The following is a 72,089-nucleotide window of genomic DNA, read 5'->3' as shown; positions in this document are numbered from 1 at the left end:
TGCTTTTTTTAACCATGTTTACCTTCTGCGAATGGCCAAGCGTTTTGGGGCAGGTTTTCGAGCAGGAAGAATTATGATTTGGAGCAGGTTTTGTTGCAGTCAACAATGATGATTCTGACGGGCTATCAGCAGGACACTATTCCTGCGCGTCAGAAGGTTTCATAGTAACTCTGCACATCATTGCAAATATCCTCAAGGAAGATAATCCGTGTACGCGACCACAATTGACCAAATTACAACCATCACATGGCCACAGCGAGTCAATCACCACGCTCGAAAAATAAAGTATTACGCGCCCCGCATTGGTAAAGCACTACACATAAAGACACACAATACGCACGGCTATACATAGACATGGCGTACGGGATGACCGGTTAGGTTGTTTTGTTGAATGGCTAAAGGCATCTAGCTAGCAAAATGGAAGAGCTACAAATACGCTGCGTTATGTGCACACCCAGATAAATTGAACACAGCAAATTGGATAATAACATTCAAGGGGCAAGTTTCATTTCGCCGAGTGCACCATGACACAGCCACCATGTCAATGAGTCGTCGGTTGAGGAACACCTCTCCCGCCAAGCACACACCACCGGTACGAAGCACAAATACGGGCCTGTTCCTCTCTACTATCCCCCTCTGTCTCATACGAAATGAAGCCAAATATGCTAAGCACATACTACTAGGCCCATCAGAACTGTAGCAAGCATGTGACGCCCCCTCAGGCATAATGTTCGTTCGTCGCCAGGCTCGGTGGCCTGCTAAGCTTGGCAGGCAACATTGATCACCGCACCGCAATAAAGACCGACGAGCATGGTTGCTCGGAGTCAGTCATCGTTCAGCACCACCAGGCTGCGGAGCGTCCGTCTATCGGGGGGTGCCTCGACCCCTCCGTTGTTCACGAACCCGGTTGGATTGTGACACTGGTGACGAGGATGGGATCCTCGTGACACTGGCGACGAGTACCCACGGATCGTCCCACGCCGCCGAGAGCGGCGAACACCGCCCCCCGTTGCTGCCGCCATGTCGCTGTACGGAACGCTCGAGCCATTCGAGGGAGATGGGTCCGTCTAGCAAATTTACGAGGAGCAAGTCCACGTGTTCTTCCGGGCAAACGACACAGCCGAGGCAAAACAGCGGGACATTTTGGTGGCCAGCTGCGGGACCCGCGTCTTCAGCCTCTTGCTGGACCTTCTCAAGCCAGCCACGCCACACATTAAGACGCTGGGTGAGCTGCTCGCCATACTGCGCTCACATTTCAATCCAGCACCATCCACACTAATGGAGCGTTTCCGCTTCAACAACCGGAGTCGCCGGAAAGGAGAGACCCTCGGGCAGTTCGTTGCTGCGCTACGAGGGTTAGCGAGTGCCTGCGTTTTCGGGGACCAGCTGGACTCGCTGCTCCGGGACCGTTTTGTCTGCGGCATCAACAACCACGCCATGCAGACGCGACTCCTGGAGCTTCCCGACCCCTCGCTGGATGACGCCGTGAAGGCAGCGCTGGCAATGGAAGCTGCCGCCAAGGACGCTGGCGAGATTTCCCGTGCGACTGCCTCACCGTCGGCGGAAGCGGCGGTCAACAAGTTGGCGACAAAGGGCAGTACCTGCGGTCGCTGCGGTGATGCCCACTCCCCCTCACAGAGCCAGTTCTCTCAAGCACAAAGCTTTACGGGCGGGAAAGCTGGACATCTGGCACGTGTATGCCGAAGGGGGAGGACGAACAGCAAGCAGTAAACTGATTCAGGTCCAGGTACGACACAAGCCCGCGGCCAGGGTAGCCGTCGCAAGGGTATGCGGCGGGGGCGTGCGGCAGTCGGCTCAAGTTCTTCCGCAGCCAGGCTCCACGTCATGGCCGAGGACCCGCCGATTGTCGAAATGTGGCACACAGGCTTTGTACCGTCGTCTGTTCCGCCGTACATGCTGACCGTCGATATCTGCGGGCATCCCATTTTCATGGAGCTGGACACAGGGGCCAGTGTGTCAGTAATGGCCGGCAAACTCTTCAAGCGTACTTTCCTCGGCGTGTCCGTCGAGGCTTCGGGCGTGATGCTGCGCAGCTCATCCGGGCAACTCTCCCAGGTCCAGGGTCAGGCACATGTCAGCGTTCGTTTTGGCGACAGGGAGTCAACCCTTTCCCCTTACTCAACGTAGGGGTCGTCGCCGACACTGCTGGGCCGAAACTGGATTCAAGCACTGGGCGCTCGTCTGCCAGAGTACCCGGAAGCCAGCCTGCATGTGGTGCAGAGCGCCCAAATCTGCCAGGAGCATCAGCGAGCCTCGCGTCATGTGGAAAGCACCCCCTGGCTGTTCCCACAGAGACCCTGGTCCCGCCGACATGTGGATTTTGGGGGACCCTTCAAGGGACATTTCTTCCTGGTGGTGGCGGACGCCTTTTCAAAGTAGGTGGAGGTTCTACCTGTCACCACTCCATCAGCATGCGCGACCATTGCCGCTCTACGACAGGTCTTTGCCGCCCAGGGGTTGCCGGATGTCATCGTGTTCGACAATGGTCCTGCTTTCGCCAGCACAGAGTACCTGGCCTGGCTTACGAAGAACGGAATACGCCGGATGGTGGTTCCGCAGTGCCATCCTGCTTCAAATGGGGCAGCCAAGCGTGTGGTTCAAACCATCAAAGACAAGCTCAAGAAGAGCCAGACGGGATTTCCGGACGCAGATTGCCCGGATACTGTTTCAGTACCGGACCATGCCTTATGATGTCACTGGCCGTGACCCGTGTGAGCTCCTGCTGAGTCGGATGGCAAAGACACCCTTGGACGTCTTGCATCCGGACCTCCGAGCCACAGTGCTTTTGAAGCAGCTGAAAGAGAAGCGGGACACTGACCAAGGGTGCCGTCCCGGGCCTTTGCCAGAGTCGGGAGCTCCAGTTTTCGCCAGGAACTTCCGTCCTGGCCAACCCTGGTCTGCCGGACAGGTGGCGTCTCCTGGCAGCGCCTCATCGCTGCTGGTCCGCATGCCAGACGGGGCCATGTGGCACAGACACGCCGACCATGTCAGGCCTCGCCTCGAGACCTGGTTAGCACCCTCGACTGCAACTTCTGAGTTCCAGCCCGCAGGAGGACTAGCGGCAGCACCAGTCGCTTCCAGCAGAGCACCACCCACCTCGGAGGCGGCAACCGTGCCCACTGGCGCAGCACCCGTTGGACCGGTGTCGAGCCCAGCACCACTCACGAGGTCGACCGCTGTGGAACCTCCGGATGGAGCGAGGCTGGCTCAAGCAGCAGCCGGCGTTGCCACACCCGACCCATCAACACCGGTGCCCAGGTGCAGTAATCGACGGCGGAGGCCACCGGACCGTTACTCGCCTGGATAGCAGGCACCGTCGACCCAGCTAAGCTGGAGGCAGAACCTCATATCTTGCACAGGAGATCACGCTCTCTCTATGCTGCACGCCAAACAGCCCGACCGACCAGAGCAACCGTCAATATCACCTGCCCTCTTTGATGCGTCTCTATATGCCAACTGGACTCCGCCGAAAAGAATCGACTCTGCTTTATCGCTTATGGCTAGGGGTGGCTTTCACGAAATCTTACTCCTTCCGCATTGGGATGGCCGGCAACGCTCTCTGCAATGGCTGTCTCTGCGAGAAGACGCTGGAACACATTCTGTGCAACTGTCCTGAATATAATGTTCAGCGACAGTCCCTGGCATCTGTTCTAGCTCACCTTGACACTAGACCATTGTCCCTCGACACGATTTTCACATGCCGCCGACAGAAGACATCGCAGGTGAAGGCGACAAAGGGACTACTTCGGTTTTTTAAAGAGACGGGATTGGACAAGCGGCTGTGACAGTGATATCGCGTACCATGCCAGATTGATGGGCTCCAATGGACGATGTGTGTGTGCTGTGCTATGTGCTATCTCTCCCTCTCCCCCTTCCCCATCTTTCATCTCCCCCATCCCTCTCCCATGTGTAGGGTAGCAAACCGGTTAAGCTAAACTGGTTAACCTCCCTGCCTTTCCTTCTCCACTTTTTCCTTCCTTCCTTCCTTGGACATGGATGTTTGTTTTCTAGTTAATAAACAAACTGGGGGTAAGGGGGTGTAGCAAGCATGTGACGCCCCCTCAGGCACAATGTTCGTTCGACTCCAGGCTCGGTGGCCTGCCAAACTCGGCAGGCAACATTGGTCACCGCACCGCAATAAACACCGACGAGCACGGCTGGTCGGGGTCAGTCATCGCACAGCACCACCACGCTGCGGAGCGTCCGTCTATCGGAGGGTGCCTCGACCCCTCCCTTATTCACGAACCCGGGTGGATCGTGACAAAAAGTACCTCCTGAATTCACTGAGCGTAACTAGATTGGATGAGCTGAATGACCCTTTAGCTCATTTAAGTTTTATTAATGGCAGGACATGTGGCGGCGCTCATGGCAAAGGTTGGTAGTTACTTCCGCTTGACGTTGCATACAATTTCTCTTTTTAGTGGCCTCCGATATTGTGCACCGCAGCTCATTCTGAAGCGACTTTAGAGCAGTTTATCTCATCTGTAGCACGAAGCATACAGCTTTTAGAGATCTGATCGCACTACAAGGAAATCCGTAGTGGCGTTCTCATTGCAGTATCTCTTTTGTTGCAGTCATATCTAATCCCCACAAATTCTATCTTGGAAGTTGTGCGCGCTTGCGTGCACATAGATCACCAGGATATAGTTGTGTGTGCCTGCTACCGGCCCCTTATTGTTCTGAATCCTTTTGTAATAACTTGCATGATAACCTACATAACCTTGTGATTCGGTACCCAAAGTCATCTATATTAATGTTGGGTGATTTTAACTTCCCCAACGTTGGAAGAGTGATGCGGGCATGGTTACATGCCGCACGTTAGAGAGCGAAGCGTTTATAAATCTCTGCAACCATTGTAACTTGTCTCAGATTATTTATATCCCCATACAAACTACTGCTCTTGGCCCGAATATGTTAAATTTGGTTTGCACTACTAATCATGACTTGGTGTCCTCTGTTAATTATTTAGATGGGGCAAGTGACCACCATCTGATACACTTTATTTGTTCCCTTCAGTCGAAGCGACGAATATCCTAATATAATAGACATAATATACAATGTGTTCAATTCATCATTTTCTAACGACATTGATATTGCCTTGCCTAAGTTTGATTGTCATGATATACCTATTATGGATCCTATTATCATTGATTCATTCAGAATATTTAACCTAATACAAAAACTTAAGAACTCTGCACCTGGTGCTGATGGAATTACCTCCAGATTTCTGAAGCAAACCGCTACACGTTGATCAATTAATTTAGCACAGCTATTTTCCCAGTCTTTAAAATGTTGAGCGTTATCTAGCGACTGGAAGGCGCGGACAGTGGTATCATCCCCAATGAACGTGACACAGCTAACTCAATAATCTACAGATATTTCCAAGAATTGTGCCTTGTAAACTCTTAGAAGACGGTATTTACTGTAACCTAGTTGCATTTTTAGAATAAAGTAACTTATTCTGTAGCAGCCAGCATATTTTCAGAAAATACTTATCCTGCGAAACTAAACTCTTACTTTTTATTAACGACCTGTTTTCTTATGTTGACATCGGTTCTTCCGTAGACTGCATGTTTCTCGACTTCCAGAACCCCTTTCATACAATTTCCCCCCATCGCCTTGTTCTTCTTAAGCTCAGTAAACTTAACATTCAACCGCAACTGCTGAAGTGGATCGAGTGCTTATTAGGGAAAAGAACGCAATACGTAAGTACCAATGGTAATGACTCGCATATTGGTTCCTTCACTTGGGGTGTGGCACAGGGCGCTGTCCTGGAGCCACTGATATTTCTCGTTTATAATATTGACTTACCTGCATGCGTTTCCTCAACTGCTGATGATTGCGTTGTTTACCGCGTAGTGACTATCCGAAATCGCTCTGGCGCTCTTCAGTGAGACTTCATGGTGTAGTGGCTGGTCGATGAACCTAATTGTTATTAAACGCATGCGATATGCGCGCCGCGTAGCGTCGATACGTATGAACGATTCATTGTGGTTGCGTTGTATTCCATCAGATGTCAGGACATGTAGCAGTTGCATCGTATTGTGCCAAGTGTCAAGAGATGTGACTTGTGCGCCGGGTAGTCTCGTTGCTTATGTTTTTTTTTCTTTTGTTACGGCGTCTCCTCGCAAGTTACCAAATGCTGCTGAAGAAGCGAACACTTTAGCCAGAGTTTAGAAATATGCTGATGCATTTTAAGACGACGTGATCAAATGCATGTTGCTCCCTTTTGTATGCAGTGTGTCATGCTATTTTTGTATTTTGTTTAATTAGGCAATTAGCCAAAAATTATTAACAAATTTCTAAAGCAACAAATCTAGGAAAACAATTCCAATTAGCAACTTGCTGTGCGGTTTGCAAAACGTTCCCATAAACAGTTTCTGTCTTTCAGTGTTTTCAGTTTAGTGTTTTTTCAGATTGCTGCGGATGCCCACGAAATACAAAAAGAAGGTCACAGCATGACATACCCACTTGCGCATAATGATTACAGTGCTCCCAAGCATTCTGCGCACAAACAGCCATAGGTGCAGTGGCGCCTAAAAAGTGATAGGGCAACGACGCAAGCGTTTTCTGTTCGTTTTAAGCTAGGAAACGTAATCGCTTGCGCTGCCCGACGTGGTTGTTGTGGTAGGCGGTAGTTGCAGACCTCGATAAACAGACTATTGTGCATCGGCTGTTAGAGCGCGAGAAATATCGTGGTGCTTTTTTCCAACGAGGAAAAAGCAGACATGATCCTTGTCCTTGGAGCTGCAAGCGGACAGAGACGGCAGGCTGCAAGGATATTCCGAAGCTGGCAGCCGGGTACGCGACCCAGCTGGATGACATAACACGTACGAGTCGCTGAAGCAAGCCAGAAGCTTCACAAGAAAAAGGTAGAGAGCTTCAGTGATAAATAATGAGGCTCGCTCTAACGTTTCGTCTTTCATGGCGGCTAATCCACACGCTGGCACGCGCAGCGTGGCGGACAGCTCGGTGTGTCCAACTCAACTACCTGGAGCATCTTGAATATAGCTGGACTGCACTCCTGTTGTATGCAGTTGCATCAATGCCTGGAGTCAAGGGATCTCCAAAAGAGACGTGATATTGCGCATTGGATTTAGATTCAGCAGCAGCAGAATTGTTACTTTCTTACCAATGTGCTTTGGACTGACGAGGTATATTTTCCGAAATTGCCAAGTAAATATCCATAACGCACACTATTGGAGTGAGCAAAATCCCCACAGGCTAGGAAGATCCTGCCACCAATATTAGTGGTCCTTTAAGGTTTGGTGAGGAATATATGACAGCACAGTCAATGACTCAGTGTTTTTAGCAACACTCTGACCGGCAATACCTTTGTAAGTAAGGTCCTCAGAGGGCCGGTTGAGGACTTCTGCTGCAACATGCCAGTAGCCCGGCTTTACGCAATGTGGTATCAGCGCAACGGGGCCCCAGCCCACATCTGCAGTCAAGCACGAGCATTGCTTGATGTTAACATCACAGGGCAATGGATAGGAAGAAACGGGCCTGTCCTGCGGCCGGCAAGGTCACCCGACCTCAACCCACTTGACTTCTTGTGGGGCTATAATAAGGATCCCGTATACATGACGGCAACGAGGACTCCAGAAGCCTTGCAGGAAAAGATCATTGAAGTTTGTCGCAGCATTTCACCGACGGTACTTAAGGCAGCGACAGCAAGCCACAAGATCACAGTGTTGTATCGCTGCAAAATGTGAGATCTTCGAGCACTTGCTCGGAAAGCGCATGAAAAATGAACGTAAATTCAATCAAAGACGGCGTCTAGCCACTTAAGACACTCTTGCTCTACCATTTCCAGTCTTTCGAAAGCTGAATTTTTTTATTTAGGGATGTTCAATTTCGTTGCAGCTCTCGCGAAATGGTGGACTTGTTGCTTTTGGAAGCACAAGCGATTGCCGCTGCGTTTGCTTGTCGCTATAACGAACTGTCGCCAGGGCAGCACATCGCTGGCGCAAATGGCTCAGCCAACGCCTACGTCGCTGCCTTGTCGCCTTTTAAGTGGCAGCGCGCCTATGGTTGGTTGTGCGTGGAACGTTTTGGAGCAGAGCAATCACGACGTGCAAGCGGGCATGTCACGTGGTATTTTGTATTTCCCGGCCATCATCAGTAAGCTGAAATACCTAATAATTAATGGATAGAAAGACAGAAACTATTTATTCGGATGTTTTGCAAACCGCTCCGCCACTTTCTAAGGGGACTTTTTTTCCTACATTGGTCACTTCAGAATTTGGTTAAGTAATCTTGACTAAAAGTATAGACACAACTATATTTTGCATAACCATAATGCAGTGGGTATGCGTCAGTGGGGACGACGCTGAAGTAGCACGGGTTTTTAGGTGAAGCGGGGAAACGAAAAAGACGTTGTTTTTTTCCCTTGGACGACTGATAAAGTACATTTCTTGGTGGTGGTGCTCCGCATACTCGTCGATCCCATGTCGTTACACTGGTGGAGGTGCTGGGTATTCTTCATGATTGGCACCCCTTCGCGGAGCCGACGATCGAGCCCGAAATCACCATCGCGCATCGAAAAACCGGTCCACCGGTTCAGTCGTCGCCTGCTAGTCTTCGCGCCCGAGTCCAGTACCCTGCAAGAAACTTCGAGAAATCATTTGCCTCCTACAAATAACATGGCCACCGCAGCTCCATCGCAAGTAACACTACAGAATCCTATGGTCCCGGAGAGCTTTCGTGGTGATGTCTTTGAAGACGTCTAAGATTGGCTAGACCAGTTCGAGCGCGTCGCGCAGTACAACCATAAGACCAGCTCGGCCGACAAACTCTCGAGTGTCTATTTCTATTTCAAGGACAATGCTCGTACGTGGTACGTAAACCGGGAGAGGAGCTTTGCACACGTGGGACGACTTCCGCACACAGCTGCTGGATACAGTTTCAAGCTTCGACAGGAGGGAAAACGTGCAGCGTCTCCTTGAAATCCGCGTTCAACAACCCAATGAGAGTGTTACTATGTTCTCGGAAGACATGGCCCGTCTTTTCAGTAGGGCAGACCCAGACATGCCAGAGGAAAGAAAGCTGCGATATCGCTTGCGAGGAGTGAAGGAGCAACTGTTTGCCGGCATTGTGAGAAATCCACCGACCACAGTGGCACAGCTCACAAAACAGGCTACAGCCATTGAACGGGCGCTGCAGCAACGATACCACCACCATAACGTGAGCAACTCGGCGGCGAACACTTCCGTACTGGCGGCTCGTAACGACATGTCTCTGCGTGAAGTTGTGCGAGAGGTGGTGCGAGAAGAGCTTCGGCAGCTTGGTTTTCTTGTTGCGCCTACGGAACCGACGCCAGCGTTATCTTTTGTTGCTGATGTGGTCCGGGAGAAAGTCCGGCAAGCTTTTTCTGCACCAGACTGTGGGAACGTTCCCCGGCGCTTCACTTATGCGGAGGCTGTTCGCCGTCCACTCAACGCAACTTCAACGCCATTGAGACCAATGACTACAACACCACCTACGCCACAAATAGAGCCGAGATCGTCACCCTCATCGACTCTACCGACCCCGCCGATCATGCCAGCACAAATAATGCCGTATTTTCGACATGCGCACGCCACTCCTTGGCTCCATGGAGAGTTACTGCCGAACTATCAGCGTCGGAAATTTGTGGCGCACCGTCGACCATCGACCAGTGTGCTACCATTGTGGTGAAGCTGGACACGTCTATAGAGTTTTCCGCAAATGGAACAACTGTCGCGCCGCTCAACATCCAAGCTTTCGGGCCAACTATGCTTATACTCCGTAGGACGGTCGACGCGCTTACAACGACGCTCCTGTGAACAGTAAGCCACAAAATACGACGAATGCCCCGACCCCGTTCTCCTTCGCCATCTACGGCGCGCTACAATTCGCCGACTCGTCCCAGTTTGGCCGACGTCCCTAGGGGCAGATCCCCTATAGCCGTCGACGGGGAAACTAACCGCAGCGACCTACGGGGGTGAGGTTGTTAATACTCTAACTTCTCCACATCCCCCGTTATCGACGAACGACGACGTGAATACTACGATGACAAAAAGACACCCAGTACAAGACAAATACGACGAATACGACGGATACAAGTACGAAAGACGTAACTGACATCGTCAGCGCCGAGCTCATCGTTTGCATCAACGGCCACGAAGTACCCGCTCTGGTTGACACTGGCTCCCATTTTTCAATCATCAGCTTACAGGTCGCCGACAAACTAATCAAGGTGAAGACACTATGGCACGGACCCAACATAAGAACCGCCGTAGGTCAGTTGATGACACCTGTCAGGAAATGCACGGCCCGACTCGTAATCGCCGGTTCAAACTTCGTCGCCACCCTCGTCATTCTTACTGAGTGTTGTAAAGAACTTATATTGGGCATATATTTCCTACGTGAGTACAGCGCCATGATTAACATCCGTGACAGAAGTGTCACATTTGCCACGAGTTCGGATAATGTCACCCATGAGAAGCAACAACAACCTCGCTTACGTATTGCCGCGGACGACGTCATACTTTTGCCGCGGAGTTGCTCTCTCGTACAGGTGCGCTGTGACAGCCTACAGAATGGGAATGGAGTAACTGAACACATCAGTGCGCTAGCATTGAATTTCGGTTTCTCTATTGCCAGAGCACTTATCAATGTAATCGATGGAAGCGCCGAACTCTTGCTGACGAATTTTAGTAAGGAGCGCCGACACATCGTTAGAGGGACTGCTGTCACCTATTTCGACGAAGTGACACAAATACAAGACTGCCACTTAGCGCAGGAGTCGGCCTCTACAATCCTCACAGCTGCGCCTATTGTAGACGTTAATCTGACGATAACGGCCGTTGAGTGGAACCGTCTTCTTGAGCTCATGAATCAGTAACCAGGGCTGATTCTCCTCTGCGTCAAGAGTTGGTCAAACGCCACTTATTACCAAACACCGCATCATTACTGATGTCGACGCCAGACCCATCCGACAAAACCCTTATCGCGTGGCCCCAAAGGAACGCGAAGCAATACAAAAACAAGTTAAGACGATGCTGGAAAATGGAGTTATCCGGCCATCTAATAGTCCTTGGGCATCACCTGTAGAATGATGGTAGCCTGCGCTTCTGCGTCTACTATCGGAAGCTCAATCAGGTCACAAAGAAGGACGTTTATCCACTGACACGTATTGATGATTCCTTTGATAGGTTGCGAAACGCGTGCTACTTTTCCTCACTGGACTTGAAAAGCGGTTATCGGCAGACCGAAGTGGATGAGAGAGACCACGAGAAAACAGCCTTTGTGACGCCTGACGGGCTTTATGAATTTCAGGCACTTCCTTTCGGTTTGTGTTAGGCGCCAGCAACATTTCAGCGTCTGGTGGACACTGTGCTCTCCAGACTCAAATGGCAAACTTGCCTGGTGTATTTGGATGACGGGATAGTCTTTTCCGCAACGTCTGACGAAAACTTACGAAGCTGAAAACTGTTTTTGAAGCGATACGCTCTGCCGGTCTCACTTTGAAGCCAGAGAAGTGCCATTTTGGTTTTGACGAGCTCCAGTTCCTCGGTCACGTCGTCAGTAGCCAAGGAGTGCGGCCTGATCCGGATAAAATTGCCGCCGTCACTAATTTCCCGATTCCATCAGACAAAAAGCCGTGCTTCGTTTTCTGGGACTCTGTGCATATTATTGGCGATTTATTGCAAATTTCTCGCTCATCGCATTGCCGTTAACACAGCTCACCCGAGAAGATATGCCTTTTACTTCGGGCGAAGACCAGCAGCGGGCATTCCACGAGCTCCGGCAACGAATGCAATCGCATTTCGTGTTAGCACACTTCGATGAGGAAGCCTCGACGATATTGCATACAGACGCTAGTAATGTCGGTCTAGGGGTGGTGCTAGTACAATGGCAGGGCGACAGCGATAAAGTGATTGCTTACGCCAGTAGGACACTATCCCGAGCCGAAGCTAACTACTCCACCAGTGAAAAAGAAGGCCTCGCAATGGTATGGGCAGTTCTGAAATTTCGTCCGTATTCGTATGGTCGGTTTTTCACCGTCGTTAGCGATCACCATTCCATCTGCTGGCTCATTAATTTGAAAGATCCTTCCGGCCGGCTCGCACGCTGGAGTCTTCGACTCCAAGAGTTCGACTTTGTTGTTACATACAAGTCGAGAAAACGGCACGCAGACGCCGACTGCCTTTCTCGGTCTCCTGTTGAGCCGGCAGCACAAGACGATGACGACACGGTCTTTCTGGGATTCGTGGATATTGCCGATCTTTTACGCCAGCAACGGGATGACACTGAATTGCTGCCGCTTATTGATTACCTCGAAGGACGAACCAGCAGCGTGCCGAGGCTCTTTGCAAGAGGGCTGGCATCGTACTGCTTGCGTCGCAACGTCCTCTACAAGAACTTCTCGCCTAGCGGCAGCAACTTCTTACTCGTTGTTCCATCATCGCTTCGACGTGAAATCTTACACGCCTGCCACAACGAGCCGACTGCTGGGCACTTGGGCTACACTCGCACATTGGCACGGATTCGGCAGAATTACTACTGGCCGAGACTTACTGCTGTCGTTAAACGTTACGTTCAGACATGTCTGCATTGCCAACGTCGCAAATCGCCATCCGTCAAACCAGCCGGCTTACTGCAACCTTCTCAACGTCTACTACTGGTAATAGGTGGATAATCGTCGCCACGGATTATCACACTAGATATGCCAAGACAAGTGCTCTGCAACGGGCAACAGCAGACGAAGCAGCACGATTTTTTTTGGAATCCGTCGTTTTAAGGCATGGCGCTCCCGCAGTAGTCGTCAAGGACAGAGGTACTGCGTTCATGGCCCAGTTTTTATATATCGTTCTACGTCGAAGTGGTACCGCCCACCGGAAGACAACGGCGTATCACCCTCAAACAAACAGACTGACAGGACGACTCAATAGGACATTGGCTGATATGATAAGCATGTGCGTAGATGTATAGCATAAGAACTGGGACGAGGTTTTACCTTATGTCCCCTTCGCGTACAATATGGCTCCTCAAGAGACCACTCGCAAGACACCCTTCAGTCTCGTATACGCCTGTGAGGTCACAACAACATTAGACGCAATGCTCCCTCATGAATTTGACGACAACGAGAGGGGTGCTGAAGAGATAACACACCAAGCAGAGGCAGCTAGGCAGCTTGCGCGTCTGTGAATCCACGAACAACCGGCCTGTGACGCCAGACACTACAATCTTCGGCACAGAGCCGTAACATACAACATCGGCGACAAAGTGTGGGTCTGGACACCTATTCGACTGCGTGGGCTCTCTGAAAAGCTCCTGCGCCCTACATAGTTCACTGACGCATCAGTGACGTCAACTACGAAGTCGTTCCAGAAAGCTCTCACTGTTCAAAGCGCCGACGGCATTTACCCGAGGTCGTTCACATGCTTCGTATGAAGCCGTACTATGAGGACTGACAAGACTGCGCAGGTCTGTACCGCTGCTGTCCAAGCCTCTATCATCGGGACAATGATCTTTTCTAAAAGGGGAGCAAATGACACAACTATATTTGGCACAACCATAATGCAGCGGGTATGCGTCAGTGGGAACGACGCTGAAGTAGCGCGGGTTTTTAGGTGAAGCGGGGAAACGAAGAGGACGTTGTTTTTTTTTCCTTGGACGACTGATAAAGTGAATTTCTTGGCGGTGCTGCTCAGTATACTCGTCGATCCCACGTCGTTACAAAAGCAAGCAACATGATTTTGGTCGCGTCGTCTTAGAGTATGGTATGGTATGGAGAACTTTATTGGGTCCTGAAGGTCAACCATACGTTGACGCGGGCCGCTCCCACGTTGGGACTGTCAGGCCGAGCCCTTCAGCCACATCACGGGCCTTCTGGACTGCCCGTAATTGGTCAGAGAGTGATTCACTGTGTAGCATTTGCCGCCACCATTCTTGTTCCTTGTCACGGTCTGTGAAGACCGCGGGGCACTGCCAAAGCATGTGGTCAAGAGTAATGATGCCATTGCACTTATTACAGTTTGTTTGAATTTCCCTCTCCGGATAGATCCTGTTAATAAAATATGGACTTGGGTATGTTCTTGTCTGTAGCAAACGTAATGTGACCGCTTGGGCTCTGCAAAGCTTACCGTGTGGCAATGGGTATTCCCTTCTGCTTAAATAATAATGCTTCGGGATTTCGTTATATGTTAATAATCGATCCCTGTGTTCCCCGGGTGAAGTGTAAGTTGCTCGGTCTTGAAGAGCACGGCTAGAAAGTCCTCGTGCTGCTTCATTTGCCACCTCATTGAGGTTTCTCCGAGCTCGGTCCACCACCCCTAGATGTGCAGGAAACCAGCGGATTTCGATCCTCTCACTCTTGACCTTCTCTAATAATTTTGTTGCTATCCGTGTCACATATCCGTTGGTAAAGTTGCGTATGGCTGTTCTAGAGTCGCTGTAAATATGTGTCCACCGATTAGCCCGGATGGCTAAGGCGATTGCTACTTGTTCTGCTACTGTTGGGTCCTTGGTATAGACGGTGATGGCATCCTGTATGTTACCTTGAGTGTCTACGACAACGGTGGTATACGCATCCTTATTTTTAACCCAGGCAGCGTCAACGAACACCGCCTGCTGCTTATGTTGATCTATGTCTTGAAGGAGTGCCTTCGCCCTTGCCTTCCGTCTCTCGAGGTTATGTGTCGGGTGCATGTTCCTAGGGAACGGGGTCGTCTTTATTGTTTCTCGTCGTGCCGCTTGCAATTGTGTTAATAATTCTCCTTCGTTGGTGTGGTTGTTAATTTCTACGCCAATTTCTTCAAGTAGCGCCCTCCCAGGGCGTGTCCCCATTAGTCTCTCCTGGTGGGCCACCTGTTGAGCCTCAGCTATCTCGTCTAGTGTGTTATGCAGCCCTAGGCGCAATAAGCTATCATTGGCCGTGCTGATGGGAAGTCCTAGTGCAGTCTTTATAAGTCGTCTGATTAAAGCGTTTAGCTTGTTCTTATCAGCCTGTGTCCATTGTAGCATGCCAGCCACGTACGAGAAGTGGCAAAAGGCGAATGCATGTACCAATCTTATGGCACTGTCTTCTCCTAGCCCCTTATGCTTGTTGGTAACTCTACGCAGAAGCCTAATGACTTCTTCTGACTTGTTAGAGATGTATTCTATCATCCTGCAATTAGATCCGTTCGCTTGCAGGAGAAGTCCTAACACTCTAATAGTCTCCACCTGCCTGATTGGTTCTCCATTCTTGGCGTATATGTCAATGCGGAGTTCTTCCTCTGGGATATATCCGTTCGGCCTGCGCCCACGCTTACTGCTCCGTAATACCAATAGTTCTGATTTTTTAGCAGAGCAGTTCAGTCCCATACCCTCAAGTGTTGTTTCTACCACATAAATGCTTTCCTGTAGTTTGATCTCTGTTTGTCCCATATTACCTTCGGCACTCCAGATTCTTACATCATCTGCATATATAGCAAAGTGGATGCCCTCAATCTGCGCGAGACCTCGAGGCACTTTTGACATTGCCAAATTAAATAACATGGGAGATAGGACAGACCCTTGTGGTGTCCCACGATTCCGAAGTTCCAGGGTTGTCGATTGGAGTTCGCCTAACCTGAGACAAGCAGAACGGCCACCGAGAATGGCTTCGACTATATTGTGCAATCGCTTACCCAATCCCATCTCCGAGAGGATATCCAATATGGCCCTGTGCTTGATGCGATCAAATGCCTTTTCTACATCTAGGCCTAGAAGAGCTCTCGTATGTAGCGGGCTAGCAAGAATAATGTGATGCTTGATAAAAAGCATTGCATTTTGAGTCGAAAGTCGAGGACGGAAACCGATCAGGTTATGCGGAAGAACATTTCTGTTTTCTACATACTTAGTCAGTCTATTGAGTATGACATGCTCCATGGTTTTGCCCAGACATGATGTTAATGATATGGGTCTTAGGTTATCTAGATTGAGTTGCTTGCCTGGTTTGGGAATAAGAATTGTGTTAGCAATTCTCCATTCCTTCGGATAATCACCGTTTTTCCAGAGTTCGTTGAAATACTCTGTTAAATATTTTATGGAATGATCGTCCAAATTTTTCAACAGCCTATTGGAAATGCCATCTGGACCGGCAGCAGATCTACTGTTGAGATCGTACAGGGCTGCACGAACTTCACTTTCTTTGAAGTCTTGATCCATAGGCTCACAGTCTTCCCCTGTATATTCAGGCAGGTCTGTACTCTCATCGTTATCCTTAAGTGGTAAATACCTAGCTGCGAGCCGATCCAGAATGGCCTCCTCCGTTGTGTCCTGACTCTCACGATGGACGAGTCGCGCTACTGCTGTTCTCCTATTAGATTTCGTGTCGTTCTCATGAAGCAAATGTCTAAGTAAGTTCCAATTCCCACCACGTCTGATTCGACCATCTATGGAATTACAAAGCTCATCCCATTGTTGTTTCTGTAAATTTCTGGAGTGTTCTTCAATCTCCCTATTCAACAATGCTATGCGCTTCCTGAGTCTCCTGTTCAGCCGTTGCGTTTTCCATCTATTTACCATAGATTGTTTCGCTTCAATCAAGTGCGCCAGCCTACTGTCCATGATTTCGATATCCTCCTCTGTGGTAATATCCTTCGTTGCCGCCTTTACATCTTCCCTGAGCTGAGTGGTCCAAGTTTGGAGTGTTTTCTTTTGTCCTGCCTCTGTCTCAGCTCTGCTTTTCCTTGCTTTCCGAAAAAGATCCCAGTCAATGTAGTTAAAGTGCTTTATCTCATTACTTGGTGTTTCCAATAGTATTTGTAATATGTAATGATCACTACCCAGGTCAATATTGGAGTTATTCCAGCCAGCGTTCGCTAAGTTTGATACAAAAGTAAGGTTTGGGGTGGAGTCCCTGCATGTAGATGTACCAGACCTAGTGGGATAAGCTGGGTCTGTGATGAGGGAGAGATTAAGATCTGTAGCTAGGTGCCAGAGTCCATCCCCTTTCTTAGTATTCCAGCGATCTCCCCAGGTTTGATGTGGGGCGTTGAAATCCCCTCCAATAATGAGTGGAGCGTGCTTAGTAACAGCCATAGTCTTATTAAGAAGTGCCCTGAAACTCTGTTTCATGTCGCTAGGGCTGCTATAAACATTAAGACAAAAGAGGCTTTGCGGTTTGCTTCTATTCCTTTTCAAAATTATTTCCACTAGTAAGTATTCTAATTTGTTTAGTCCAAGGCGCAAATCATGTTCTATGTAAGGTATTTTCTTATCTACGAGCGTGGCTAACCCCCTACCCGGCTCTTTGCCCCTGCATGTCGCTTTGTATCCGGATAGGCTGATCTCATCCGCCAAGGTTTCCTGCAGCATAATTATTTTCGGTTTGTCTGGAGAGGTTTTTATTAACTGCATAAGAGGTGCTTTTTTGTGATAAAATCCTCGGCAATTCCATTGCCACACGGTAAAGCTCCCCCTGCTAGCCATTGCTTATAGAACCAGCCTTACTGCTACCCGCTAGAGTACGCTTCGTAGAACCCCCCGACACGCCAGGGAGCGATCTGACGCTTTCTGCTTCTGAGGGTAGGTATTCGTCATCATCGCCCTGTGCTTCTACTTTGGTGAGCCCCTTTTCAGCCGTCAGTCTCCATTTCCATAACTTATCAACTTTGAAGGTAGTTTTATCTATTGCATCTCTAAGTTGTTTAATCGCCTCCTTGATCTCTTCCAAAGCAGAGCACACTGTCGTTTCTACTGGGCTTATTTCCCGCTTCTTTGGAGCTGGTGTGTTTTCTTCATCCTGGCTGTTGTCATTATTCACCGGTTTGGCTATTGCTACTTTTGTGGAGTTAGTCTGCGAGTTCTTGCGAAGTTCTACAACCTGCTTAGTAAGTTCTTCATTTGCCTTTCTCAGATACGTTACTTCTTTAATTAGCTGTTCTACCCTGGCATCATTATCTCCGACCAGCCGCCCCGCACCGCTCTCCGCAGCCCTCATAGTACCTTTCACTTTGTCGGCCCAGGTTGTTCCAGATGTCGTCTTGTCGCCAGGCGTCTGCCCTCCTCCTTCGAAGCGCACCTGCACTTCACGTGATCTGGAGCGGCTTCTGCCCTTCGACGGCGAGCGGCGTCTTGACCGTGTGGGGCTCCTTGAGCACGTGCGCCCCCTGGTGCCCGTTTGGGCATCCCATTGCAGCTGTGCTGATGTCGCCTCCGATGCAGATCTGTTGCGTTCTCGTCGTCGAACTCGTACCACGTATGGAATTTGGTACCGCTGTCGGCAAGTCTTGTCCCCAGTTGGGTGGTCCCCTCCACAGAATTTGCACTTAGGCACACACATGTGATTGTCCTCCGGGTTTTGAGTTCCACATCCTCTGCACTGTACCATGTCCGGTGTTGGACATACATCTGATCGATGTCCAATCTTTCCGCAAGCATAGCAGACATCAAACTGCTTCCTATACAGGTAGCACTTTACGAGGGTCGACCCGTATCTTACATAATTGGGTACCTTGAGCCCATCAAACAGAACAATAACCGAACCGGTGGATTTAATACGTTTGGCTGCCAATGCCAGTGGGTTAAAGTCATGCACAATGTTCTTCGTTATCGTGGCCTGATTGTCTCTGAGGTCAACTCTTCGAATCACTCCTTTACACGTGGTATGCGGAGCTGTCTCGTAGGCGTTCACTTCGTATTCGGTTTCCACTATAATGATTGACCTGATTCGCACATACCTGGCAGCATGGCTGGGATCTGGTGTACTAACCACCACGATGTTTTGCGTGAAGTTAGGGCAAACGACATCCTCTCGGGCTTGTTGCGGAGTCAGGCCCGATGCTTCAATAACCGCCACGCCTATCGCTGTAGTGCTCACTTTGCTCAAGTTGAGACCTCCTCGTGGGCGGATGATGATTTTGCTGTGCTCCTCGTGCAATTGGGGCATCCTTGATGCCTTGACAATCCGGTTTTTGAACATAGTGGTTGTAGGTCCCTTGTTCTTGCTGCTGTTGCCTTGCTCTTGCTGGCTCTGCGGCGATGTTTTCCCATCGCCAGCAATCCTTGTGGTGGAGCGAAATTTTCGGCTTGTCACAATTTGCCAACCTAGATCTTCCTCATTCTCTTCTGATCCGGTAGCGTCTTCATCTTCCATGCGCGTTTCCGCCATCGCGGCATGGCGGGGCCAGTAGGCCTACTTGGGTCTTGCACCAAGAAAGGCCAGTAACAGTCCAAAAATGAAAGTCCCACCTTAAAGAAAGGTGTCCGCAAATTCCCGGTGACTTCACAAATCCAGTGATGTGCTTGAATCCGTGATGGTGGCAAAGAAGGCTGCACAAACATTCAAAAACGACGGAGCCGATGTGAGGGACGTCCGCACCTCGGCTTCTTCTTCCTCCTTTTCTCGTCTTAGAGTGCATCGGCATATTTTAAAGCTCTGGCTAAAGTTATCTGAGACACCCTGTATACAGTGACTTTTGCTTAGATACGTGGATTTATTGAAGACTTATGGGTATATTTAAATATTTTGTTGCGAGGTTTTGCGGATATATGCACTGAACATTGCTTTAAGTCGCACTTTTTTTGCCCTTTATCAAGTTCTACCTTCGAATTTGTGTATTCCATTGTATTTTGTAATTTCTAATGTTTATATTGCTGAACTCCTGCTTTTATATTTGATCTCTGCTGCAACTATAGTTTCGGTGCAATTACAATACACGACGGGTGGCAGCTGCTCCCGCGCAATACATTGAAACGAAGGACAGTGTCGTTGAGATTTCTCCCTGGCCGTTGCATATGTACAAAAATTTTAACAAAGTTTTTGAATGACAAAGCTTCATTAAAATATTTGTCCGCAAATCGGTAATTTCACCGCCTTTACATTTATCATATCAGCGGTATGCACTCCGCTGCTCATTTCGAACTGATATTTTTAAAGTTCGTGGGATATTTTCTTTACTTATTAAATAGCTAATAACTGTGGAAGCATTAATATCAGTTAATGGCACAATTTTTGGTACATACGGATATATTCTTTAATGAAAAAATACATATTTCACTTGTTTTGATAGTGCGTAGCGTCCAAGAATTCGGTTGTAGCCCCTTTGGCAACGGCAATACAGTTATTATTCATGTATTTCATCCTTCCACCAATTCTGTAAGGAGCAGGGCAAGCTCCAAAATGAGCCTCCACCCCGAACGAAATTTCTGGCAACGCCACTGGCCGTCGTCGTGCCATCGTCATCATCTGATTGTCCTCATGTCATGGTCATTTATTCTGGGTTTATACCATAATAAGAATAAATAATCGAAATCTCATTGTCGTCATGCCGTCACCATTATACGCGTTTGTCGTTCCATGGATATCACTTATTCTTTCTTCATTCCATCGTCACAGCGTTGGCATCATAGTTTCGTCGTCATGCTTACTTGCACCCGGGCAGCCTTGGCAAGCGAGTGCCATAGCAAAGTAGAAAGATATCGCAGTATGTGTCATATAACGGAAGCAACGCAAGCATCAGAAAAACTACTACATGTAAATAAACATTGGTATAGGAATGTCAATACAAGAATAAGATAATAGGCATTGCTAGATTTCTTTTTATTACGAAAGCAATACTGCTCGCACTTTCGGCCCATCGGTGGTCGTGGCGACTCCTTATACAGCTCCGCGTCACGTGACCGTGTGAGGTCACGCCAGACCGAAAGACGGGGCCCCAGCTCGCGGCATCGATGGTGCAGGCGAAGCCTTGCGCACCGCTGCTGCGGCGCTACCGAGAGATGGCGCTCGCTGGTGTGACGTCACGCTAGGAGGATAAATGGGGCTACAGCTCGGCTCCTCGCAGTGGTCGGCGCGCTGCCTTGCGCTATGTGAGATGATGTATAGCCATAAGTTTAACAAAGGGCAACCATGTCCACACCATCAGCCGAACCAAGGCGCAGCCAGGCTTAACCAAGCTAAGCCTTCAGCCAAATTTGTATTGAAGCAATAAATTATGGAGCAAACATGCGTTTCAAGATCCCATCTAATATTTTCATAATTATCTAGGTATGTTTTGCTTGTAGGATCCTGTAGATGAAGGTAGTTCTATATACCACCTATATCCGAAGTGGGTAAAAAATGATACTACCACGATTTATTTTGTTTTTGACATCATTCTATAGAAGACTTCGCCGACAGAAATAACCGGTGGTGGTAACGAAGTTCCGCACATCGATGTCAGCTTCTGGCCATGCTGGAGGTTTCCCAAGGCGATCTTCAAGTTGCATTTGAAAACAGTAATGCAACGAGTGCCAGATGGATGTACATACAGCGTGTCATTATTGTTTCAGATATCTGCAACCTTTCGAAACACTAACGAGATACCACAGTGAGATTGTGAGACCACAGTGAAAATGCGGATTTCGCAACTTTTATGTATCACTGAAAATAGAAAGATAGGTCTTAGGTAAATGTTAGGGCGTGGGCTTTCTGGTGTACTATATTAGGACTTTAAAGAGACAAAATTGGAATTGATGCCGTCGTATTATGCGTGTCCCCGAAACGCTTGCCGCTGTTGGAAGCCGGTTAATAGATTGTGGATACACATACCTAAAAGGGGACACATTATTCATTTAGTCGACTGTACGACTAAAGGCTCTTTCACATTCTGCGACTGGAAAGACTCAAATTGGTGCAGTCACACATGTTGCAATGCGATTTTTAGATGGCCCATTTCACATGATTGCGATTTCAAGAATGCGACTCATGCGGCGCGCAGGTTTGCTTATTGCTAGCTTTCATGACGCCGGCTGCACAATTCTATTATGGTAATGAATAAAATGTTTTCATCATAATATTGTTGACATTTATTTATTAGGAGCAAATAATATGCGTGTATTGTAATTTAAAACGTGTTGAAGTTAAGGTTTGTTTTGTAGTGCGCAACGGTGGTTTCTGAAACTCAGTACGATGAGACATGGCGCACGTAAGCAGCTGTTCGCAGCCGAGGGCCGTATTCTTACACGTTTGCCTTCCGCGGTAGTGTCGCCGCCGCTCAGCGCTTTGTGTTGTTTTATCTGCCTTCTACGGCCTTTGTTCTACCTGCGCTGCAACAATCTAGAAGACGTCCCATAACAACTTCATATAGCTACCCTTACCGCATAAGGAGTATTAAGAATTCGGCTGCCACGAAGGCATCGTCTCTGCCCAACAAAATTCTCGTGCTACCCGTGCTGACCGTAAGCTTCTGGAGAACTTATGTGTGTATATTGCTTGTGATTGCGCATATACGGTGCCTGCTCCTAGCACCATTCGTGCACCTAATGCAACAACAAGCATCAACCCGAAAGACCCCGTCTGCCCCTGAACGAAGCCGCAAATGATCTGCGTGATTACTGAACGTGGAATGGAAATTGTGTTGTTAAATTCAATCTTAGCGCTAGCCTGGTTCGTCCATCACGGTGCGTGTGCTGTGAATATATATTCGCTAGTACTCTCGGAATATTTCTAAGGACGCCAAATCCAATGCGTCAAACTTTTTGAGCAGTTACCGTCTCTTTTGTACAGACCTGTACGTTGTATCACAGCATTCTAAAGGACGAGATTCTCGTCCACTTTGTTGCCCTGTGTCTCACGCTGGTAGTTTTCTGTGAACGTCTAACAAGAAGACAATATGCAGGAGCCTAGGCCCATGGCAGTCGCACTTGCCATAGGGTTTTTCACCTTTCTGCTCAGCTCGCAGCCGCTCCCGGTTAGCCTGCTTTGTGGAAATAAATGTTATTATTATATTATTAATGTTATTAGATATTATTGTCCTTTCACTGTAATTTAGAGCACTCATCCTGATTTCTTAAGCTAGCCGTGCACTTAACATGTATTAGATCAACATTGTTCAACATCAACACGACAAACATCATCATTTCTAGTATCTCTTATTACATAGAAGAAAATATTGTATAGTGACGCAGTTAGCAGTGGCCTCTTTGTATCGCGAGAAGGTCAGGGACATAGTTAAGTACTTACGGTTCCACTGTTCAAGAGCAGCGCAGCATTCAGAATCATCATATATAAAAAGAAATTCAGACAACCTCCAAGACACCCTGGTGCACGAAAGAAGTTACATTTACCGCACAACATCCTCGGAAAAATTGGTGGACGATTACGCTTTGCCTTTATGGGCAGAACGCCGAAATCATTCAAAGATCCAAGACTGCTTCTCACGCTTCCCCCCAGCGGCAGCTTATGTAACCGTAATGTTGATCAGGAAACGCTGCTTTCGAAAGTTAAGCTCGAAGGCGAGCTTTCTTGTAGAAACGCAGCCTGTTTCGTGGGCCGCTCTTGGAGGTTGTGCACAGCAGCCCCGCCCCCCGAAAAATTGTATTATTTTCATGTTTCTATTATTGTTTTGTACTTATATTATATCAGTCTGAGAAGACTGAAATAGCATATTTGAAAACAAATACATGACTGACTGTGTCAATGTCTTCTATACATGCGAACTATGTGTCTTTGTTCAGCGGTTTATATTAAAGAGTGAAGTTTGTTACCATGATCTACGCTTTTCCTCGACGCAATGGCAACATTTCTATGCGACGCCGATTTCTCAATTTACCAGCAAGTGATGGTAGCAGTCGACATTTGCTTCGCTCTCCGGTTACTTCTGCGCCGACGGAAATCATGATGCTAGCGGGAGGCGGCATAGACAGTTGATATTCGAGCACACTCAAGGCACGGTGACCCACAGAGCTCTCCGGCGGTATTGCTCGCTTTTCGAATACCTATATTGACTTGGACTTCACGTCGAGGTTTGCGTGATGTTGCTTCAGGAAGTTCATGCCGAGAAGTACGCTTCGTGACCATTGTTGCAGGACAACCAACCTCTACGGGTAGCTCCGGTCATAAACGGTATTTCTCACCGTTTAAATTGCCTTAGACTTATTAGCTGTCCTCCAGCTGTGCGTATGTGAGGGCCTTCCCATGCATTCTTGGTTCTACAGAGCGCTGACGGGTCCACTATTGACGCAGTAGTGGACTCATGGGTATTGCATTGCCGTTTGGTCGCGGCGTCGGCTCACTACTGTGTCGCGTGGTGTCAGTTATGTTACGTCGCGTCGACACGTTTAGGTTGCGTTTTCATAGCTCGGATGTTTCATTCGGGGGCCGTGGTCTCGCTGGCACGTCGTTGGTATGTTCTTTTTGGTGTGGGCGACTGAGGATCTTTGGCATTTCGACGAAACACAATCGCATATCTATCGGTTGTTGATTTTAGTTTGCCGGGTAAGTTCTAGGGACCCGGTACGGCTTGGGCCAGCGTCCTGCCGGCGCTGCGTCGACATGTAGCAGCCAGGTGACGGTAACCGGGACGGCCAACGAGGGCTACGTTGAGTGGAGCCGAGGTAGTCGATGATATCATGAGGCCGCTAACCTTATCGTGGACGCGGCCCATTCATGACGAACCCTGTTTGTCCCAAGTCACAGTATGGGCGTAGATATGGATCTCCGCTGCTGTCATAGCAACCGGCGGTGGTCTGCAGCATGCCACGCATCTGTATTCCTTGGGTAGTTGCAATGGGAGATGGTCGCACGTGCTGGTAGCGGCGGACGACAAAATTGCGGCTCCAGAAGGCCTTGGCGCGGGTGTGGCGAGAGAACCGGAGGGCGGGAAACGGCGGCCTAAATCATTGTTTCCACGTGAGCCGGCTGTGGTTCAGCTACTCAAAGTGACTGCTCCATCTCCTCTCCGACGATGTCAGCAATTGAATCCACTTAGGTCTGCAACGCTAGGACCGTCTTTCGTAGTTCTTCATCCACGACTGCTCTTATCGTGTCCCTCAGGTCGTTGGTAGAATTCAACACAGAGTAGGCAAACAATGCTATTATTGATAAAACAGTTCTCTTGAGAATAGTGAGAGAAAAAGTGCCAAGCATTTATTCTTATCCTTGCAAGATATATCTATCAAAGAAGTTGATGAGTAGAAAGACAGGTGATTTACGCAAATATAAACAGTCTCCTGGTGCACACATATTTTAAACATCTGCACGTTTTCATTAAGGAACTTGTTGTTTCTTAAGGCGAAACTTAAGACTTGTACTGAAAAAAAAAAGGCCAGGCTTTAAATGCCTATATAAGGGTTAGGCTCGAATATGGCACAATTAGTTGGGACGGGTATACTGACAAAAATTTTCGCGAACTAGACAAAGTACAAAATGCCGTCAGATATATTTTTTCCAAGAGACATACTACGCCCACATAGCTTCTGCGAGTAAGTGGACATTGGAACGCTGTAAGAAGGCAGACAATTAGGTCGAAGATTCTTTTTACATAAAAAAGTTATATTGATGAGTATGAATAAATCTGCCAGACTGTGTGAAGCCACTCTTTTGCTCCCCATTTTCGATCGAGCCAGAGCATATAGATATAGCGTATTCCCTAGACCAGCTAATGTGTCGAACTGTCTGCAAGTAAGTCTTCTTGAGTTCAATAATTTTGATGACCAGCTCGATAATATAAATTTGTAGTTGTGTATAGTACGCTCCAGCATCATGCGATTGTAATTTGTGCATTAATTGTGTATTATTTTCTGTATTTGTATGTGTCTCAATGTGTGTATTTCCGCTCCAAGATTGGTTCATTCTGATATAGCTTTATTTCAACACAACGGTTGATTTAAGTGACATGTTTTATTTATCTACTCAGTATGTGCCAGTGCACTTGATACCACTCATGTCCGATCCTCCGGAACGTTAAATAGCGCTCTCACAGAAGAGGTACACAGTCCTTTTATGTAGCCTTATTTGCGCAACACTCACTCACCGCGGTTTTTCGTTCTTTCTCTTGACATTGCTTCATAGACTTCAAACCCCGTGTGTCCGTGGTACTTGGTACTGTGATTTCAACAAAGCAACCTAACTGTGGAAAGCGCAATCATAATAATTTTGGTCACAGTAAAGTTGAATCTTTTTGATATATAAACATAATCCTTGAATGACAATACATAGGGCCAGGAATGCAGACATAAACCGCACACACGAATCAATTACCTGGAGCAGATTCAGGAATTTTCGAACATGGTGGAGAGCAGCTAGCTGTCTTGCACAATTTATTCGAATGCCTCATTTTCCTTGAGAAAGAGTACCCTGTTGTAAACACATTTTTTTTTACACATCACAAGCCCTCTCACCTTGCTGTACTTCTAAGAGAAGAAACAATCTCTCCTTTTGAATCCGTTCCGCTATACTTTAAGGATGTGACCGATTTTTTTTCCTAGCCACATCTAATATCACAAAAATGTGCGGATGCAATGTGCACACATTGTTTAGCACGCCTTCATAGCGACCGTCTTAACAATTATTTCCTCGTATAGCCATTATAATCCTAAACTAACATATGAGTGGCATGTCTTTGTCCAAATAAAAGCACAGTCAGAACGCTTTTTGCTTGAGGTGCAATGACCCACTTAACCACTATTTTAAAAAAAAATGTAAATTAAAACTAAGGACAAGATATGTGCTGCCCTTCATGCTATGCTACTTATTTTGCAGCTCGCTCGCTTCACATACATTTCAATAGGCACCCTGGACCTGTATATTTCTCTGTGCTTTATCAATACGCTAAGAATTGCTCACTACTAGTGGCTCTCGTGGAAAGAGTGGCCAACTTTGTGTACAAAGTATTTTATTGATCAATGAATGAATAAACCAAACCTTTCTTAGGAACGAAGCATCGCGTTCTTACTTTCAGATGAAAATGTCTCTTAAGGAGAATCCTCCAGAATACATATGGGCCACAGTGACAACTGTCATAAAATCTTAAAATATATTTAGATATAAGTTTCGGTATTACTTTGCGCATACAACTTCAATCAGTTTCACATTGTAACGGTTGAGGCTGTTGCTTAGATTCGCAATGTGGCCCTAATTGGTCATTAAGGCAGCAAAATCATCGTGTTCAGTGCGGCAGTAGCGGTGCTGATGTATTTTAGCCCTGCGCACGGCAGTTGCCAAACAAAGAATGTTGAAAATTGTCATGACATTTCCTAAACCACTTGGTAGATAGAATACAAAGCACGCGTGCGGAGCCACCTTGGTGGCGGCCAGCCGCGGCGCCGACATCTTGTTATAGGGAAAGGAATTCCCATTGGGAGCCGCATTTAAGGTTCTGCTGCTGCAGAAGATCGATGATCGATATTTGGTTACAGTGTGCGACATAAGGTTATGTCGCGTCCTTTGGGATGCGCGAAAGCCTACACCATTAAAGAACACATGCATACTTTTGTCGTATATTTGGTCGTATGTGGCTCTACGGAAACGCATAGGGAATTCAGACGAGTCAGGCCAAGGATTGAAATCATGGGTGCTCAGTGAGGAGAGGTTGTCCGGGTACAGCTCTGGCAGGCGCTCTGCTGTGGAAACGAATGCTTTCCTTCACGGAACGCAGATTTTTCATCGAGCCATCGAGTGACGGCGTCTCTAACTACCACCATCCACAACCCCACTAGTAGCGCCTTGCATGAGCATTTCTTGATTTAGAAGTATAACACACTTTCGCCTTAGTAACACAATCATAATAGTTACTGGCGATGAGGCTCCGCGCGTGTCATCCGCTACTACTCTTGAATCACTAAATCAAAACGCTTCGTGTCATTTAGATTGTTCCTTTGCGTTCGATTTGTACATTTAGTGCGATATCAATTATATGAATACTTTCAAGAATTTCTTGCCTTTGTCGTCGACGTGGGACACCAGAAATATTTACGAGCTAATCGTATCCTAAATACTTCTTCACACCGTGCTACAGTATTAGGTCATCAAAGTTGCTCGCAACCGGTTTTAAGTTCTTGTCTAAACTATTCCTGAGAACATTCGCAAAGGGTGGCCCACAAATAAATGTCAGGAAACATACCGTTCACCGCGAATCTCCTTTACCGTAAGTATTCTAAGACTACCAACTATTAAAACTGCGAAACAATATCAGTGCTGGATCCTAAAGTGCTGTAAATTTACTGGGGCGGCTCTTTACGGGCGGAGCTGTGGCGCCTGTATGATGTAATTGCAGGTACTACGGCGTGTCAAAGTTCTTGAGGATGCCATCAATTTTGGCGTAATCGTGTATGTCACGTCCGCATTAGTAGGACTAGCACAGATATATAACACCATGCGATAAGCTCGAGCGCAACGCTATACCTTGCTATTGCCATCAGTTATACACCCTTTCTTTATCGCAAATTCTAATGCGAATCATTCTTTGCCTCATTCTTGGTAGGTTTAAGTAGGTTACTATCTCAGGTTGTTTTCTTAAAAAGAAAATAATGGGTCACTGTTGATGGGGTCGCACCTTTGCCGTGGAGTGCAGCAGCCTGGTGCTCTAACCACTATGCTGCGAACACACGCACACTGTTATAGTTCCAAGAAAGGCACTTCTTTTAAACACTCGTAGCTGGTACGGCGGGCCACTTTCTCGCCTTGTTTCCATGTGCAAGCTCGCACTTTGAGACGTCATATTAGACAACACAATCTCCGGGACCGGTGCACTTCGCCCAGTATTTCGTCGTAGCAGCTAACGCTGCGTAGAAAATGCGCAACGTTGCATGACTTCATGATCGGCCCACGTCTAGCGGCTATTTAGCGTTTCAACGCGGGAGTGCAAGTGCCATCTTATTTGCACCACATGGCATAGCCATTTCTACGTGCGATTATAAAACAGGTGGTAGGTTTACTTAAGACTCCATGTTTGTGTCACTTACGCCCTCGTCTAGTACCTATGTAAAGACCAACAATCAGCATGTCATAAGCATACGTCAAACGGTCACAGTGTTGCCCTGTCGTCGACGTCAAGCGATTGTCATTACCACCGTCTACCTGCTGTTGTCGCAGAGTCGCTCGCGTCAGACTCATAGCTGTTCGGGGTACACAAATGCGTTAGTACAATTCGTAACACTTTGTGTAATCTCATGTGATGCCAGGCAGCCACCAAGCAGCGAAATGTTTGGCATGTCACTGGTTCTCACAGTGCGTAAGGTCTGCTTCATTTTTACAGTGGAGCTCTTCGAACCTCGCTGGGTTTAACTTACGTTCGCGGCTTCGCCGAGCTGGGAGAGAGAAAGCTGAGAGAGAGTGAAAGCAGAGCATAAAATAGCATTTTTTCAGCTATCGGTCGTAATCCACACACTCTACAATGCAAAGGCAAGTGCAAAGTCCCGTTCCGTAAAGTGACAAGTGCTGCTTTAATATAATGTTCACACGGCGACCGATCTGCCCGACATAGACCTTCCCGCATATTAGGGGGAACAGAACGGATGATCTACATCGGATGTCTCAATTTTTTTTAACTTTTGAAAGATAAACTGCATTGCTTGCCCTTAACCAGTAATTTTTGTGCAAACGGGAACAAATCGTACCAAGTTTATTGGGAACAGACATGACCATTGCACACCATACCTACTAGGCACTTTCTTCAAGCAATGCGAATACGTGTAAATATGGCACCACGACCGGTCTGTATTCCAATTTGCCGAAGGTCTTGATTCAACAAAATTATAAAGCCTCAGATCCCAGTAACATCTGTAAACCAGACATAATATACTTCATAGCCTATGTACTGTATAACTAGAGGGCTACAGCCGCCACATGTGGTGAGCAAAATTGAAATGGCATTGCTTTAGTGAAAACACGCCGAACGCTGATGCGCAAGTACGCGCCACGTGAATTGGGCTAGAAAAGACCTGCGGGAGCCAAGGTACTGCGCTTGTTTATTCAAAGCAGCACATATTAATGCTGCGGGCTTAAAAAGAATGTATGCATTCGGAACACTGAAGGTTCAACATTCTGTAACCCTTAGTGACCGGCCCTACTGTGTGTGATCTGTACTATGTCTTCTACTTTCTTCTTTAGATTTCTAATGTTATTCTTCCTTTCCTCATTCCTCCCTTCCTTCCTATCTTTCATTTCTATGTTGCTGTCACCTCCTTTCTGAAGAGCAGGCAGGCGTTGTGCCCATCCGGTGGCAGTTGCCAGCCTGCTCCTGGCTTTCCCTTTCCAGTTAATTGTATATATTTGTTCAAAACAAATAATAATAATAATAATTCGGAACCAGTCTTTCATTTGCTCATTCTTACTATCAGCCACACGGCGATGCAGCAAACATGGCTTTGCGCAAGCATCGCTGTGCACGGACCGGCTGGTTGCGATATTGGGACAGTCTACGGCGGCGTGTTTGAATCACAGCTTTTTTACAGTGAATCTGTACATGGCTGGCCGATTTGTCGGTCTATCTGACAGTCGCCTGTACGCCTGTAACTGCTCCGGCGCACCCTGTACGCTTGCGCGAAAATTTTCCCCTTTATTAATTACTTCTCTCCACCTCGCGGGCTTCCACCGAACTATTAAGTCAAATTCTTGTCATTGTTTCGAGTTGTTCATAAATTGGACTTCACCCTGCCATCTGCTACCTGCCTGGTTAGCTCAGGTTGTAGATCGGCTGCCCCGTAAAGGTGGTGGTCCCGCGTTCGAGTCCTCCAGGAAAACAAATTTTTCTTCAACTGCGAGGCTTTTCTTTCGAGTGCACCATTTGGGTTTCTTTTGTAGCAATTTGCTTCGTTTCGCGTGGATGTGTTGTTTTCCCTTTAATAATTGCGCCTCTCCACCTTGCGGGCATCCGGAGAACTATTACAGCAAGCTCTGCAGTACTTTCAACTCTTCTTTTTATATCGTTAATACGTCAAGAAGCAAAACTATTCTTCTAAAATATGTCCAGCGAAACATTGCGCTCTTATTTAATACATGTAAGGCTTTGGAAATAACTTCAGAAAATAATATCCTACAACTATTTTGATAGGGCTAAATTTTATCAAAAGGCATACATAACGGAAGCGACTGTCCTTGCGAGATATTTTTTTTTGCTATTTGTTAATTATCCTCTCAGAGTTCTCCAAGTCTAATTTATAATTTCCTGTTTCACAAATCTCCGTGTAGTGCCCATATGTGTTCATGTGTCTCCGCTATGTAGCGGCGTAAAGTATTCCTGTTTATTCACGGGCTAAATTATATTGCAAATGGTGGCGTGTCATCCCTGTTTGTTAAAAATGCTTTAAATAAAACGATCAGGAGTTTTACACGTTATATAACAACTAAATTTATATACTGTAATGTGCTGTGCAAGGTGGCGAAATAAACAATATTTTATTTCTCTCCTTTTTTTTATCGCGGCGTCATTCAATTCAGGTTATTCAGTCACAGATTTATTGGTTCCAAAAAAAGTGGTGACAACTTCTCAAATATACAGACGAGGGTCCCAAGTGAAAGCATTGTTGTGGGAACCCTGCTTTAATAATAACAATATTGATGGTGATATCTTTAAACAGCAAATGAGCGTTATTGTCAAATGACATCCACAGATCAAATACATTATTGTACATTTCATTTAAAATCAAACAAACAAACAAAACACGTTATAATAAACGTCGGGAGAAAGCATGGATGAAACACAAGAAATGACATGTGATACCGAAGAAAAAGATACACCGCCGGATCATCGCACAGTTATCGCAGGAAACAATGCTTGAGGTAATTTTCAAACATTTCAAGAGAAGTACAGGGTTTTATAGTTGATGGGAATTCGTTCCAAAGAGAAAGTGCAGTGAACAGATGTTTTTTACCACAATTGGTATGAACCACGGGTAACAAGAAACTGTTGTTAGCCGCAAAACTGGTTATATTTTTATTCTGAAAAAAGTGAACAGCAATAAACGGAAGCGTAAGCTTATTATGAAGCAACTTGTGGAAGAAGACGAATATGTTAAACTGGAACAAATGATTAACAGGCAAGATATTGTACGCGCTAAGACAAAGGCATTAGATTGCATGGAGCCAGAAGCTGCAATGTGTATTGGCTGATTTTGGATATGTTGCATCGATGATGACTGACAAGTGTACGTGTTGCCCTATGAAACAAGGGGTAATTGTAGGAATAATAAATGGCAAATCTTTTAGCTCTGGACTTGGCGGAACCCAATGTAAACTAGTTTAGGAACTTAACCTTGGTGTATTCATAAGTATGGCAGAAATAAGTTTCATGCTATTGCTAAATTGGGTAAAAATACGTTTCTTTTATTTTATCTTTTAAGCGTACACACAACTACCCAACGTAAATGACTGGTGGCGGTAAGGATCTGTTGCAAATAGACGTCAATGTATCGCCCATTTTTAATTTTTCGATAGTTTCTTTCCAGTCGCAGTCGTATATATTGATGCAAGTGCCATTTTTTGGGTGCACACGCAGGCCGGTGTAATTCTTGCATATGTTGACAAATGCCTGAAAACATTCTTTGTGTACCGCAATATGGTCACGGCTCGTACTCAATATCCGCATCTCGCAACTCTGATGAAAATCTGAAGTGAAAAAGAGCAGACGATATATGTTGCTAGTGCCAGATATTGGTGTTATCAATTGAACACACTCTTTTTTTCAAGGGCGCTAAGCAGCACAAAAAGTCAGTTTCCTTAAGCATAGTTTTATTATAATCTAGTAACATGAACAAATGATAATCATTTCTTATGTTTCTAACTTTTATAAGAAAATTTTTTTGCGTATACAGTGCTCTGAAGTGTGCTCTGAATTGAGGTTGCATCGATTGCTCTGCTGCTATTTTTGTAATCATAGTATCGATATTATGGTAAGCGTCTCATTTCGTGATCGGATAGCGTTTTCTATTTTTTTCCATGGCCCAGCCCATATCCATCCCACCTACACAAAATAATATATTCGGCTGATGTACACGTTTATATTAGACGAAATAGCCTGGTATTACCATAAAATGACGTCACTTCAAAGTTTATTTATTCGTCCTTGCTGACGTACATACGATGCCTAGGAATCTGCCATTTTAAGCAGCGCAGCTTTTTAAGCTTTCAATTCCGCCGTGGAGCATTACCAGAAATGTCAGCCCAGCTGTCCGCTGCCTCGCGTTGCCTAGCAACCACCTTCGAGAGCAGCGAGCCACGTAACGTCCTTACACCCTGCGCGTGTAGGGCGGAGTCATGATATCACCGGCGAGTAACAGCTCCGAACAGCCGGCGCGGAAGACCGTAAAAAGTGCGGACGCCCGAAGAAGAAGGGGCGTACCAGCAAGAGCGCCGTACTGCCAAGCGGCAAGTGATGCGTCACCGCCGAGCTGATCCAGAACACCGTGCCGAAGCTACGGCTGAGAAGAGGCGACGCTGAGTCGAGGATGCCGCGTTTCAGTCCAGGGAATGCGAGAGTCGGCACCTGAACGATTGACGTCGCCTAGAAGCGATCCCGGCTTGTGACTGCTCTAAAACTTCCAGCGTCAATCCCACCGAGACATGGGGGGTGCGAACGGCCGATTCCAGCGCGAATTTGTGGGCATAGAGTTCGGGCACAGCCGTCGCGTCTGTGGCTGACTTTGGTTCGACGTAAAATTGTCTACCATGAACTCTGTGTGCGACTTTCAACAGCGGAGTGCTTCGCGAAGCCTTCCCAACACTACCGACCATAACGAGATGATGGTGTGTAAGACTTTCCATGACTCGCTTCTCAAAGGCATGTTGGTGCAATTTAGCACTACGAATGGCTTTGTATACGCGCCTAAGCCATTGTCCTTTCGTCGCTTAAACGGCGTGGAAGAGCTCGACGAGGACCTCCGATTTGCTCCTGACCAATCGGACAACGCGGAAAATTGGCCACATGACGATCATAGCTGCTACTGAAGAACGTTGTACACAATAAAGTATTGCAAATACTTTAAATTTGCGCCACCAAGCTCCGCCCCGCATCCGACTCACCCGGTGGATAATGAGATGTGCTCCCATATTGTGACAGCTGTGATGTGTGGGGCACTGACGGGAGCGGAATTAAGAAGCACCCCAGCCCCGCATAACATAGACAATCCTAAATACAACTTTTTAAAACATAGCATGACCTCGCAAAACCTAGAAACAACTTAGCCTAGCCAAGCATAACATCGCAAAACCTAGAAAAGACTTAGCCAAGTCTATTAACAGCTTAGGAAAACCTACAGACAACTAAGGCGAGCCACGTAACAGATAGGTAATAACAAGCTCCGATGTTGACTCTAGCCTTGCACCACTAGTGGAAGCTGCGCACATTTTTCGAAATATGTCTCCAATTTAGCGTGGCCAATTGTCAAGCACCACATCGTTTCGTACAGAACGCCTGAGCCAATGATTTTATTAGGTTTTTTTTTTTGCGTTATCGACACACCAGCGAGATCTCAAGATTTAACTTACATGTAATAACAACATTGCCGCGGATCCCTTTATAGCCATATCTTCGGTTTATTAATGTTAGTCGACGAATTGACGAGCCTAAGTAATTCACTGACAATTACGGTATTTGCTAATTCGAAATTTCAGCGCCGGTCCAAGCATGTCCTAATTTCGCGAATAATTGGTAGGCGTGGACAATCTGTCTCGGGCGGCACGTTATAAATGGAGCGAAGTGCGGTGCTACTGCATCGCCAATCGGTGGATCAAAAGAGGCAACACGTGGGTGACGCGTGGGCCCCATTCACAGCAGGGCCGCAAACAGACTTCCGCTCTTGCAAGGCTTTGTTTCGATATATGGTATCGTTGGCGTCATCAGTGAACAGAGCACGTCTGCTAGTCTGGCGCCATGCCGTAGCCATTTTAATTGAGGAGCCCGTCTAGCGCGGCACTGCTCTTTTCTTTTCGCGCTTTCGCCGTAGCCTCTTGCTTCGCTTTTAGCCTCGTGGTTAGGCTGCACCCTCTCCCTCCGCTTTCCTCACCGCGCTCCCTTCGCTATCGCTCTCTTTCATCCCCTGCTGCGCTCTGCGTTCGCTCTTTTGTCCTTGTCTGTGCTCGTTCGCTCATTTACGCCGAGGACGCCTACGCTTACGCCTAAGAGCTACTTTACACCGTAGCTCTTATGCCTACGCCTAAGATCTACGTTCTAAAATTTCAGTTTAATATTGGAATGGCTATTCCCGTAGCGGCCGTTAACCACGACCTTGACGGAATTGACCATGGTTTTGTACGTACGTGCTGGACACTAATACTGCCGGCATGTTTATTGATGGCTATTATATAAAAGAGTGCCAAAAAGAACATTTCGCTAAATATGGTCAGAACCCCTTTTCCTAGGCAATACTGCAGTCAGTTAAAGGCCTATTGGAACAAAATATTCAATCGCGTAAAATAAGAAGTTTAGGTTAAGATGTAAGAAGTTTAAGCGTCTGCACAACATTTTGTGCTTAAAATGCTTCTGCGGCTTTAGCAGCGAGCAAAAAATTGAACACGCTGTCGTTGTTGGCTAGGCTGGGCGCAGTGGAGACGGCTCACATTTCCGATACAATTGTTAGAAAGACGACACTTCTAGCCGGTAGCTGTCGCGTCGTACGGGTACGCGTTGAAGGCCACGTAAAGGCAGTCGTAAATTAGCAACACAGTGTAAGATATGAAGCCTCAGGAATAGTCGTTAGAGGTACACGAACTGTACCTTTCAAAGTCACAAATATATTCCCTAATTGACATTTTCTAGCTTCTCAGTCAGTGTGAATTGTTGCTCTACCGCGGCCTTGATTCCTACAGCTTCATATTATATCTTCAGAGGCAAATACGTAATTTGTCACATCAATTCTTACCACTGGTAGCATATGGCTGTATATTGAATACACCACATAGTGCTGGTTTGTCCATGTAAGTTAGCTTTTCAGTACGATGCCAAATGTGATGTTCTGGGGGAAACAGAAAATGTGGAACAATCATTGTACCTAATCTCACACCTTTACGACCTCTTGAAGAGTAACATCACGGGAGGAGAATATTTTATGCATATTTCTACACACATATGGGTAATATTTTCCGATGCAATCTATGAAATGTGCACTGAATCATAAAAGCAGTCTTATAATCTCTAATTCCTTGAATAACATATTTTTTTGCCTGCGAAATTTTCTATGCTTGAAGGCCGCAAAGTAATCACAGATCAGATTTCGCTTTGGGTGGACTTTCAGGTGACGACAAGGTCTCGGTGTCATGAGCGCTTAAAATACATTTAGTGTTTGTTGATAGTTCAACTACTAATGGGAAATCAAAATATTGCTGTATACTGCGATTCGTCGGATGTAATATCATACATATAAATTAATTTGAGTGTTTGGTTGAAGCCCGCTGGTTGGTATGATGAATATACAAAGAAGGATTAAGGACACCAATAAAAAAAAGGATTCCAAATCGTTGTTAACGTTTCGCCTACCCTACGGGAGAATTGTTCACAATTTGAACAAGGCTCACCTGGGGTATCCGAATTGTTAATAATTATTTTAGATCTTTTTCTTCTTTTTGTTCATGTCCTGGTGCCTCGTTTCAAGATGATTTTCTGTTGACCACAAAGCTATCCTTTGTGATGGAAGGGGTAGTAGGACTCATAACGAAGCGAACAGATAAGACGCGTCAAAAATGTCTGTTGATATCAATACAGAGAGTCATGTTATACGAGTGTACTGGTTGTTTTCACACGTTTGCGACGTCGTCAGCTTCCTCAAAATTTAAGCAACTTTCGTTGCCCAAGGTGGCGCATTTTAACTGGAACAGTTTCGGTCCAGGTGTGAGAAACTATGACCATTTGCTAGATTCACAAGTGGTGTCATGTTTGCTTCGGATGCAGTCGCTCACTACATACCTTTTCCAGCACACTGTCGTAGCATTGCCTTCGTTAAAATCGTAATGTCAACTTTTCTGTATGGTACGAGTTTCTTATACTTCTCGCGAATTAACATTTTCAAGTGTCAGAAGATTTTGTAACGTAGTAGTGACATTGAAGAACACAGCATCAAAAGGACTTCCGCTGCACCGTTCCACAGCAGGATGTCCTCGATGAAAAATTTCGTCAATTCAGATGCACCACCTTTCGGCAGAGCTCTCGTTTCAGCGAAGGGGGTGATGTAGTCCGTACCCACAGTGATCGACTTATTTCCGGATGTTCACTTCGAAACGACCCGCCGTGGTTGCTCAGTGGCTATAGTGCTGGGCTGCAGAGCACGAGGTCACGCGATCGAATCCCGGAATTTCGATGGGGGCGAAATAAGAAAACACCCCTGTGGTTAGACTTAAGTGCACGGTAAAGAATACAGGTGGTCGAAATTTCCAGCGTCCTCCGTTACGGAGTGCCTAATAATCAGAAACTGGTTTTGGCACGCAAAACCCCATAATTTATTTTTTTCACTTCGCGAAGGGTCCCAACAAAACCATCCCAATCTGCCGACACCGTCGACAAAGAGGTTCGATCGCCTATAGTAATCCCGCTGCCCTTTTCGGCGGTGTCTCGCCTCTTTGGCAGTCACGGCATGTCTTGACGTAACAGGCTACGGCGGCGGACAGACGCGGCCAATATTACTTCTCTTGTATTTTTTGCTAGCCTACGGGAAAACCAGAGTTGACCGGCTGTCTGATCATCGTGCAGGCCAGACAGGACTTCTGACTAGAATACTGCGGGCACAATGAGGAGGTAGCTTGCGCGGGGTGGGGTAAGGTTCGTCACCAGGATGTCGTTTCGTAATGAAAAAAACGGCAATCTAGGCCTAAATACCCTCTCGATAAAGTAGATGTGTCCTTTCGAGCACTCAGGATGGTTTCTTAGCTATAGGTTCGTTCACTGCTGCTCGGCAAAGTCGTCTGTATTTACTGTTCCCAGGAAGGAGCGATCATCGAGTTCGCCTTGCGCTTGCAGGTCAGTAGGGGCGGGAGACAGACAGTCCGCATCAGAATGCTTTCGGCCGGATATATAGATTACGGTGAGGTAGAATTCCGCGAGACTGAGATTCCATCGTGCGAGGCGACAGGAAGGATTCTTTGAATTTGCAAGCCCTTACAATGCGTGGAAGTCGCTTACCCCGGAGTGAAATTTCGCTGTAGCACAAATAATCGCGAGGCATTCTTTCTCCATCAAGGAATAAATAGATTTTGCTTTGGACAGTGACCAGCTAGCTTAAGCTATTACGCTTCAACTCAATCTTTCCTTTGAATAAGCTAAGCACCGAGTCCTACGCTACTTCCGTCGGTATGTTTTTCTGTCTTTGCGTTTTCGTCGAAGTGTCATCAGCTGTGGTAACTGCCTCCATCGTTTTAGCTTCTCAAATGCGTCTTCCTGCTGTGTTTCCCATTTGAAGTCGATGTGAGATATCGTGAGATGCGTTAATGGCTCCGCAGTTTTTGAAAAAAAGTACCTTACTAAGAGCCCGTTATAGGAATACAAGCCAAGAAATCACTGCACTACCTGCTTGCAGACGGGCCGCGGGAACCTAGCGATGACAACTGCCGTCTGCGGGAAGTTCTTCGTAGGCGAAACGGCGCTTTTCTGGCTTCAGGATGAGTCCGGATGGCTTGGTGGTCCCTGATAGTCTCTCAAGCCGCCTAAGGGTTTCGTCCAAATTTCCTGTGATGACGACGACGTCACTCAAATACACAAGCCAAGTCCGCCACTTCAACCCTGCTAACACCGTGTCAACCACGCACTAGAACGTTGCTGGCACCGAGCACAGTGGGAATGACATCACCTTCAACCGGCTGGCGTTTATCACGCCAGCCGGTTTCCCAGCGATCCCTCTCATCGACTTCTCCTCGCCTGTAGCTAGTCTTGAGATCCATCGAAGAGCAACATTTAGCTTTCCAGAGTGTCTTTGTATACGTCCTTCTTTGTGATCTTGTTCAGTCGACGACAATCGACGCAAAAACGTAGATTTCCGTCCTCTTTCTTCACCAAGACTACAAAAGTTACCAACGGACTTCTCGATGAATGGATAATGTCGCCGAGCAGCATTTTGTCTGCTTGTTACCTTGGAGCTTCACGTTTTGGCGTCGTTGCTCGGTAAGGGCTCTGGCGTAGTGGTCGAGCGCGCTATTCGGTTATTATGAGATGCTTTGCAGCTGGTGTTTGTCAAATCTTCAATGACGTTGTAAAGCATTCTTTCCGTTGTCGGAGAAGTCTTGTAAGCTGTTGCTGCATACTCAGGGGAAGACATGAATTTATGTCGAAGTGCGGTTCAGGAATTATGGCGGTCAGGGTAGATGCTGCAGGATTCGAGAGGACAATTGCTTTGCTGGTTTCCACAGTTTCTTTGGTGTCGTCATACCCTTTTTGATGTGCTTGAACTCCTGGCTGAAACTTGTCAGGATCACTTCCGTTTTCTTTGGTGCAGTCAAGCAATACCTCTTGCGACGCAAGTTTTACGTTCGAGCAGTAGACGGTGATCGCCTTCGATGACGCGTTTTATGTTGGCAGGTGCTTCGGTGCTGAGGCAAATGACAATACTGGATTGAGGCGGTATGCTCGCTTAATCTTCAAGCACACTCGAGCCATAGTGACCATGAGATCCCGCCGGCGGTATCGCTTCATTTTCTGACAAGGTATTGATTTCAACTGCACGTCGATGATTGCTTTGTGTTAGATCAGGAATTCCATGCCGATAATGAGCTCTCGTGAAGACAGTTCAAACATAACAAAGGCGTCCGGTTAGGTGCGGTCTTGAATGGCTATTCTTGCCTGCTGTATGTCAGTCGGCGTTATCACGTGGCCTCCAGCGGTCCGAATTCAGAGGCCTTCCACTTCAGTGTTATATTCTTTCAACTGGGAGGCGATGATTCCACTCATGACGTAGTAGAACGCTCCTGTGTCCACTAAAGCGGTGATTGTTTGGCCATCCAGCAGCGCGTCCAGGTTGGTGGTTCTTTGTCTTGCGTTGCAGTTAGGTCCTTGCGCCAGATCAGGGATGCATCTTCTTGACCTGTGGCTGGTAGATCCCGTTGTGAGGTTTTCTTTTGTAGGCGTGTTCTTTGCTGCCAGCCTTGTTTCGAATGACAGCGTTTCGTTCATATGCCATCAAAATATTCTTTTCGGTGCCTTCATTGGCGGCGGATGATCTTCGGTAGTTGACTAACAGAAACTGCACCTTCATCGGTTGCTGCTTTTAGTTTTCCGGATATGGGCTGACGGATGGGCTCCGAGCTGGGCCAGTGTATGGTAGGTGCTGCGGAGACAGGTAGCGGCCTGGTGACTGTGAACGGGGTGGTCATCAAGGAGCGGCGGCGAAGTACTTGTCGATATAATTTGGCCGTTCACGTTGCTGTGGGCATGCTGCATTGACGGCGAACCCTCGCAGTCGCACGTCACGGTATGGGCATGGGCCGTAGACCTTGGATGGCTTCGCCGCAGTGATGGCAGGGCTGTCGGTGGTCAAGAGAATGGCATCTTCCTCGGGTTGCTGTGCTGGGCGAGCGGTGGGCCTGCTGGCGGCGGCTGCAGTGGACGACGGAATCGCCGCGTTGCGGGGCCCTGGCGCATTCGCGTAGGGAGACCTTGACGGCGGGCGCCGGCGGCGTAGGTCATTGCTTCCGGTTCGGCTTGCAGCAATGCCGAAAATTCTGTCACTTAGGAGACCCCTGTAGCTCTATTTAGTTATACCAGCTACCGAAGCCATCTCGGGTTGCTAGGTTAGGCACTTTTGCAGCTCTTCCCGCAGAGCCGCTCTGATTGTCTCCCGCGCGTCATCGACGTCGAGCGTCTGAGCTTCAGCGCAGTTTGTTGTCAGCCCACGGCAGTTGTATTGCCTGGTTCCCATTTATTGCTTCGTCTCAATCGCGCTTGCTTCGGAAAGAAATTAGGCGACAGTCATGGGCGTGCTACGTGTCAATCCGGCCAATAGGTTAAAAACTACGTGATTTTATGTGTTAAAAGCACGATTTTATAATGAGGCGCGCTGTAGTGGGGGATTCTGGATGAATTTTGACCACATGGGTTCTTTAACTTCTACTTAAATCAATAAACACGGGTGTTCTTTTTCATTTCGCTTCCATCGAAATGCGACCGCCATGGCCGGGAGTGGATCCCACGACCTCCTTCTTAGCAGCTTAAAGCCAAAGCCAGTAAGCAAGCACGACGGATTAAATAGTTTTTTTTACACCCCGCATCATGAGCCGCACTTTCCTTTCTTCAGTCATGTAGGGGTGGGCGTAGCACCAGAGGCGAGTCATCTCCTCCGTGGATATCGCGATGTACGTATTCGGTAGTTGTACTCCCCGTGAAGGTCTTTACGAAGTTCTCCCGCAATAGGTCCCACGTCACCAGGGTGGTCTATGTTCTCGAACCAGGTCGGCACGCCATCACCCAGCAAAAAAGTTTACACGGCGCAGCTTGGCACGCCGCTGCTGTTTTTCAGCATGTCGGTCCCCTCCTATGTTCCCAGCCTGGTGTCACGGTATTCAGCCGATGATACACGGAAGGTTGTTGGCTCCTAAGGTTGTTGCAAAAGGATGGGGGGTGCTGGGGCGGCCATGGTCGTCGACTTGGCTGTGATCTCTGCGGGCTTGTCGAGATGAGGATGGCATTCCGGTACCAGTCCTTGCTGCCTACGGCTAGCTCGTTGGTCCTTGACGACGTTGGTGGTGTCGTCTCGTTTCGGACTTTGATCCCGGCTTTGCAGGCGCGTTCCATACATGAACGCACTAGCAACTCCAAAAAATGTCCCGTAGTAATGGCAGTGAAGAACACAGCAGCTAACGTATCACTGAAGAAATTAGATTTTTTTGTGAGCTTGTGCCCGCAATAAACAGGCTACACTGAAAGCACAAAGGTAGTGGTGGAAACAGTCGGCGATTGTTGAAGACTGATAACCGGGGCCGGCGCGCCGGCTTTTATACATCACTCGTCGACGGCTCTAGTACCATCCCTTATGCCCACATGGCTTCCATAAATTACTACACAATTCGTGCCACGCAGGTAATCTGATAACACTTGCTTCGGCGGGGAAATACATACCAGATAGAATCAATGGTAACTTTGGCGTAAGTTACTAATCATGCAGGCACATCTTGCGTTGAGCGATAATGTTTAATATTTTGAACTGGTGAGCAGCCGTCACTGAAGAAAAAAAAAACGAGCACACTTGTCAATATTGATGAAGCTATCACTCCTACATTTGTTTCTTTGTAACCTGCATGCGAACCCTCAAATTTAGTAGCTCAGTCTTTTTATGCTTTATGTTTCCTTTCAGGAGTTAGCAGGAGAGGGAACCCTGGCACAGTTACTGTGATGAAATCAGAATGATGCTCTCTGAGAAAACTGCATATGAATTCAAATGATCTCAACTTGACAGCAGCTTCAACCTTAATATGTAATGTGTCGCGCTGTAATAGGATAACAAACGACTTGTCCAATCAATTTGAAGGAACATATTTTCTCGTCCAACTATCTAATCTTTAAACCTACTCGATGAAGGTTAGCGCTCTGGTATAAACTTCCAAGTGATACTGTGACTCGAGTAATAGTTACCTCTTCTTCTTTCTATAATACTTAGGCATAAAAGCTAGCACATGTGACGCTTTCTTAGAATTAGTAGATTCAGTCAAAGTAGATAATCCAAGAAGTTCTACGATTTGAGAGAATGTTTTGAAGACCACGCGGGAAGCTCTCAGGAAAGGAAAAAAAAAACTTGTCCAATGTCAGTCGTTCTATCGGCGGAAGACGTCAGCAGTATTGCGTTCAATGTAACAATGCCGCAGTGTTTTGTCAAAATTGACCCTGGAAACAACACCCTCGCAAGAGATGTGCCCTCTTTTTCAAGTGGCGTCGGCGCAGGAACCAAAACTTAGCGTAAGCTTGGCGAAAGTGTTTTGGAAAGATGTGCGTGCTTTCCGATTCTTGGAGAAGTCACTTCACCGTCGCGCTTTAACTGCTGCATCATATGTGTAAAACTTGCAGCTACCAAGCTTGTATAGTAATAATATTAGCTTACAGCTGCTGAGTGTAAAAATACAGGCGATACAGGTCCCATCAACATGACGCATATTTCTGTCTAAGTGCTACAGCCATAACGCCTTCCAAAGCTGTGCAATGATTGAACAGTCTTTGCATCATGAGTTTAGCTTTGCCGAAGGACAGGGACCATCCTTCCAACGTTTCAGAAATGTGCGCTCGTCTGAACGGCTCATCTTTTCATATATATTCCTTTTTTCTAGATGCTCGACACCAATTCCTCGTTAAGATGAAAAGTGTGACAGGTGGTTATAGGCATCTCAGCTAAGAACCAAAGGGACAACTTGCACCATACGCTGGCCCACGGTCAAGAGCCCTTAAACAGGTCACAGCTGATGTCCGTGAAGCACCCTCTGTAAATTTATACTCCGCAACCTTCTTGCGGCAAAAAAGAAAAAAATACACAGTGTGAAAGGTGTGAATGCCACGTAGGAGACGATACGAGAATTTAGTTAGCCATCATATAAGTGAGAGAGGGCGTCACGGTGCCGACGTTTTGCTCTCTCCACTAAATAGTATCTGTCAATGTGAAAAGCGCGGTCAGTATTACTATTTGGCAAACAGAATTATATGTATGCACTTTTACTCCAGCCTTTGTTCTCGCCCACTTACGTTGCTAGCAAAAGTCTGAGCAGTACCTCTTTCCCTGTGGTCTCTCGAACAATTGATGGGCCCACATTTAAAGCCTCTGTGAACGCCGAGTACAAGGGCGGGCTTGCACGTATGATGCATCTTGCGATTGCGGACACGGTGCGCACTGCAACGCGCTGCTTCTCATAGTCAGCTACTCGCACGGACTTTGGCATTGCTATAGAAAGGCTTCGTGCAGTACGACGGTGCGCCGTGAAGAAACATCGGCACCAAAGCCGATAGTGCACAGTAGAGAGGCCAGGCGCACGCAGGATATAAGGCGTCGCCGCATGTACAAATGAGGTAACGAACGATGGTAATCCCTCTGCAACTCTTTCGACCTAAGTAACGCTCTCTCCGGCGTATGGCGAACTCTCCAGGGTCTTCGCTCTTCTCCTCAGCCACGCTCCCCCTTTAAGCTACTCACTCTCCACCAAGAATGTCGAAACGTGCATGTTGGAGGCGGCTTTTGTCAGGCAAGTGCGGATGACCAAATGACACTAAATGATCTTGAATTGTACTAAGTTCCGCTCATGCACCTTTCTCCATGGAAGAACTGCATACTTACAGGCGGTTCTCTTCGCCAAGACACGCAAGGTTGCGTGCGCTGCTCTCCTCCACTTTAACTCCAAAGCACGAGGGATCCGTCAGCGCCATCTGACTGTCTCGTGGAGTGGCGTTGGTGTTTCCTCTGAGTGAATGCGTAGCCATCTTGTCCTAATCCTAATGTAAGGAAAGCTCCTCCTTGAATTGAAACCATATTAGCCTATTGCTCTCTTCAGCTGTGTTGGCAAGTTCATGGAAAGGATGTTCCTCACAAGCCTCGAGTTATTTCTCCAACATTACAATGTTTATCCAGATGTGATGACAGGTTCTCTACTTCGCCGTTACTTGGTTGACCACATCATTGGTCTTTCGTCGTTGAAATACGGAAAGCATCTAAAGGCCTCCCCGTCGCGTTATCATTAGATGTGTGGGGCGGCAATGATAACGTTTCCCATGAAGCCATTTTTGATGCGCTCGAGGCTGCTGCTATTTGAGCCAGCAATTTTAGGTGGATTTGGAGCTACCCGATCCAAAAGATCTGTTTCCTATTCACCGAGGATGTTCAAACTACTCTCCACTACACCAGCCTTGGAGTTCCACAGTGTAGCGTTTTGAGCCCAGTTTTGTGCAACCTGGCTGTGATTGGGCTGGCGGAATCCCTGCCACAGTTAAGCCGTCAACTTACGCAGATGACATCTGCGTCTGGGTTTCAGAAGTAACTCGTCCTGATGTTCCCGCAAGGTTAGAAAAGGTTGCAACGATGACGTCTACTTAGCTTCAGAGACAATATCTTGGTGTTTAATAAAAAATACGCACAAAAATTGACGACTGGGTACCCTATGTATAATAATGGCCAGCCTATCTTGCACAAGAAAACCCAGCGATTTTTAGGCATAATTGTTGACCGCCGCCTCTCCTGGAACCCCCATGTATCCTACCTAAGGCAGAGGCTCCACTCGACCAGTCACCTTTTCAAAGGCAGTGCTAGAAAAACGTGGTAACCATAAGTTTTGTTCTGTGCTTGAACTGTACAAAGCGCTCTTCATGGGTTCTTGCGTTACAGCACTCCGGTGCTGTCAAACGCCATGACGACCACCCTCACAATGCTTGAGAGCGTGCGTGCTCAAGCGCTTAGAGCCTCGGTTCGCCTAACGCAGTGCGTTTCAGAAGACGCAGCAATTAATATTACCAGGGAACATCCCACCTATATTAGGTCGCCACCGACAACCTTAGAAATAATATTCAACACCTTTCCCGACTGCAGTATCAACGCCTTGCTTCTGCCTCGGAAAACAGACCAGATAAAACTCTTCCTGCCACTGTAGCATCCTACCGATCCTCTCTTCCATCAGACTACACGCCTGCTAAACGTTCACCTCTTCATTCGTGGTGTCGTGGGCAGCCACACACTCTAAAAAAGTTTACAGCCTTTGGGGATTATCTTGCCCGCAAACAACTATCGTCAACTGCCTCGCTTGCGTTTCCTCTCTCGAAACTTTCCGCTCGCAACTTTATTGTCAAGAATGTTGTGTCAAGCTGGTAACGCGCCAACCGTTAGTGACTAAGAAGTAGTGGGCTCGCAGCGTTAAAGAATGAAAATGTGGGCAAGACACATGACGATTAATGTTTGGCGACAAAATACAAGCCAAAGGGCGTAAATTTTTCTTAGAGCGCAAGTTTGGCTTTCCATATGAAAAGTTGCAAAGAAGTCACACTTGTCAACTTGTGCCCTTAATCAAGCTGTTCTACATCTACTGCAGCATTTCTACTCCAATCGTGATCACATTTATTCACATTGCTATTTCGCTTCAACCAGCTCTACTGGTATGGTAGCTATTCCGTCGACATTATTCCCGTCACAACATCGGCAGTTTCTGAACTTGCGGCCCTTCGTAGTGCAGTGCATCATATGAACCAACAGTAACCAAATAAGTGGGTCATATTCTGTGGTTCAAAGGCAGCCATGCAGCTGCTCCTATAACCTCTGCGTCGGAACCGACATGAACAATTCAATGCAGAGATTTGATTAGGCTACCATCAAGCGGTGGACAGAGGCCATGGTATTGCATGTCATTGCTGCCTGGCTACTGCAACATCAATAGAAATAAATGTGCCTACAAAGTCGCCCATAATGCACACGAAGAATGTGAAAACACTTAGATACAATGTCGAAAATGGATGCACCGTCACCTCAGTGGTTTTTCCCATAATATATCTCTTAGAAAATTTGATGCACCAGAGTTTACCAACCGACGCATATGAGCAGCGGACCCACATATTAAATTATAACTTTTACTGACTTTTAACCGAAAAGAATAAATATTACTGTGACGCCAGCAAACAGGAGTTTCTTTTACAAATACATACTCATTCCTAAAAGGAATTGCGAACAGAGCTAATTGCAGCACATTTGATGTTGAGGAAACCAGCACACATCTCTTTTGTAACAGCCCCACATACGAAGATGGGAGGAGTGCCCTTCGAATAGCCTTCGGTAACTTTAGGTGGCAGGCCCTTTCTAGAGAACATTTTCAGTCCTTGGCCTCGTGCGTCTTCTATGTGCTAGGCTACAAAGGCACTGTTGTGATTTTTGAAATGCACGAACATGTATGACTAACAGGGTGATTAGCGCTTATCTATAAAGCTGTGCAGAGTGTGAATTTCTCTCTTTTTTCTCCTCTTCAATCTCTTTTCCCCAGTGCAGGGCAACCTACCGGGCTAAATGAGGCTAAGCTCCTTGACTAGTTGTGTGACTAGTCTCCTTGTGACTAGTGTCCATCCCTGTGTAGTTTAAATAGACATCGGCGAACACATTCAAAGAAGGATGAATATCAAATTTCCCGCTAGAACTTGTCAAGTGTTGCAAGAAGCTCAAAGAACATTTATTACGAAAAATGTGCGCAGTTGAAGACAAAAAGCTTTCAGAAATCATCCACCATGATTGTCAATGCAAGAGAATAAACGAGCGCATCAGCAATGCCTAATATTAGATGCCAATTTGGATGATAATTGAAAAAAGCTACGTAGCGTTTGTCGTTTTTTTGCGTTATTCATTAACAGCAAGGCCGTTCACTCACACAGATCTAGCGGTAGTAAATGTATACAGCGTGAGCGCCTTAAGGAAATGTCATGTTTGTCATTGGACTATTAAAGCGCACCCCTACACGAATGCCTGCCTTTTGCGCCAGCACTTTTGTTCACACCTTCGACCGCGAGCCTCCGACCACCAAAAATTCACCGCCAGAAATATAGAGTAAGAACAGATGACAGAGCCAACGAAAGCTATTTACTTTACCATTTCCCTCCACCCAGAGATAAGAACCACGATAAACGCCTTTGCAGGACAGTCACTCTGGGGCGGTATAACGTAATGCTATTCCAATATGTTTTTATGCCAATCTCCTGACGTCAGATTTGCGTAACCGCCGACGCAAGCATCGAGGGGTCACCCGCAGGGTTGTCTGAACAGAGCAATCAAACGGTCTCGTTCTTCATAGGAAGTTACTTTTGCTTGCTTGAAAAACGAACAACATTGCCAACACTGAGCAGCTTGTTTTATATAATTGGCTAATAAGAGCCGAGGAGCACGCTTAAGTGAGAGGGATTCGATGGGGCCGAGCCACTGCACTGAAAATCGATAACCGGATGAAGAGGCTGGTGCCGGCTTCTGCGATTGGTCCGTTTTTTTGTCACTTAGCTTGCGGTGGCTGGTCCAACATCGCGGCGGCATGCAGCGGAAGCTTAAGAATTATTATAAAACAGATTCTCATCGAAGAAGAGTTGGCAGAACGAAGTTGTAAACGTGCCGAAAGTGCTAGAAAACGTTACACGGCCACGCAAAAAGTGTGACTATATCCGAATAAAGCCATGCTCTCAGGCAGGTGCGAGTAGTCAGTGCATGAGCGATTGGTGGGAGCCATCTTTTATTCCTTTCGGAAAGGTGCAGCCCGAAAACGTTTGACCAATAGCCGAGAGCTAATGGCGAACAGGCGTCGAATCAGAAAGAACTGTTTTTATTTTGTTCGGTCAAATCATGCATAATCAGTGTGTGTACGTCATATCAGATGGGGAGCTATCGCAATTTTCGTGACATCGCGTGGCAGAGAGGTGTAGTGGGGTGGTCAAACAATGTTTTTGACTAATCGCGAAGGACTGATTGCAGAATTGGAATAGAAGAGTGTGGAATAGTTTTACGTTGTAGCGCCCCTGCACTCTGAGCAAACTGAGAAAACTGCAGTACTTTAGATTCACTCCTTATCATGAATTCGATTTCCTAATGCAGGGCAGGGAAACGAGGCCCTCAAGAATTCGAAAAGTGCCCATTTGGCCGTTTTTATGTGTCTGCTCCATTTCAATCAGTCATCCCGTTGTATTAAGAAGTGGAGAGAACGGCCGATTAAGAGCTATCAATAAATATTCGATAGTGCGTAGAACATGGCCAGTAAATATGCAAATTACATAGATGAAATACGCAAGGTAGAGGCAGGTTCTTCAAATAAAGAAACTGCCATGCACCAGGCCTTAGTGTCAAGCTACGACGATTGCGTAAAAGAAAGCTGTGTTCTCATTTTTTAGCTGTCTGTTTGGGTGGATGAGAATGTTTTCCTACCCCATTATAATTTGATGGTTTTTTGCTTGTGTCATTCAGTAGACTTCGTGAATGTGTCCCTGCTGCTTCGCCACCGCCCAGGGGTCCCAAAATTTGGTGAAGAAAAGGTCAAGGGAAACATTAAAACTGCTGTCTCATACTGTTATGGCCAGCGCACAAGCGTTGCCTTCTTCCAATATTAGGGGGAACCTGTGCACGTGTATGTGGCTTAATCATAGTGCTGTCAGTCTAGATTTCAGAATGCTGAATGCAAACTGTCTGTCTTGAAAGAGATTGCGTAAGATTCTCGTACATGTCAAACTAAATGCCTAAATACACTAGTCGGGCCAAGCTTCGAGTACGACGAATAAATCTGGTGCTTTTATAAAATTTCTTAATTAGTGAAATCGAACGCACGCAAAAGTAGCCGTCTGATCGGAACCCTCGCACTAATCAACCTGGTCAAACGTTTCGGGTTTCACTTACGAGGGCGAACTGGCAACTACTATAAAAATCACGAATCTTTTCTAGGCTAAAATTTATCGAGTACTTATACCGAGGTCGGTTCGAAATACCGAGATCTCATTATCTCCATGAAACTTTTAAGCTCACATCGAGACTGAATCACGTAATTCTTCAGCCATTAGGTCCGATTAGCGTCCAGAAGTACCCGCTTTTCCCGCCGGCAATCTCTCATTGAGATATCATGCCAAACTCTCTCCATGAAAGTTAATCATTGCTAATATTTACATAAATGTCTTCTTCGTGCTCATTGCTCATGTACAGTTGCTCATGTACCCACTCTTGCGTGGGCCATCACGGTCCTGCACTAATTAAAGAAATAATAAAAACATGTCATTGCTGGCATTACATTGCAGTTATTGCGTCGTAGGTGTAGTCACTGTCATGCATTCACCGCCTTCGCATCGTTTTGATGCCATCGTACACTTTCCACCTTCGTCATTCTAGCTTCGTTATCCTGTTGTCATGGCATCGTAGTCACGCCATCACCGTCACTTACTCATCGTCATTTTATTGTCGTGGTGCTATCATCTTCCTACCGTCGTCATCATACTATCGTCATAAATGCAGAATCGCCATCCCGTTGTCAGCATAACGTCGTTGTCAACCACGTTGACTCGTCATCATTTTATCTTCGTTCCATAGTCGTGACACCGTCATCATCATACCATCATGGTCACTCTATCGTCGGCATTTTGTCGTAGTCATTGCACTTTTACTGTGCCATAGTCAGCTGTTGCGTGGTAGTTACACAGTAGTCTTCCTGCATTCGTGGTTGTATGATTGTCGTGATGTCATTCTCCTTGTACCATCATCGTCATTCAGCTTCGTGATCCGGTAATCGTGAAGCCGTCGTCATCAAACCATCGTCGCCATATAGTTGATGCAGTCCAATTGTCAGAGTGTGGTTGTCACGCCACCGTCATCATACCATACTCGTCATTTCATAATCTTCTTCCCACTGTATTCACGCCATCATCGCCATTCTTCGTCTTTACATCGCCACTATCGCGTCGTGGTCATACAGCCGCCTCCACGTCGTACTGGTCGTTTACTCATCGTCATTAAGTCACAGCTATTAAGTCAATAAGTCACAGTCATGCCTGTGTCCTCATTCCTGTATCATCATTCCGCCTTCCTCACAATGTTATCGTTGTTCGTTCGTCGTCATATGGACGTTGATTGGTCGTCGAGACGAAATTGTCGTTCCACAGTCGCCAGTTCATCGTCGTTGTGCCATCGCTTTCATAAACTCGTCGCCACATGGGCTATGGAAATGTTCCAGCGCTGCAACTTTATATATTTGCTATCGTGGTTATTAGAAAAACAGCAATGAAGACTTCACGTAACGTGATTCCCAAAATGCGCGCGAACTTAGAACATTACTTTTTTTTTACTTTTGTACACCCCAGATCTCTAAGTGAAAAGCAGTAGTCACCGCAGATGAATGATGAAAAGTCCTGGTTCCCCGCTTATATTCAAAAGGAAAATAGCCAAAACAAACATAAGATGATAGATTTATCTCTCTTAAGCTAAGTAGAACACATATAAGATACCACATATTGAACACAGTACTTCTTACCTTCGTCTTTAATGTGCATTTCGCTGATGTTCTTTTGACCGTCCAATTTCAATGTAATGTTTACCGTAGCGTGTTTTACTGACCTGTATCAGAAAGAAATGAATATAGGCACAGGACGAAATACAACAACTCTGATATCGCAAAACGCTCATCACATACCAAGAATTTTTGTCCGTGTAATATCTATCGAAAAACATGTTTGTAGCATACGGTCCTCTCATGAAGTCAGATTTGCACAAATATTCCGAGGCTGCACCTGTTTCCAGAAGAGTCAACATTTCTATCCGGTTGGCGGGGTCACGATAGGCTTTCTGCAAAAACTGTGTGAAGAAAATAATAAAACTTCTGAGCGTATCGAGTAATTACCATCGACATAAACTTTTAGGCAAATTTATGTCTCTATTTGTGATGAAATATATATCATAACGGTGTAAATAAAAACGAATAGTACATGATCAAGGTGGCTTCTCTGTACTGCGACATCAATCGCGAAGCTTTTTCCCTTTATGGCGCTGAAACAGGTGCAGACGAGATGTTATTGTCAAACTTCTATCAGTACTGTATCATGAGGTGTAAGAAAAATATGCAGCTTGATATTCATCAGCTCGTCGCCATAATTAGGATATGGATGCATCCCGTCACGAAATAATGATAAATTAGTATCCACGCGAAATTATGGCCGAGAAAGAAACTTCACTGAAGGCTAGTTAAAAGTTGGGACTTAGAGCACAGCGGTGTTTAAAAAAGGGTAATTGAGAAAAAAAAAACAATTATTTGTGATCAGCGTAATGGAGAATATTCGAAGTGTTATGAACGGTCGCAAAAATCACGCATAAATTTGAGAGACTATAGAGGATTTTTATCTGAAGCATCTAATTTTTACAAGAATAATTAGAGCACAATTGATCCAGTGTTACTGCGTGCGTATATGGTGGCACTTCAAAAGTGGTTCGAGATATATTGCGTAACAGCTGATTATCAATGGGCAGATAATATATGAGTAACATAAACCTTCTGCGATGCGCTTCAGCCAAAGGTAAAAAATCACAACATTTTCACTGCTAATTCTTTTTGATAGCGTCTAGTTCACGAAAATGTGAAATGTATTGCTGAATCTAAGGTCAATCTGCCTTACGGATTTGTAAAAAAAAATTAATAAAAAGAAACAGTAGCTCTAAAGAAGATGCCCGTGCCAGCCTGAAAACGTTGGCGAGATTATGCCATTTCTCATGAATTTCGATTATTCTAGAGCTTTTCTCGTCCGTAGAAGACATGCAAAGTGAGGCGACTTCGGCAACACAAAAAACACTCTTTTACTACGACGGGCCATGTCGATGTGCTTGCTAAGGCATGATTTCTCTCCTTTTACACGCGATACTTACTGTCAGCGTCCACGCCTGAGGGATAAATTGAAGTTCAACTACGCAGCTGTGCTGCATATTCTGCTCTCAGATGGGGGGCACAAGTGAAGTCGTTGCATTGCTCACACGCTGTTTTCCCTTATAATGTTGGGATTGGTGTTCGAGGTCTTGCGGACAATCAGTCAACGACCATCATGGCCCTTTCTCCACGACTCCTCGGTGGTTGTGGTAAGGCGTGCGTGTGGCGTCACACAAGGGCTCAAAATACTCGGGAATGTTTGGCACTGTTAAAAAACTTGGAGGATGCTTAAGCTGCGCCTTCAAGAGTGGAACGCGATATCGCTATCGCACCCCGTTTGCACCGCCCACTTATTCGCTCGGCATGCTCTTCAGTGACAGAAAGACGAAACGTGCGCCTGAGAAAGCGGAACGAACCAAAGAACTCAGTGTCTCGGAAGGAGAAACGATCTACGCGAGCCAAACGTCGTGATCGGCACCGACAGCCGGGCCGTGACACGCCATGAAGGCGGACGCGATCACGGGGCTGACGCCTCGATGGGATCATCCTCTTTCTCGCTTGGGGGCACCACGCAGACGCATGGCTGCTCGCCAGCAGCACGGCATACATCGCAGGGGACGCTCTCCCACCAGACGCGCAACGGCACATGTCAGAGGCGTCCCGCATCGGAAATCATTCTCGGCCTCGATTTTCTCTCCGCGCATTCTGCTCTTATTGACTGCTCTTCCAGTACCCTTCGCCTTGAGTTGCCGATTCTCGCAGAACCTTCTGATGCACCCCAGTGCCGCCTACACCCCACCGGCTTTATTTGCCTGCCGCCAAAATCAATAGCCTATATTGAACTCTTGTCTTCCCCATCAGTCCCTCATGGCGAGTACCTCGTCAATCCTCTCCCCGACATTCAACTACAGTATGACGTTACCGTGCCTCACAGTATACTTACTATTACTGCGAACCGCACTTTCATGCCTATCTTTCTGTTTGGATTGGCAAAACAAATTCTACTGCAAGGTATTTGCCTTGCCAACGTTGATTGTCTCGGCGACCATCACGTGGCAACTTTATCGACCGATGCTTCTAGCGAACTTAACAGGCTCATCGTGCCAGCCTCGGCCGCCGATCCCAAGATACAGAAAATGGTTGCGACGGACCTGTATTCTGCGCAGGCTGAAGACCTTTACCAAGTATTATCGTCCTACAGAGATATTTTCGACTTTGACGATCGCCCTTTAGGCCAGACGCTCGCGGTCAACATCGGATTCTTGCTGGCGATGCTACTCCTATTCACCGACGACCGTACCGAGTTTCTGCGTGGGAACGCCGAGTAATTCAAAGTGAAGTCAACAAAATGCTAGACAAAAACATCATTGAGCCTTCTTCGAGTCCCTGGGCGTCACCTGTAGTGTTGGTTAAGAAGAAGGATGCCGCTTTGCCTAAACACGAGGGTTCGAGTGACGCACGCTGGAAGTTAGAAGGGGAGAGAGCGAGAAATCTTATTAAACGCAATGGTATTAGGGCATCTTCGAACCTGACCCCGCACGGTCCCAATGCGCTCAAACGAGAGGAAGGGGAGAAGCGGGCGAGTGGCGCGCCACCTTTCGGGGCAGCGCCATACATTGCGAGGAGGGGGTCCTCTGTGTTTGTTGCAAGCTGGCTCTACGTGTGCAACAAGCGCCGAAGAAACGTATCGGACACGTACTCGTTTAACTGCGACTTCTGTAATTTACATGCTAGTATTTACCGATATACACCGCAGTATAACTTTCTACGGCTCGTTTCTACGGCTACACCACGTTCCCTAGAGGCGCTTTGGTCGCGCTTCGAACCATCGAACTCATGGCTGAGTGGTAGCGTCTCACACTCCGGGGACCCTGGTTCCCACCCAGCCCATCTTGCAAATTCTTTTTATTTATGGATTCTTATTTATGAATTTCTTCGCTCACGGCCAACGCCGACGACGCCGACGACACCGGCTTTTCTGCGATACGAGCTCCTTATCGCTGTCGCGTTTAAAATGCATATTTGCCTTTGGTTACGTGGATGCGAGCTGCTGCAGTGGCGGCGTAAGAATAAACTTGTGTCCCTGTCTGCCGAAAGCTGCAGAAAACAGTGCTCCAGGGAGGGCTGCCGCATGCTATTACACGAGTTTGTGCTTGCACCGTCTTGGCAGCAGCTCCCACCCTCACAAAGGAAGGCAAATTTGTCATTCATTCTTAAAAACCAGACAATTAACTGTGCTATGCATTACACTGAACGACGTAGGCTCAAAAATGCGATCTTTCGCGAAAGTTCTAGAAAGAGCCGTGCAGTGGTAACTGCAAAATGTGTTCTCTAACACGTTACGCGAAATATCCAGCCCCCGGAAATTGCATGAATTTCCCTAGGAATCGCAACAGATTAAAGCTGTTGAGACTTTAGCCAAGCGTCTAGCACCACTTTATTTTAGTGCGCTATCATTTAAATAGCTATTCATCTAGCTATGTTTATATCTGTTCATCTGTCTGTCTATGATTGTATCTTTGCATCTTTAACTCCAACCGTTGTTTCTCCTACCTGGCTCCCTGGGTAGTCCGGGGTCGGCTGGTCAGTGCATTGGAATGCATCATGTAACCGCACTGAAAAACAAGGGACAAGGAAGGAACACACAAGACAGGCGCGGAACTTCAACTAAGATTTACTACGGGAAATCTCACATTTATACAGGTATCGTAATCACCCTTGCCAATCATCGGACAGCCATCACTCGACGTTGGCATGCGGGCGTGAGTGCCGCAAACTTGCTTGTAAATATTTGTATTCTTTATCACTCAATGATACTGAAGAACTGCTTACGCAGCTGCCAGATTGCATTTTTATACAGTAAGCTTCGTATATTTCACGGCTCAGTTGTGACGTAAACATCTTCAAGACTTTAGTGTCGCGGAACCTGGGCGTGCAATTACTACAGTGGCGACAATGGTCAGCCAGTTTTCCACCCCCCGCCAATCCTTCAACTCCTGCGCGGTGCTCCTGCAGTCTGACGTTTAGGCACCGTCCTGTCTGCCCTATGTAGCTATTGCTACAGGAGAGAGGTATCTGGTACACTACCCCTACTCTGCATGGGACGAGCCTGTCGACGTGCTTGATATCACATTCATTTCTTTTGTTCTTACCCTGCACCATCTTGCACATGCCCGCCAGTTTCTTGGGCGCCGTGAAAACCACCGGTACTTCACATTTTGCAGCCACCTTTTTGAGACGGTGGGAGATTTGGTGGTAGTACGGGATGGCAACAGGTCTACGACGTTGTGGCTCTACGCTTGGGCGGAGCTCTGATGGGCCCTGCGCTTCCTTGGCAAGGGTTTCTAGCACCGAGGTGACCATATCATGCTGAAATCCTGCGCTGTGCAGTCTTTGCAACTGTAGGAACACGCTATGTTGCATTTCATGCTGGCAGGACTTATCAAGAGCAGCACGCAGGCAGTTTTTTGCGATTCCCCTTTTTACAAGCTTCGAATGAGCTGACTGGTAGTTTAAAATACCTTTTTTTGAGGAGCTTATCGCATTTCTTCATGACCATGAAGGCTCGAGGGAACCGCTGTTTTCGTTTTCCATTGATGTCACTGACCTATTTTATTCGATTCCACAAGATATTTTGCTATGCGCCATTAGAGAATCCATTGATGACTACGGCCCTGTGGCCTTTCAGAACGCATGTGGTGTAAGTGTGGACCACTTTTTAGAAATTCTGCATTTTTATTTGGCATCGACCATCGTTAATTTCGAAGGAAAGAACTACGTCCAAAAGCGTGGAGTGTGCATTGGTTCATGTATTGCCCCTTTATTAAGTGACATATTTTTATCATATTGTGACAAGCGAATTGCTGAACGCATTGACAGAGCCTACTCGGCTAAGATTTTTAGATATGTTGACGATTATGCCATTTTCTTGAAAGGGGTTGGGGAGGGAGGCGGTTCAGCTGCAGTTGAGCGTGTTCTTGCAATTTTCCGAGAATGCGCGTTTGGGTTGAATTTCACCTGTGAGTTGCCTACACATGGATGCCTGCAGTTCCTGGACATTTTCATTATTATTGCTGGAACCCATGCGTGCTGGAGGTATCAGCCTCGATCAAAAAAAGGTATTTTAAACTACCAGTCAGCTCATTCGAAGCTTGTAAAAAGGGGAATCGCAAAAAACTGCCTGCGTGCTGCTCTTGATAAGTCCTGCCAGCATGAAATGCAACATAGCGTGTTCCTACAGTTGCAAAGACTGCACAGCGCAGGATTTCAGCATGATATGGTCACCTCGGTGCTAGAAACCCTTGCCAAGGAAGCGCAGGGCCCATCAGAGCTCCGCCCAAGCGTAGAGCCACAACGTCGTAGACCTGTTGCCATCCCGTACTACCACCAAATCTCCCACCGTCTCAAAAAGGTGGCTGCAAAATGTGAAGTACCGGTGGTTTTCACGGCGCCCAAGAAACTGGCGGGCATGTGCAAGATGGTGCAGGGTAAGAACAAAAGAAATGAATGTGATATCAAGCACGTCGACAGGCTCGTCCCATGCAGAGTAGGGGTAGTGTACCAGATACCTCTCTCCTGTGGCAATAGCTACATAGGGCAGACAGGACGGTGCCTAAACGTCAGACTGCAGGAGCACCGCGCAGGAGTTGAAGCATTGGCGGGGGGTGGAAAACTGGCTGACCATTGTCGCCACTGTAGTAATTGCACGCCCAGGTTCCGCGACACTAAAGTCTTGAAGATGTTTACGTCACAACTGAGCCGTGAAATATACGAAGCTTACTGTATAAAAATGCAATCTGGCAGCTGCGTAAGCAGTTCTTCAGTATCATTGAGTGATAAAGAATACAAATATTTACAAGCAAGTTTGCGGCACTCACGCCCGCATGCCAACGTCGAGTGATGGCTGTCCGATGATTGGCAAGGGTGATTACGATACCTGTATAAATGTGAGATTTCCCGTAGTAAATCTTAGTTGAAGTTCCGCGCCTGTCTTGTGTGTTCCTTCCTTGTCCCTTGTTTTTCAGTGCGGTTACATGATGCATTCCATTAACGACCACCAACTAGCCCGCTTATCCCTGTTAAAAACAGTGCATTGGGCTGCTGTGCAGAGGTAACAGCGTTCGTAGCAAACCATCGGATGAACTACTTCGCTCATCTAGTATAAGTCAATATATATATATATATATATATATATATATATATATATATGTGTGTGTGTGTGTACGTTCCTCTCCTCACCGAATCTGTAGTGGCCTGTGTATATGCGGGGCTCGGGCAAGTGCACAATAAATCGAAATCAATAAGTAATCGGGCAATTTGACTGGATGCGTGCTAGATAGCGCCTCTTAGCCACCTCGCGTAGCTTCTTTTGTTTATTACCACAGTTTGTATATTTGTAGGTTGCCTGTTTATTTAGGCCAGGAGGATCTACTGATTGGGTCGAAATTACCGCCTGGCTAAGGTAATACCAGGAATTTCACTCGCATGGCTTGTTTTTATTCTGTTATAACGATATTTGCCTCTCTCAACTGGGAAACCCTACATCAAGGCAAACACATAGTATGATTCACGCGTTAATTGTGTTATGGACGCTGTGCCAGCCAGTTATGTATCAAAGGCCGCCATAAGGTGTGTTGCCAATTTGCAGGAATAGAATTTATCAGCAATATGAATGTTTTCAGGAAATGAGCTTGTCAAAAAGCCTGTAGAAATCATTTATACCCTGCTATGTACAACACTAGAGGAAGTTCAGTTCCAGCGGTTGTTCTGAAGGTGCCATATTATATTGCTGTATACACAATGTAAAGGCAGCACTTAGAATGTTAAGAATGTTGATGAAAATGAGCACAAGTTATAAATAACGTATACATACCGCTTCCAGTGCTTCGGCAAGGTTAGTCCAATTGTTCCTAACTACTCGTGGAGGGGGTACAGTCGTCTGGCTACCCGCAATACAGAAAGCCATAAGTTCGGCGAGGTAAAAGACTGCTCCAATACTGTAATATGCCGTGACTAAGTGAGTGGCAAAGACGACTTGTCCTCTATCATAGTTACAGGTATGCTGCATCTCAGTGGTAACAACGGCGGTTTTTTGACGCACCAAGCTTGCAAATACTGCGAGCAGCTAACAAAATGCAGCAGCTGGAAGAAATATAAGAATACCAGTTGTTAGTTGTCGCAGGGCACATTCGTTAGGCAGGATGCAAAACGCCAGATATAATAGTCTGCGCCGAGTGTTTACGAATAGTATACTTATCTTCTTTCTTGGCAAACAAGTGCATTATCCTTACGTAGGCGCCGCTCGGTTATACTTGAAGAAAAGGTTACCCCTTGCGGAATATTAACATTTGCAGGAATTAGGAGTGCGAAAAACAGAAATTTTCTTTTCAACTGAAAAGACCTCTATTGAGAAATTCAAGCAAACTCTCAGTAAAAGGTATGTACGCTTTTGTATCTCGAAAAATGCACTTAGTCGCTCACCTGTGGTACGACGAATTTCGGCTATTAGAGGGCGACAAACGTAAATTAGGCGGCTGCAGGAAGCTCAATGGCGAGCTCCTCAAAAGCGACGTTCTAGTTACGCCAACCAGCGGCGGGCAGCCAGAGTACCGCGGTTCTGTACTTGTCGCTATCTCAGCGCGCAGGATGCCTGCTGCTCGGTATAATAAGTAGAACGTTGCTTGGAGAGGCGTGGCTTCACGCTCGCTGCAGTCTTCTGCATTCAGTTTTGCGCGACCTGATTGTCGTAATTTGCCGGGTCGCATTTCCGCGGGTAGGAGCATTTTTCAAGATCCCATTGTTGATAAGGCAGGTATGGAGTTTGCTTATATTTCGCAAAAGAAACGAACCCGTTGAAACTTGGCTTTAAACATTAATGATGGATTCGCTTTAATAAGCGATTAATTACCACACGCCACCCGTCATGACGTGACGGTCCCTATTGACGACGTGTCTGCGAAGCAACTTTCCTTTATTTCAGAACTGCAAGTTTTAATGAAATCCGAAATTTCTCGTAGAAGCGTGCTGTACATGGCACGTGGTTAGCGCATACGCTTTTTCTCGAATCACTTTTTAGATGATGCCTCACATGGTTGCATTAAACTGCATACGGCGTACTACCATAGTTACGTGGATGAGAAAGACATTCGAGTGTACCCCGGCATAAGGGACAGGAGTCTTTGTAATGGTTCGTTCAGGGTTTACGGCATTCTGAAGGTAACGGCGAGATTTCCGATAAGTTTGTCTTATGAACACAATTCCTGGTAGGAATGACCTAAAAATATATATAGTATAGACGCAGGCTTGCTATTTTTTTCTCAAAGAAGATATGAGAAGAATTTAAAACTATGCTTTTATATTATGGTATATCCAGCAATGAGTGAAAGCCGAGGGAGAACAATGAGGGAGGAAGACGAAGACTGCAGATGCACACAAGAAAAGGCAACTACCACTTTACCCGGATGTGTCAGTACGTGGGTGCCACCCGCGTAAAACTAACGCCAAATGGATATGCTGCCTCCAACGAGAGGCCTCAAGGTCCAAATATTCTACGCGGCTGAAGCTGATGATGCTGCAGCGAATATGAAGGAATACTCATTTCTTTGTTAAATATTTAAGAGAATGGCATCCTTTATGTTGTGGCATTCAACTTGAGCCTAAGTTTGATGAAGTAAAACAAAGCGCCGGCCACAAAATACATAACGTTTCGGCTATCACACAGGCGCCTTGTTTTGAAATAGCTGCCGTGGTTGCTTAGTTGCTATGGTGTTGGGCTGCTTAGCATTCGGTTGCGTCATCAAATCCTGGCCACGGCGGCAGCATTTGTATGGGTGCGAAATGCGAAAACTGCGCTGTTCTTAGGTTTAAGTGCCCGTTAAAGAACCTCAGGTGGTAGAAATTTTTTCGGAGTCCCCCACTACGGCGTACTTCACCATCAGATTGTGTTTTGGCACGTAAAACCAGACAACTAAATTGTTTTGATCCCAAAATAAAGTAAAAGCGAGGAAATAGTCACCTAAATATGCCGTATGACGTGACAGAGACACCTCACGTACACAAGTGCAACATTTCTACGGTTTTCTTTGAAAGCGCCAGTCATCATTTCATTAGAAAGCGACTCTATATAACGACGCATCTTTACATTAATTTCTTTGGCAAGTACATGTGATTCATCGCTGTTAATATTATGTCCTAACGAAACACAATGTTAAGAAAGTGCTCTCCAAGGCACCTGTTCACTATCAACGATCATATGCTGCTGCTTGAGATAACTTAATCTTGCCGCGTTCGGTGACGTATGCATAAAAACAAAACAAAAATTAAATTATGGGGTTTTACGTGCCAAAACCACTTTCTGATTATGAGGCACGCCGTAGTGGGGGACTCCGGAAATTTCGACCACCTGGGGTTCTTTAAAGTGCACCTAAATCTAAGTACATGGGTGTTTTCGCATTTCGCCCCCATCGAAATGCGGCCGCCGTGGCCGGGATTCGATCCCGCGACCTCGTGCTCAGCAGCCTAACACCATAGCCACTGAGCAACCACGGCGGGTTGCATAAAAAAAATGAAAAAAAAAAACCGTTCGCGCATTAAACGGCATGCCCCACAGCCGGGAACTTTTCACTCCTTATTTGGCCTTCACATTTATAAGTTTCATGTCGTAGTTTTCGGCTTGGCGCATCAACAGTCTCTGCGTAGTTTGCCGCGTAGGAATTGGGCTATGGCTTCACTTACGCTTACGCTTGGGGCGTGAGTAATGGGAGCACACCTCCTATATACTTCAGGATGCAGACGATGCCGCTGTACGAATAAGCCTCCGTTGCACAAAGAGGATGCAATACTTGTGGTGGCCACTAAATTAGAGCTCTCGGCGCACGCGAGGGACATTGACTTTTTCATTGTCTGCCTTCCTGCACATTTTCTTAGCCTTTGTCATGAGTGAATTGACACCCGAGCGTTTCTATGAAGTAGCGTGTGCAGAATTAAAATGTAATAGCGGCGATTATGAGCATATTTTATAATCAACGTGAAGTAGAGCCCGGTCTTATGTGCACACGCATTGTTTCAATCCTAATGTGCGTTCTAATAGTGAAATCTTGAGCGACTGCAATAGCTTCAGTCGTTGACGCACTCCGCGGTAGACCGAGACATATCTTGAGTGCTCGGGCTTGGATGCTTTGGATTATGTTCAGGTTAGTTCTGCAGGTGTTGGACATGACAGGTAGGCTGTACCGCAGGAATCCAATAAAGAGGACCCTGTACAGTTGCAGCATAGAGTGTATTGGCACTCCCCAGGTCTTTCCTGCAAGGAACTTAAACATAAGGCAAATTCCTGTCATGCGTTTTTTCGCATAATTCACATGAGGGGTCCACGAGAGATTTTTGTCAAGGACCAACCCCAAAAATCTGTGACTCGTGCTGTACGAGATCATGTGTCTGTCGACGGATATCACGTATGGAGACATTGATTTCCTGGTAAATGCCACCGCTGCGCACTTCTCGTATGATATACGAAGTCCTTGTTCTCGAAGGTAGGATGATGTTAAAGTAGCTGACTTTTGAAGCCGTGCGCGAAGCTGCAGTCGCGTCACAGCCGACGTCCAAATGCAAATGTCGTCGGCATAGATGGAGAGCCTAATGGTGCCTGGCAGGATGTCGGTGAGTCCAATGAGTGTTAGACTGAAGAGCGTTGGGCTGAGTACTCCGCCCTGAGGCACCCCACGGTTACTGTAATGCTGGGAGGTCGGGCCATCCTCGGTAAGTACGAAAAAGGATCTCTTGTGTAGATAGCTACTTATCCAAAAATATACTTTGCCGCCAAGTCCTACTGCCTCTAACGCGTTGAAAATCGCTTCGTGCGTTACGTTATCGTACGCTCCTTTAACATCCAGAAACAGGGCAGCAGATAATCTTTTGCAGGACTTCTGGTGCTCGACGTACGTCACCAAGTCGATAACGTTGTCTATGAAAGAACGGCCACGCCTGAAACCGTCCACTGCATCTGGATATACCTGGTAATGTTCAAGATACCATTCTAGCCGGGCTAGAACCACCCTCTCCATTAGTTTTCAGATGCAACTGGCAAGCGCAATTGGTCGGTATGATGCAATGTCTACAGGCGACTTGCCAGGCTTGAGCAGTGGAATTAGGCGACTGGTCTTCCATTCTTGGGGAACCGTACCTGTCTGCCAGGAGCTGTTGAACAGGAGCAGGAGCACTTTTCGAGCCTCATCGCCAAGATTACACAGGGCACGGTAGGTTATACCGTCGGGTCCTGGTGAAGATGAACGCTTGCACAAGGCCAGCGCAGCTTCAAGCTCGTCCATGGAGAAAGGACTATCCATGCGGGAGTCGCGTGAAATCGGTGAGTGGCGGAGCGTCGATGTTCGAGCGCAACAAGTTGGGCCAGCAATCCTCCTGCAGAAAGCTTCCGCTACGTCAACCTCGCTGCATTGTTGGTGAAGGGCCAAAGACTTAAAAGGGTGGCGCTGCTGAGGGAGACCACGGAGACCACGAACAGTTCTCCATACGTGAGACAATGGTTTTCGCGGATCCAAAGATTCGCAGAATGATTTCCATCTTTGTGATGCAAGTTTGTCCATGCGACGCTGAATTTTCTTTTGAGTTCTTCTGGCCAACCTCAAATCATGTACAGACTTCGTGCGCCTATATCTTCGCTCTGCACGACGACGAATTGCACGAAGCTTCTATAGCTCAATGTCGTATTCGGCGCGTGTATACGTTCTCAAAAGCGAATGTTTCGCAGCCTCTAGGGCACCTTTTATGATGTCCTCTAGGCTAGTAGACAAGTCATCATGACAGCCGTCTTCGACAATTGACTTGAACATTGGCCAGTCGATACATTGTGTGACGGCGGCTAAGCTGGAGTCCGTCAACCCTTCAACCCTAGGATAAGTGGGTAGGTGGTCACTTCCCCGCCTTTCAATATCCGGAAACCACCTGACCTTTCTAGTGAAGGAGCGTGAAACAAAGGTCAGGTCCTGGCAGCTACAGTAGGCAGTTCCACGTAGAAAGGTGGGGCTTCCATTATTTAACAAGCACAGTTCTTGTTCGGAGGCAAATGACACTAATCCTCTGCCTCTAGAGTTTATCTTAGAACTTCCCCGAGATGGTGGTGGGCATTAAAATCTCCAGTAATCACCAAAGGCTGCGTAGTCGCTGTGGTGATTCGCTGTAATCTCTCGCAGTCCAACCGACTTGAGGGCAATATGTAGGCTCCAATTATTGTAAAAGTGAGCTTGCCTTTCTTCACTGTCAGACAGACGTATTGGTTTTCTTGGTCAGGCGACACTGGGTGATGGACATACGTAAGATCACGTCGCATGAATACGATGATCTTGCTGAATTCTCCGTGGGTGGCGGACATGAAACATTCATACCCGGACAGTCAGATGTTTTCTGATAGGGGCTCGCAGATGACGATGACTGGGAACTTATTCGTGAACACAAACTGTCGAAATTCCGACATGCGTGACTTCAGTCCTCTGGCGTTCCACTGAAATATCGACGGGTTTCGGACTTCGTCACGAAACGACGGCTTCTGGAGAGCCATGATTTTAACGAAGAGCTGCAAGGACTGGTCTCAAAGTATCCAGCACCTGTAGTGCGCTTTGCGCAGACGAAGACTTCATGTTGGTAAGTATAACGCGAATGGCACTCATGAGCGACCGCAGAATGTTGATGACCTGGAGATCATCAGCCAGCGTCGCTTCAACAGTTGCAGAAGCCGTTGAAGTCGGTGCGTTTTGAGGTAACTTAGCAGGGAGTTGTGCCCTCGGTAGCTCAGGCCATTCTTCAGGACGGGCGAGCCTCTCCTCTTTTTTCGCTTTCCTTGAATCTGTCTTGGTGGCGCAGTGTGGAGATGCGGCAGCCCTTGTGACTGTAGCTGGCGTGTACCTATCTACAGTTGCGGAATTTCTTGAACGTTTTCGGTGTTGATGCCGACGTCGCCGAACAGCGGTAGCAGCCTCTCGATGCGTTGAATTGTCGCGCACCATGCGTTTTAGAACCGTAAATTCCTTCCGCATCCGCGGGCAATCCTTTGATGAGGCCTTGTGAGGACCACTGCAGTTAGGGCGCTTTAGAACATGTGCGCTGCAGGCGTCTTCTGAATGGGACTTAGAGCACCACGGGCACACTACGCTGTTCACGCAGACACCCTTCACGTGGCCAATCTTGCAACACTTGAAACACTGGAGGGGCATCGGTACGAATGGTCGTACTGGATGGCGGACATGTCCTACTTTGACGTGGGAAGGAAGGCTGTCTCCTTCAAACAAAATCTTCACACAGCGTGTGTTTCCCAATCTGGAAATCCTTGTAATGAAATTTCCTTCTGTCATTGGCTTTATCAGCGTTGGCAAGTCGTCATTAGGAATGGCTACGTCGACGTCATAAATGACGCCCGCAGTACCATCGCCGCCTGTAAGGATCATTGATCGCACCATTACCTTGACGATATCAGTTATATTACGTAGGTGCTGTAGGGCACTGCGATGTAGCACATCAACTGCCAGGACATTTTCCCGCGAGTTTATTCGCACGTCTTTAATCTGATTTGGTGCGATTCTCTCGAGTAAGGAAGAGAGGACCTGCCTGTTGAGGAGCCGCAAATTGGTCGCAGGGTCCACGGGCATAAAGAGCACAGTGTGCGGCCAGCGCAGCGGTGCACTCTTCACGGTAGAAGCACTTGGCGACGAAGATGCCTGCAGTAGTCTTCTTTTCGCTGATCTACTCATCACGACGTGGAAGTCATCGTCCGACTAGTCGTAGCTGTCCGAACATATCTCAGTGGCCTCGCTGTCTGTATTGCTTGACGCACTTCCACGTTTCCTGGACGCTAGCCGACCTGACGGCTGCACACCAGGAAAGTCCTCGGAGATTTCTTCATCCATTGCCGCAAGGAGGCAGTGGCAGCTCCCAGAAATGCAGGGAAACAAAGCGAAAAAGCGGTGACAAAAGCACAAGCGTTCTATCAAAGAATCACTTCGCCTTCCTCCCAGTAATTCACTGCAGTGCCAAAACTGCTGCTGCCTTGGCGGTTTCGTGCGTTTGCACGAACAACTTATGGTAGCAGACGATATATGTGATAAATGAGCAAAAAATGTAGCAGTCTGTATCAAGTTATGCATTGGAAATGGGGATCCTCCAGTTAAAGTTGCGACTTTTGCGAGAACTGCAGTACACACATTAACGATGAGTTAAATAAGAACGCTTGCAAAAAGCGACCGAACGAGAAAGCAAGCCCATTGACTTACAGAACTCAACTTGTGCGTCCTGAACCTCTGTGACGAATTGGTCAAGGGTGCTGATTTGGGCGCTACTTCAACAGATGAGCTAAGACATAATGTGATGTGGGAAATTAGGGCCGACTTGCGCAGGCTAGCGGATGAAATTCACTACGGATCCTAATGAGGCGTCCATTGTGGGAAATTTACGAAGACCATACAAATAAATGGTGGGAGCATTATGGCAAATCAATTCAAAGTACGGTTACTTATACTGAGGAGACAACAAGCGGAAATTGTCAGCAAGTAGGTTCATAACTGATTACTACCTTCGCACTCAGATTGCGCTGTAAATGGGAGTCAGCGTCCTTCTGCAAGGCCAACCAACATTTTGTTCTCTTAGCCACACTTGCGCTTGATAGCTGCGGCGCCTGCCTTTGTTGTCCTCCAGTATCACAATATCCAGGTTAGTTCGCAGTTTCTTGATGGCTTTGCGCTCACTCAAAGATGTATAGGCCATGGAGGGAGCACCACCATGCTCCCTCAATGCTTCTAAAGGGTACGTCAAGTCAGCAAAGGATGCATTACAATGGGAGCTGTCAACCAGACTGACGGCGATTTCTGCCGCGCACCCTACCTACTGCGCGTAATCATCCAGAGCGCTATTAAAGTTCAAGCCGACGCCTAATTAAGGAAGTTTTGTTTGGTCAGGTGCATAGGTTGATTAGTGGCGCACAGCAGTCGTCGGTACATTCCTCGGTTGGTTTATTCGATGATCCGTCTGTATTTACAGCCCATTCTTACGCTATGTTCTTAGCAAAATGTGTTCTTAATTTACCTGTGCGCGCGTCATACCATGCTGGTTAACTAAGTGAAAACACGTTGGTGGCCTAGTTGGTTTGAATCTATGATAGAATGTATAAGCGCGACTAAACAAGGACGTAGAAATAAGCAGACACAGAAAGACAGCGCTGTCTCTAGTGTCCGTCGATGATATTTCGACACCTTCAAAGTAACACGTATCCCCACGGAACAACAATGGACAGCCTCAACCCGACGTTCCACAGCTACCGCTGCGCCCTTGACAACGTACCCGACACCCTGGCACACTTGGTACTGGAAAGCCCGTGGCAAGAAGGAAGCGAAATGCATCTGGAAACAGATGCGAAACGGGTACAACGAGCAAACGAAGATTATCTGTACGAAACGTGGGAGGCAAAACTGGCTCTCGGGTACCTGGAAGACCGGCGACAACTCGACGCTGGGGCCAAGGGGGCAGTCGAAGCCAGAGCGTTCCTGTATTAAGCAGCTTTTCCACCTCAGGATGATTCCAGGCCTCGCTTGGGACACTGTGTCGAATTATAAAGGTTTCTTTCTCTCTCTCTCTTTACATGCGGCATGCGGGCTGGCATGTCATTGGAAGCTGCGGCCGATCGTGGAGAGGGCGAGTCACTCGGCGCATGCGCGGCGAGTTCTCCTGTGTCCGACACGCGAGTAAGCGAACTCAATTGGCTGTCACCCAACGGATCGGGGGCGGGGGGTGCTGTCCGCCAGGAGCGGGTGCTGTCCGCCCTCTCCGCCAGGAGCGATTACTGCTGTCGGCAGCGAGCTCCTGTTTGCGTCGGGGGCCGATGACTCTGCGTTATTTGAAAGAGACGTGGCGTGTGCAGGCCGCTGGCGGTGAAGGCGAGGCGCGGTCAGGCCGCACAGGTGTTTTCACGGACGAGTTGCACAAGTCATTGGGGGAGAGGCAGGTGTGGGGACTGTCGGTGCTTGCCCACATATGTAGTTATATCACCTGAGCAAATTTCAGAAAATTGTGCTCCTCAAGGAGGAGCTGGAGCACTAGCAACGTAAGAGACAGTTTCAGAGTTGCGTACAGCAATCTGTCCTTCTGAAGCGGTGATTTGTGCAATTGGCATCTATACTAATACGCATCAGTGTAGAATTGAGTGAAATACGGCCGGGTACGTTGGAGCCCTACAGCCGTTATGGTGGTGAAAATATATGTTTTTAGGGAGACGAGAAATTCTTCATTAAATTGAAACGACTCATTTTATCTAATTTATACAATATTCGCAAGTGAAGCCAAGACCTGCTAAGCCGAGCCAAGCAGCTTCCACTCTGATCGCGTTTTTTTTTTTTTTTTGACGATTTCTGTACGAATATGGTTTATAAGGCATATTTCTTCAAATGTATTAGTGACATACTTGAACTATTCGTAGCATATTAACCATAGTTAATCATCGCGCCTTTGAATATCGCGCTGGTTAGAAATTCTATAAACACAGAGCTGAACATTATTGCACGCTAACTTAATTGCATACTTTATTTTCCAGGGGACATAAAATATGACCACGCTAGAAAATACGCACAATCGACCGTAAGCAACAGTTTACTTGTAACGTGTGCAATTTATTGCAATGCAGACGCACTAAAGTGGCTTGAAGTCAAATCCGGGAGACTTCGCAAATTAGCTCTGATGATACGGCAAAATGGCCAGAAACTGGAGCCCTCGCTCTGATGGCGAGTGCTTCCGAAAAGAATATTTACCAGAGAATATGAAAGTGGGCATCGGTAATCACTGGCTGGCTAACGCCGAAGGCTAAGCAATACGTCAACGTCAAGAAACTTGACTTGCCGGTTGAATGAAGCAATTGGTGCAGCAACGAAAACGAAATACGAGTGTCATTAGGTGGGCGACGCATGTGTGTTATTTTCAGTTTTCTCCTTTTATTAGGAACATGCAAAGGAAATATTTTTTAAAATAAAACAAACAGAAGAATACTTCCAATATGTTACGCTGTAGTTTATGCAGGTAGCTTTTAAATGAAAGGTCATGGAGATACGTTTTGTAAATTTACAGCATTACGTATTGCGACACTTCCTACAGTTCGCAGTTTTTTAACATAGTACGCCAAAAATAAAATCGGCTACAGGTTGTCGTTCCTTCAATGTCGTGGAAAATTTTATTCACAGCTATGACCTTAACACATAAGAGTCGATTTAGACATTTCTGTAACCAGAGATACTTGAATATAAATTTGAGTAAGGTTGTGATCTTATGTATGTTAACGAGGAGATAACCTTGAGTCTGCAAAAAGGCATTTCCTTTTGCGAAAAACTTAGGTGTAGATAAGAAATGTTTAAAAAAAATGGTTTGCAGAAAAAATTTTCAGCACAGTATTGAAAACTCCGTGCCAATAAATACGTGATATTGACCGCAAGGAGGTCATTTTTTATTACGGAGTGCTACTTCTACAAAAATTCTGTGAATAATGCATCTATAAATAATAGGGGTAGTGTAAAACTACGGCGAATGCACTATAGCTTTCGTAGAGTTTCTGCAATCAAATTCAGAGGCTGTCGGAATGTAAGGGGAATTCAGAGTACTACTTGCACTACATGAAGCTGAGAATGTGCTACTGTTCAGAAGTTGAAAAAAGGCGCGCAACTGCAGATATTTGCGTAATTCGGCAATTTTTTTACTCCCTTTTGCGCATTACGCGTAATAACTTTCTCATATTTCCCGGACTCCTAGCCTACATCGACAACATATGCATTATACGCAGGAAATCAAAAGTAGAAACTAAGGAATGGGAAATTGTTTACGAAGTTATAATGGCACCGTGAGCGGTGTACCCGAACATTGTTTTGTCAGTCACACTTGGCCCCACGCCCCTAAACATGTCAATCATGACTTATGCCCTACTCGGGTGGGTTTGCACAGAGCTGCGCCTCCAACGCTAAATATCCGAGCGAAAGATTCCTTAATGGCCACCAGCAAAAAGGAGTGTTGAATATATTACCTGAGTAAATATGTTTTGTTGAAGGGCTGTAGAGACGACCACAGGAGCCTTAATACAGCAGGTATTTGATTCTAGATGGTGTGTCAAACTATAACGAAAAGCGATGCTGCTAGGGAAGGAAAGAATGCCAGCACATTAAAGTTCACATTGAGATATTATTCATCGTGAATTGTACAGAGGTCGTGCTCACAACAAAAGTATGTGCACGTTCCTAGTGCGTTAGATAAAACTTTGAAAATATAATTACGACAGCCTTTATTCTCCCTTTCCTTGCACATTTGAGTCTCTTCGTTAGACACGACACTTCAAAGAAAATTCCATGCAGCTCTGCTCTTAGAGAGCCCAGTGAGCCTTCTGTCACCCGCAGGCAAAACACTCTCTATTGTGCGCATTAAGATGACATTTCAACATTTGGCACGTGCCCGAAGGCTACACGTACAACTCCATTCGTATCATTCTTGCGTGTGCGAAGGTGCTACTCGGCCGCCATTCTTTCGTCCGCTGTCTTGGGCGCATGTGCAGCTTTTCAACCGCAATGCATTGAAAATATCTTTCACATCCGCAGGTGTGCACGTGTGCCGACACACTGTAAAGAATTTCCGTCACTATACGGAGGATTTCCGTCATTGTACAGAGGAATTGCTGGTAAAAGTACGGAAAGAATGTTCTATTTCATAAATACAGCAAAAGCTGCCTTTATTATACGATAATGCTCCCCGTATCAATTTTTACGGAGATGTTGCTGTAGTATTACAGTGGCTACACTGTTTTGCACAAAAGACATTGAATTTCGTATTTTTTCATGCGGACATCCGTATTATTGCGACGAAAACTATACATGCTGTAGGGGGGGGGGGGGGGGGGAATGAGCGCGTGTACTCACCAAGTTTCATCTTACAATATTTTATTGAACATGCAAACTATACGCATTAGGAATATGCGTACACATTGTAAGAGCTAGCCTTCTACCAACAGCTGCAATAACAGATCGTGTAAATATATGAACGCCTTCTATACAGCACTTGCAGTTTGCCGTACATACGGGCCTTGTAACTCTGATCACATGCGCAAATATATGCATGTGTTTGAAATGGTCTCAAATTAAGCGGGCTTCAGGTAATAATACAGCATATAAGTTTAACTGAGTGATGAGCTGTGGGCATGCGTGCCAATGCAAACAAACTTGGGGCACTAAGATTCTGGTGCACTGGGAATGACACTGCTGCTCTACGCCAAAAATTGTGCGCACTATAAGTCAGTACCGAAACGCAGGGAGTGTTATAATGACCGCAACTGCGTTTACAATTAGCAACAAATGGTCTCGAAGGGAACTGGCGGCCTAGAGATCGAAATACAGCGGCTGGATAAAATTTGCAAATGCGGGAAGCAATTAACCCAAGAGTTTGAAAGGGCTTTGCTGAACTGTAATGTAGTTGGGATAACTCATTCCCATACTAATTCCAGAATATCTCAGCTTTGTCAGTAACTGTCCATTCATTGACACACAACAATTACACATAATCTTCACTGCTCATGTGTTACCAATACTTGCAGCAAGTTCTAATCCAAACATTTCGTGCTTCATCTTGAAACTAGACCGGTGAGCGCGCACGTTCTTGCTCAATAGAATAAAGATCGCCAACATGTACCGACATGTGTGCAAGCTAAGGAAAGGTGAATGAAGATGAAGCACCTAGTACCGTGCTAGTACTGCGTGCACTGTAAAAAAGAAAAAAGAAAGAAAAAAGGAAAGAAAGAACGCCCAATGCCGAGTTCGCGTAATGATTCCACATTTATTTCTTTTTGACCCAGCATGCAACACAATTTATTCGATGTGCTTTATCCACGGGTAACTGTAATGACCTATGGATTTACCCGTTTATTACATGCACCAACCAGCCCCGATAAGCACTATACAAGAGCTTATTGACGCATCGCAGTGCACTGCTTAGCACTGCATTGCAACACTGGGGTTGGCTATCCCTAGTAGCATACCGTCTGGTTGATTTCCCTGCCTGTCTTCTTGCATTCTTTATCTCCTTGGGTTAAATTCACTACCTAATGGAAGAGAAAGCGTTCTACTTTTTCAGAATTTATTATTTTCATGCGATTACTTTGCTGTTCCAGCTGCTAGAGCACAAATGCGAAAACAAAACCGATTCTGTTTTGCGCTTCATGCTCACAGAGTGCGGCACCGTGGGACAGCGCGCGCAGCCCTTCCGACCTAAGGAGCGGTAGACAAAGCTGCACATGCGTAGTCAGCCGGCTTTCATCGTTTTATGTTGCGAAAATTGTTAGTTTTCCGTAAATATGTCTTGATTTGTATTCAAGATGTGAGCAAAGGCCCCAAGGAAGAGAGACTGACGTGTCGGGAGCGAATAACGGAAGTGATGAATGGTTATGGTGCTTGAGTCTCGGCATTTACGAATTGGCAAACTTCCAGATTTGACGGTGTGTGGTGCACGCTCGTGTGTTCGTCATGTGCCGTCTTAGCGCGGGGATATTTGCGCTGAATATGTTTCACTTCGTCTACAAAACTGCACGCATCGAAGAAGCTGTCCTGTGATCGGGTACCACGGGATAGCCTGCTCTCAAACGGTGTTCAACAGCCGACGCGCGGTCGGAACTTGCTCATCAGGCAAGCCCATTTTATTTTATCTGAGTTGCATAATGTAGGTGTTAAAATGAAGTGTGGTAAGCCGGCGTCGCGAACAGAAATATTGTTTCAAAAGGCCACTATGCAGCGTCATAGGACAAAAATGACGCATGAATGGGGAAAAGGATCACCCTATCTTTTCAGATCGAAGTCAATCGTAGCGTGATCGGCTCGATTGCGATCGTTATTTCCCGTGTGACACTTTTAACCTGTTGTTCACTTGGGTTAAAAGCGTAGAATAAAACTGCATTCAGTTGCGCACTTGTATTGACGCTTTTACCGGATTGAGAGAATAATGTATCCGATACGGCGAGAACTTCTGTTAGAATACGGAAGTAAACGTTCGAGATAACATCAGTGGCTAACTTCTTGCGATCGTTACTTTCTTG

General features: G+C 46.7%; 1 long non-coding RNA gene across 2 annotated transcripts; it reads right to left on the bottom strand.

Annotated features, from left to right (window-relative positions):
• Nucleotides 1–32,016: 32,016 nt before the first annotated feature.
• Nucleotides 32,017–66,559, bottom strand: LOC126543163 (uncharacterized). 2 transcript variants are annotated; one of them, XR_011890766.1, is made up of 7 exons: nt 66,472–66,559; nt 57,861–58,129; nt 50,768–50,928; nt 50,609–50,691; nt 41,745–41,846; nt 35,575–35,667; nt 32,017–32,323 (listed from the first exon to the last, which is right to left on the bottom strand). It is a non-coding gene; the product is annotated as an uncharacterized lncRNA (long non-coding RNA). The 2 variants fall into 2 exon arrangements; XR_011890765.1 differs by lacking the exon at nt 41,745–41,846.
• Nucleotides 66,560–72,089: the final 5,530 nt, after the last annotated feature.

The sequence above is a fragment of the Dermacentor andersoni genome, chromosome 10, assembly GCF_023375885.2.
Source record: "Dermacentor andersoni chromosome 10, qqDerAnde1_hic_scaffold, whole genome shotgun sequence".
In the NCBI taxonomy this organism is placed as follows: Eukaryota; Metazoa; Arthropoda; class Arachnida; order Ixodida; family Ixodidae; genus Dermacentor; species Dermacentor andersoni.
Note: the sequence above shows the minus strand (reverse complement) of the source record. Positions and strands in the feature narration are given on the sequence as shown.